This window comes from Gambusia affinis, linkage group LG11, assembly GCF_019740435.1.
Source record: "Gambusia affinis linkage group LG11, SWU_Gaff_1.0, whole genome shotgun sequence".
Lineage (NCBI taxonomy): Eukaryota > Metazoa > Chordata > Actinopteri > Cyprinodontiformes > Poeciliidae > Gambusia > Gambusia affinis.
In genome coordinates, this window is record NC_057878.1 from 10844412 (window position 1) to 10915274 (window position 70863).

The window sequence follows — 70863 nt, forward strand, 5'->3', positions numbered from 1 at the left end:
GAGCGGTTTTTGGCGATTTTACACGACCTTAAAATACGTAAATTTTAAACAGTCTCTATGTGTCCGCCAAGTTTGGTGAGTTTTTGAATATGATAAAGCCTCCCAAAAAGGCCCCTCTTTGGGGGCAGAAAAATAAAAAAATAATAAACAGTACAAAAACACACATGGCGCTTTGCTGCTCGGGCCTAATAATTAAAGCTGCGGAGCAGCGTCGGCTCTCGCAGCAAGCGCCGCTCGGCTCACTGGCCACCGGAGTTCCAGCCGCCAAAGCTCTCGACCGGCGCCCGCCGCCGCAGCAGGAGCTGTCACGAACCTTCCCGCCCGATCGCCCGCCAGGCGACACACATGAAAGTTCGGGCAGCGCTCCCGACAACTCACAAAAATCTGCAGATCGGTCCATTTACTGGCGGAGATATAGCTGATGGATTAACCTAGGGGGCGCAGTGGAGTCAAATTACATTTCAAAACTTTTGAGCTCTTTAAAGGTTACCACAGGTCTTACATTTCAAGTTTGGTTCCAATCGGCTCATCCATGTGTGAAGATGCATTACAATTATGGGAAAAGACAATGGAATGTATATTTGAACATATTTCCAACAACAATACTTGAATGAAAAATATCTTCCCATAGAAATAGCTAAATATACTTTCACTGGATTTACTTTTTAAGCAAAGGGGTACATAAGGCTGTTGAACACAATGGTGCACTTATTGCCCCCATGTTAAAGATGGGTAAGAAGCTTGACACAGTACTGTGCAAATATTTGGAAAATCTAACCTATAGGTTTTAGCAAAGTTATTCCATGAGGGCCTGGGGGGTGCATTCTATGATAAAAGGGCAAATATTTATCTCAAAACGTCAGGATGAAGCTCAAAGAAAACTGCTGTTTGTGTAATGTTTACTTTGTAGTTTTAAAAGCAGTAGTTTTAAAAAGGTACATAAACTCTTGATCTTATAAAGTACTGCCTGTTTCCACAAACGCCTTGTCAAATCTGAGTCTGCTGAACTCATCATAGGAAATACTTCTCAGTCCACAACTCCTACGAACGGATGTAAACGACAAAATAAAACATTGTTGTGATGATGTGCGGAAAGCGGAGTGTCGAAAAGAGTAAGATCTTCTTAAAGAGACAGTGGCCAATTTCAAAGCATCAAATTGCAAAGTCAAATTTCTTTTTTAAGTCATGTTTATACGTACAACATTTTTATAACAACTTAAGGTAACATACTTACTTGACTGTTTTATAAAATGAGCCTAGATAATATACAACACTGCACCTTTAAAACAACTTTGTGGCAAATAAATGTCACAAATAAATGTTATTTTGCCACCACAGAAAGTGGGCAAAATGGAAAGCTTGCTGTTGGATAATTTCCCTGAAAAGATGCCTTATTAGAGTCACCAAGTCTCCATTACAATTAGATGTTTTTCTACGTGCCAACTTGTTGTTTGGGTGCCATACTAGAAAAAACAATTCTCTGTCCAACATGACAAGCTTTTGGATCTTGCTAAAACTATTGGGACTTTAAGTGAAACTCTTTGCTTCAGTCAGATCAGACTCAACAGTCCAAGTGGGTCTGGCATAAAACAAACCAAAAATCATTGTCAAAGGACCCCACACCTTACGCCATGCCTTTACCATTGAGTTTGGTGAAGATAAATACCTGATACTTTTTTCTTATCCAAAATCCTTGCAACTTGACCTTGGTGAAAGTGTTAAAATAAAAGGAATTTTTCATATAAAAATCTGTGAATCTCTTAGTAAACTAAAAATATGTCAAATAAATAGCAGATTGATGATCCAAAACATATGCCCAAAGCAACATGAAAGTGGTTTATCACGTACAAAATCAACCATCTGTTATTTTTGTGTCAGTCCCACAAATGTATCCTACAGAACACCTGTGGGTTGTACATCTTATCAACAGCAGTGGGTTAATAAATCTGGCAGTAGACATTTTGTGTAGTAAAAACAGTGCCAATAAGTGATTGATGCATGAAATCAATTGATAAGATCTCGCCTACCATGTTTTTACTAAAAATTAAGACTGTCAGAATTGTAAAATATAATTTATCTCAAATTAAAACATAAAATGATACATTTATTTAAATTCTTGAAATAATATTGTTCAGATAAACATTAAGTTTAGATTATTTTAAACAAAACACAAATGCCTAACTGAGGGTAGACAAGATTTAACATAAGATTTCTTTGCTTCGCAATGTTTCTATTGCAGCGCGAGAAGATGTGTGTCTTTGCGCTGTCTGATAAAATAGAGAGAGCATTGCAGCTGGCATGGCAGCCGCGCATTGTTAAAGCTCACAGTGTGACAGAGATAAAAGGTGAACGTGTTCTAGCTGAGCCAACCAGGTAAATGCTGCTTTAATACACATCATAACTCATCCCAAAGCCAGGTCTCGGGGGAGACATGGAGGCGATAATAGAGAAGAGAAATGAACTGAAAAGGGAAGGAAAAACGTCGGCGAACGCAGATGGAGAGGCGACTGACGGCAAGATGAGTAATCTGAAACCCGTTGTTTTGAAAATGCCGCCATCCATGTCCAGAATTGTTACAGGCCCTCTATGGATGACAGCGAGAGTGCAGAGCTGTGTCATTGCTGCGCTATGAAAAAGAAATGAAGCCCATTTCTCATTAGATTCCCCCTCATGTCTCCCTGCAATGTGCTCCCTCATTTTTCTCAAACTCGTTATGAGCCCTGTGTCTTTGAAGATTGATTCTACTTTGTTCTGAGTTGAGCTCCGAAACTTTTGCAGATTGTCTGGCATTTTTGGCAAATGTAGATGTGCCCTCTAACTGCCTCAATTCCCCGACTTCAACAGTTCAATACTGAACAAAAAGGGAGACGGGCCCCAGGTCCAATTTGGTGCAGAGACAATACGCTAACACGCAAAACTGTGAAAGGAGCTGAAGCTGCGATTGTGTCAGCAGTTTTTCTCATACTTTGGGTCTGTGTTTCTTGTCCTCAGCAGAGCTCATGTACACAGTGGAGCTGGCAGGAGGGCTGGGAGCGATTCTGCTGCTTCTCATCTTGCTCATCTCCCTGCACAAATGCTACAAGATTGAGCTGATGCTTTTCTATAGGAGGCACTTTGGCAGCGAGGATGTGGATGGAGGTAAGGACAACCCTGCTCATCTGAAAAAACAAAACATCTACCTTGCATATATATATATTCAGTTGTTTGACCTGAACCGGCTCCACAGCAGATTTAAAATCCTTCCTCTACTTTTTCCTAAGTGGCCAGGGACTACTGCTACCATGGCTCCATTGGGGGAAGACGGGAAGGATTTTCAATTTGTTGCCCATTTAAAAATAGATCAGTCTCAATATGTCAGGGAAGGATGCTCGTGCTGCACCAACGAAGGCCATGTAGCAACACATGGGGACTGGACAGGCTAGAAACAACCTCCCTGAGTGACAAATAGGAGCCAGAACTAGCCTGAAATTGTGGAGCAGCAGCTTGTTTTCTTTGCACAACATAGTTAACTTTTCCTTCAGCTAAATAGTTGTCTGTTTATGTCCCAGTATCTTCTCTCTGTGTCCTTAAAAATTCTGGAAACAAGAAACTCACTGCTTTTTTTCCCCCCCTTCCACATACATGAATTATCTATTACACACAGTTTTGTTGACTCAAACTTCTACATGATTAAGTCACACTGTCAGGGACAGCTGATACAAGCGGTTTTGAATCCTCCAGCTTTGCTCGGTGGTTAATTTGAGACGTCTGTTGCTAATTTGAAGGCAGTGTTTGATGTTCGGATCCAATCGAGCGCGGGTCTGGCCCTTTCCAGGGAGTCTCAAAGCTGCGCCTGCTTCCCCAAAGAGTATTTGAAAAAGCCCCTCTTCTCTTTTTTGGCTGTCCCACATTCACATTCTTCAGAGAATAATGACTAGCACTCACTGAACATGTCACCACCACCGTGCTTCTTTTATTCTATTTTCTGCCTTTTCAGTTCTTCTCACTGTCTTCTGAGAAATCATTTTGAGGTGTGTAGCAGTGCATTGCCTGAGTCTTGATTTGGTCGTGTTTATATCTAACCCATTTTCTTTTCATTTTTTTTTGTTTTTTGTTTTTTCCGAAGCGCACTTCATGGCCTAATGGATGTGACGCCACTGGGAATCAGTGTTTGTACTCTGTTGTTTACGACGAGCCCTTCTGTACCGAATAAAACTGCTGAGCAGAAAATAGTTAGGTGTTATTTTGGAGAAGTGTTGCTCCAGTTCAAAATCCACTTACAGAAACAGACTTAGTCCAGTGTGAGGAGACTTGACTGTACAATCAGAAGGTTTTAGCCTGGCACGCTTCAGGCCAACTCCTGATATTTGATAGTCTTGATAGTTTGTGATCCTAATTTTTGATAGTTAAAATTAGGATCACAAACCAGAAAATCTGTTGTGATTAAATGGATAGCTTTTATTTAGAAAATGAAATGTTTGCAGTTCATCCTGAACAGGACACGCTGCTGGAAGAGATATTGTATCTCAATGGAACATTTCTGGTTAAATAAAATAAAGTTGTTTACTCACATTTTGACCACAGCTTTAAAGCAGAGTCCCACATAAAATAGTTAAAAATAAAATTGAAATCCCCCTCTGTGTGTTTTCACAGATTTTATAATTTAATAAACAGTGTTTTAGTGATTTTTTTTCTTCAATATAGAACTAATCAAATTCAGACTTACCAGTCTAGGTATTTTACACAGCACTAATTCACAGCAAATAAGACGCTTTATAAGAGAAACAGCTCTAAATTATATATAGACGTATAGAATCAATGTCATCCAATCATGTAAACAAATTCACTATTAAGCGCTCTGATTTCATTAAAGTTAAATTAAATGCCAATGTAGACATAGTGTTGTCAATACATCATTTTATATGGTGACAACAGCAGCAGAAACTTAGTAATATATCTTGAAAAATGCTATGTTTGTGTTCATAAGTGTTATGAGATGCAGGTGGATAAAAAAATTATTTAGCATATTTTTTTTAATTCTTCCTTGCAATGAAACCGATTAATAAGATGTTACTGCAAATAGGCTATTGCAAATAAAAAATTAAATAATACCCCAGAATTTATTGGTACATTATTTTTACGCTTAAGCAAAAACTTATACAAAATAAGGTCAATGCTCTACCTAATGTCATGAGAATTATTTTACCTACTAAAATTTTCCAAGTATAATACAGCAAACAAAAACTTCTCTTCCATCAAATTCGAAAACAAGATTCACATTATCATGAAAAACAACAAAAAAACACATTTTGTGCATACATACAGCAACCTCCGCTCCTTTTTTTTTTTTTTTTTTTTTTTACATATTTTTGAAAGTATTAATGTTACAGACAACATTATGATTCACAGTAAGAGCTGGAAACAGGTGTAGGAGAGGCTTAAGAGATGGAGGTGTGCACTGAAGTGAAGAGGAATTAAAGTCTGTAGAAGGATGGAAGATTATAATATTCCGGGCAAGAAAGGTGGAATGAAGCTGCAAGATGTAGGGATGAAATACTCGGGCTCAATCCTCCAAAGCAACACGAGAGGCGTAAAAGAGATGAGTGTGTGGGCTGCTTGTGATGGAACAATATCTGCAAGTGAAATGAAGGGTTTACGACTTGGTATTGGATCTACTACGATGCACAATTTGGAGACAAAATTAATATGTAAGGGTGACATCTCAAGACTGACAGACGGGACGGCAAGTCAGAAAAGTGGGGAAAGGAGAGTCTATTCTGGAAGGAGAAGGGAAAAACTACAGTGGAGGTTTATGGAAGGTGAGAGAAAAGAAGACGGATGTTGTTCGATGGAAAGTGGTGATGAAGAAAAAATGAGATGAGTCAGATGATTATGTCCTCTAAAGATTTGTGACACTGATTAAACATTGAAGTAAATGCAAGAAAAATGCCACTTTTGCAGCTTCTCTCCAGACTGATTAGTTAAATATTAAGAATTTGATTGAAAAGTTGGCTTTGATTTGGAAGTTTAGACCAAATTGCAGGTCATTAGTATTTCCATATGAAAATTTTACATTGTCAGTTTAACATGTATACAATAACATCTGTTCTAAGAATTAGCATAAGAACATATTCATACTAAAGAGGATGTAAATACCAGCTGCTTGGGCGAGGACTTCGTAAGTGACCTGTTCCAATTTTATTCCTGGCATAATTTATTTCTTTTCATAGGCTCTGATAGATCCCTGAAAAAAACAAAACCTCCATATTTGTGAGTCAAAATCAAGAAGTTCTTATATTTCGCTCTGTGGAAATATAAGCTTTGCAGCTTTGGCCCATTTTAATGTGAGGCTTCAATGAAATGAGCCAAAGCACTCAAACACTGAGAAAGAAAATGTTGATAATTTAAATTGTTCTAAAGGTTGTGCATTTTAAAAAAAATAAATTCCCTCCAAATGTCTGCGCATTTCCACTGAATGTTTGTAAATGTCTGCGCGGTCTTAAATGACTCCAACCGTGAGCTGTCTACTCTACATTTTTCACAAATCGCTGGTCTGTTTCTCTCTCTTTTTCCAGAGAACAAAGACTATGATGCATATCTTTCATACACCAAAGTGGACCCTGACCAGTGGAGTCAGGAGACTAGGGAGGAGGAGCGCTTCGCCTTGGAAATACTACCCGATGTGCTGGAAAAACATTACGGCTACAAGCTCTTCATCCCTGATCGAGACCTCATTCCAACAGGCAGTAAGCGCTCTGACTGTGTGTGTGCTCACATGTTGACAGTGGGGTGAAAGCTTGCAATAGTGTGTGCAGAGCATTTGCCTTTGCAAATGCTGTTGTTGTTGTTGTTTAGCACATTGCTTTGCGCTTTGTCTTGGTCTATATGTGTTGGTGTGTGCTTGTCTTCAGTGTTCTTCACTGTCTCATGTTGTATGTTTTTGAGACAAATTTAAACTGAGCTCTCACAATTGCACCACTTAGCCATAACATTATGACCACTTAACATTTAAAGCCACCATTTCCATTTGAGCAGAACCTCTAAAAATGTGCAGATATATGACAATATTCTGCTAAGAAGACCCATATTGTGCAAATGGGGTGGTTCCAATGTGGAATCCACCACATTTGGATTGGTAGATGTGGACTGGAGGACTGACCTGTTTTTTGGGGGGTTTTTTGGCTGGTCTTTCATTCTTCATTTCCTTCTCCTGACTTTTCAATTCATATTTGCTTCAAGTAGACAATTATAGATTACTCTGGGTCACAAAAACCACTGGTCTTTAACAATCAGATGCTCTCTGCTCAGTCTGTAGGTTGTACAAATATCCATCAATATCCATCAACATGGGCGGATTTTCTCCTAATAACACACATAATATCTGAGTTAAAGAAAAAATTATAATTCCGACTGTCGCGAGTTAAATGGAGTTGCAACGTTTGGCTAGCAGATTAATATTTATTAATTCAGGTCCTGTTAAGTTTTAAGCCTACACTGTCAACTTTGATCAGTGGTGACCTTTTCACTACTTTATAGATTTTCCTTTGTTGTTCCTTTTTAAGCAAATCTTTACCACTGCAGACTACATCTCATATTTTTCCCTAAACAGTGTTGATGAAGTTTCCAATACACACTCTTCTAACACGTCTACTTACAGGTCAAAACCTTTTTCTTTTCTTTTGCTTCCATGCTTATCCTGCCCACAGCCAGATGCTTCTGCAACAAAATAATCAATTTTAGCTGTTCAGTGGTCATAAGATTATAGCTAACCTCAGTTAATTAGAGATTATTATTTAAAACATCCAAAATATTTAGTTAGAAACTCTCCGCAAGAATCTTTTTTCTTGCATCGTATCAAATCTCTTTGGACTGAAGTGGAAGATCACAGCTCTCCTCCTTGGCTCTTCCCTAGCTGGCTACTACTGAAGGGGGAATACAGTATGCAGTGAGCACTGGATGCTGACATACTGAGCAAACTCATCGTCTCCTCTGGTTTCCATCCATGCAGCAATAAATCCATGAAAATTCTGTGTGAACATATTCTCATGTGCGCTAACTCGTGCCTGCTTAGCAGTCCGTTTGTGCCAGTGGTACACAGTGTGCTCCACTTTGTAGCGATGCTGCGTGTTTGTACTGTAGGCTTCATGTGGAACAGATGAAACGCAAACACGTCCTACTTGGTCCAGAAAGAATTAAACATCGGTGGGAAATGTGGGAAGGCTCTGAGCAGCGCCGACCGAGCCGCCTCTATCCTTTAATCAAAAGAAATTGCCGCCAGCATCAGTGCCAAACAGAATCACTGCAGATGAATGTCCAATCAGGGGAAACATGCTATGTGATTAATTATATGTGAAGTGAAAAGATGAGCGTGAGGAAGCGCTGCTTACTTTTACAGCGGTATTTAGCAGTGTTGTGTGTCTATGTCTGCATTGTGTACTGCCTGTGACCTGAATGTTAAAATGTCTATGTTTAGGTCTCACCAATGAGCATTACCAGGATGACACACGACTTTTTGGAGGTACTCACCCTCAATCTTTTCCTCTTGCATTTAGCTGCTTTCATTTACCCGCACCTTTGGATGCTGCGACGCAATGCAATATTAGGCAGTAATGCTAAATATAACACATCTGAAAAGGCTCATATAATACATGATATAATATTCTATATTGAGTCAGTAAAATATGTATTCTCTATATACTCTGTAGCCATGGTCAGTAATGGTTTCATGTGTTTTGTCCCTTATGAGTCAACTGATAGTACTTGCTACAAAAACGTTCATTTATTTCAACAATTTCAAAAAATGAAACTCATGTTATATAGATTTACGACACAGAGTGATATAACCGAGGAAAACCCAAAATCAATTTGCTAAAAAAATGCAGAATAGTATACAAAATCAAAACAAAAGCAGATTTTAAAACTGTCACGGCCATGTTAACATGTTAAGTCTTCTAGCAGGTGGTCACTGACACCCTTCACAAACAGGAAAGTTTATTGGAAGAAAAACAGCATGCCCGAAAAGGTGCACAAAACAACAGGGAAAACTCCAGCTTTCAGTGGATTATGAAGCAAAGCGAGACTTTAGGGGAGATTCACGTGTATGTGAGCTGCAGCTGGACTCAGAGCTTTAAAGAAAACACACAGATGTATCGCTGAGGCCCTCCTGAACCAGAACATCACAGTCATTTTACCTGAACTAAATAGGAAAAGAACCGGGCTGTTGCATGTCGTTTGTAAATCAAGACCCCAGGGTCTGGCGGAAGAGTGGAGAGGCTCAGAATCCAAGTTGCTTATAGGTCCACAGCTGCTGGTGATTTGTGGAACTGTGTCCTTTGTCAGAGCAGCCATCTGCCAGGCAATTTTAGAGCACCTTGTGCCTTCCCTCTGCTGACAAGCTTTATGGGAGAAGGTGATTTCATTTTCCAGCATGACTTGGCACCTGCCCACACTGCCAAAAGTACCAATACTTGGTTTTATTACCATAGCTCTGTGCTTGATTGGCCGACAAATTTTCCTGACCTGAACCGCGTGAAGAATCTGTCAAATACTGTCGAGAGGAAGGTGAGAGACGAGCTGCTCTTAAAGGCACTTAAACTGAATTTTAAGTTTTTATTAGCTGTGAAACGCAATCATTAAAACGGAACACTAATAAGCAGTACTATATGAGTTTTACTTGTTGAATTGAATTACTGAAAAACATAAGCTTTTTGTTTATATTCTGATTAATGGAGATGCACCTGTTACAAATCAAAATCCAAAAATCAGTCCATCCTCAATTTGTTTCAAATAAAAGACATAAATATCTCATTTGCATCAGTATTCAGCTCTGAACCTTCTGCATCTCACGTCTTCTGCAGCTCAACTAAAGCTCACATAAGCCAAGCTGAGTATAACGCACATAACTAGATGGAAGTAGAGTTTTTAAAACAAACTCTTGCAGCTAAATGAGATTCTGAGAGTGAAAACTAAGCCATTAGATGGAGAGAAGTTCCATTACACTTATGTCCAAGACAAAATCTTTGGGAAGGATAACATCATTTAAAATGCCCGAAAGCCTCACTCTTGGTAACATAAAAGACCTTTAGAAACGGCCAAGGGCTCCTCTACATTTGTCTGACCAGTCAAATTGAGCAGACAGGGGTGATGGGCCTCGTTCAGACCATTAACCAACGAGCCAAACTGTGGGAAAGAGAAATGAAGGAGAAATTTAGTGACAGAACAAGCTTTACTGCAGAACTTTTGTGCAGTTCTCAGCAAAACATGTGACCAGCTAATTAAAAAACCTAAATAGAAAACAAAACAAAAAAAGAAAAAGGAAATAATCTGTCAGTTTTTAACGAGTTGTGAATGAAATATTTGACCCCATCCCTGCTGATAAGCATGTTGGAGGTGTTGGGATGTTTTTCAGCAACGGCATCTGAGTGAGGAGTCAGAAGTTACACAGGAAACTGGAACAACCTTCACTAAAACTCAGCTGACGTCCTGCACAGACCTAGTTGAAATCTAAATCTATAAATATTACAGGTATCTCCTGTCAGACCTGAAGATTTTATGTGCTTACTCTCTGCATCTAATGTGCCTGAGTCTAAACATTTCTGCCAAGAAAACTAAAATAAACTTTGAGAGAAAATGTCATAATTTTGAGAGATCATTCCTTAAAGACTAACAGCATCTACTGCTTCTTGGAGTCTTTAACCAAGTTCTGACTGAAAGGGATGGATCCTTCCCCTTATTCACATTTACATAAACTCATTTCGGTTTCAACTGAAACAAATTTTCAGGGTGGAGTTAATATACATTTAGCGACAGTCTGAAGTGCAAACTATTGATTATTTCTGATTTTCTTTTCTTCCTGTCCACACAGGGTCAGCGTTATACAGACACGCTCAAATATACACATGCACCCATATCAACAAATATCCAAAAATCCTTTTTCTAACCTTTAAAAGCTCTGATATAACTCTCAATGACTGTTTTATGTGCTGTTCTTGGACACAGGCCTGATTTTTAATTGTGTTCTACTAATTTTCAAATGGTTTGCAGTCTGAGCCATCCAAGCTACTTTATTCATTTCAAAACCAGTGTTGATGGATGTTTTGGATGATAGTCCTGCGTCCAGTCGTGCCCAAGTCTCAACCATCGTACCTGTTGGTTTGTGTGTGGGTGTAGCTGCTCTTCTTCCTGATGCCATCTGCTTTGAACCAGGCACCTCTACCACTGGCAGAGAAGCAGCTTCATAACATAATGCTTTAATGTTTAAGCTCTCACTGCCTGAACATACTTAGTTGTACAAAAAATTAATTGTTATTGTCAAAGCTTTCACATTGATCTTTTATTTGAATATGGCACATATTGACTTAAAATAAGATATGTAGTATTCAAATTGGGGTTAGGACGGCATATTTTGACAGAAGTTTGACCACCAGATGTTCTTCAAAAATATTCCTTGGTGTGTGTTGAATGTGTATCAAAAGGGAATTAGTGGTACAGTATATGCCCCACTAAACAAGGTGGTTTGTCTGTTTCACCTCAAACAACCTATGTGGTGGTTTGAGGTGACACTAGTAGTCCTCGAGAATTTTACAGATAATTCAGTTTTCTTAACTTTGAAATCCATCTCGACTTTTCAAGCTTTCTTTGATAAAGCAGGCTTACATTAGGGTTTTCAAATAATGTGTCCAAAGCCCAAGCCTCATCCTGAATTAAATGCTATGGGCTTTATATGCCTAAAAGCTCAGTCGGTGCCAGAAAACCAAGCAGGTGATGTAAACTACCAGTTCTATCAAGCAGATCGATCAAAAGTTCAACCACAATTGTGCTATGTGCCCATTAATAGTTTCAAAAAGTGAGTGATCGGGGTTAAATTTGAAAAAGTTCATTAACCAAATATAAGTGGAGGTGTTTTTATATATTTGAGCCAGTCTGTTTAAGCCTTTGTGGATGAGATAAAATCTTAACTTATGCACCATAAGTATTCAAATAGATGCAGAAAATCTTTTTGAAAAAAATGTTTTGGAGATTTATGTGTGCTTGTTTCAGTCTAATAGTCCAGTAATTTTCAGAAAACAGCTACCAAAATGTCTTAATGACAGTTTTGAGTAAAAATTAAATTAGACTGAACAGGCAGCTGTCATCGTCTCGTCTTTGTGCATGTTCACCCACCACTAAGTTCTGTGGTTCTGGACTCTAGATTGGAAAGGATGAACTCTTTAAGCATCTTTTCTTTCTTTGAATTTTCTGTTCTCATTTGCCTTTCCCTCTTGTTTCATGCAGCGTACATAGAGGATGTTGCGCGTTGCGTAGACCAGAGCAAGCGCCTCATTATAGTTATGACACCCAACTACGTGGTGCGGCGAGGTTGGAGCATCTTCGAGCTAGAGACCCGACTGCGCAACATGCTGGTGAGCGGCGAGATCAAAGTCATCCTGATCGAGTGCGCCGAGCTGCGCGGCATCATGAACTACCAGGAAGTGGAGGCCCTCAAACACACCATCAAAACCCTCACCGTCATCAAGTGGCGGGGCCCCAAAAGCAACAAGCTCAACTCAAAGTTCTGGAAGCAGCTGCAGTACGAGATGCCCTTCAGGCGCACAGAGCCCATGCTCACGCACGAGCCGGCGCTGGACGTCAGCGAGCAGGGTCCCTTTGGGGAGCTGCAGACCGTCTCGGCCATCTCCATGGCGGCGGCCACTTCCACGGCCATGGCCACCGCCCATCCAGAGCTGCGCTCCTCGTTCCACAACACCTACCACACCACCATGAGGCAGAAACACTACTACCGAAGCTACGAGTATGACATACCCCCGGGGGGTACCCTACCAGCTCTCTCGACTCTGGGCAACCAGCACACCTACTGCAACATCCCGTTAACACTGCTGAACGGGCAAAGGCCTCCGGGGAAGAGCCGAGAGCACAGCCTGGAAGAGGCTCACGCCAACAACGCCATGCTCCCGCTGCTGCCAAGAGAAACCAGCATCTCCAGTGTCATCTGGTAGCGACGAGCGGCCTCAACGTCGGCTTCGGGAAGACCACGGTCAGGGTCGGAGATGACGAGAACCAAAAGGAGAAGTTGGATCTAGAAATGGATCTGTTCAGATCCGTGCATCACCACTGATGGAAAACGCAGGAGGTGGTGTGGGGACGGCTTCCCCCGTCTTTGAAGAGGACCAGTCTCTTCTAATGAGCGATTTTATTTTCTATGTGGAACTGAAGAAAACGTTTTAGAAAACAGAATTTTTTTTTTTTTTTTCTAAATGAACAAATAAAGTGCAGGAACTCCGCTTTAAGGAAGACAAACACAATTCCAACATCTTCACAAAAAGAAATGTGCATACATACAAACAAAAGGAAAACAGGGTCTGTACATATATTTGCATTTTATTAGTAGCATCAGTGTTTTCCTGTTTTGTTCTTTAGTCTGTTTAATTCAATCATGTCTGTTGCCTTCCCTACTGTAGGACTTTGCTTTAAAAATGTTACACAAAGTTGTATATTTTTTATTCTTTTCAGGTTTTTTTGTATCTTACTTTTAACACGCTTGATTGGAAAGCCAGTATGTCATGTACTTGCGCTGTTGTGTTCTTTCTATTTGTTTTATCTTGTTTGTTTTAAATCATTCTGTAGTTTAAGAAAACTTTTTTATGGAAGAAAAAAAAAACTTTTTGGAAGACCTGGACATCTTCAGGAGATGTGAAGAGCTGAAACCTGTTTTTGTTTGCCTGTACAAGGTGTATCTATTTTAAAACAGAACTCCTTTGGAAAAAAAAATCATAGATTATGCAAAAATACTGAGGAGCTGGCTATAAATATCCGGCCACAGATGACAGAAGTGGTCGGAGAGAAGCGCTGGTCCCCTCCAATCAGACCGACAGACTGGCAGATCTCTTTCTGACGCTTCGTTCTTTTTTTTTTTTGTTGTTGTTGTTGTCTTTTTTTTTTTCTATCGAAACAAACAGCCTGGCTGTTTTAGACTGATAGAGATATGCCTCACCTTAAAAAGAAAATCTGTAGATTATTTAAAAAAAAGTCTATTTTTATAACAGAAAAGAGTTTGCTTGAGAGGTCATACTTATTTGCATCTCATCTTCCATATGGAAAGGGGATCGATGTCTCAGCGTTCTGTTGGTTTTGTACTCTTGTGAAAGTGCTTTCTGATTCGCTGAGAGACGAGGCCGGTTTGTGAATCCCACCTGACGGATACACCCTCTACTACTCCAGGTTCTAAAGAAACGAAAAAATACATTTCCAAATGTTTTCGTTTTTATTGCCATCTTGAGAATTCAGGTTTATTTGGTTCATAGAGATAGTTCATGTTTTAATGAGAGAAAAGAAACCAGGTGTGTTTTGAAAGACTTTTTAAATATATTTGAAGATGTGATTTTTAAGTATGCATAGCAAATAGACATGTATTCTATATATAATATAGATATTTATATAAATATATAAACACAATTTTCACTTGGAAAGAAATGTCTATCTTTATAGAAACACAATCATTATCAGTTGCCCTTACTTTCTCACTGCACATTAAAAGCATTGATTTCCTTTGAATGGTTTCCTTTTGTGTTCAGCTTTAGCTAATTGTTGCCAATAATTCATAACACCTATAATACTCCAATATACAAACCTTACAGACAGCGTAAACGTTTCTCCTATAACTTGCTTTTACTTGCTGTGAGCAGAACTGCATTTAAATCAGCGAGGCTGCAGGAAAATGTGGATTTGTCATTTCACGTCTGTGCCTTCAACTGATTGTTTGGTGATCAACACGTACAACTCAATATACAAACCAAACGTAAGGTTTATACATGTGAGGCAAAGACAAAGGGTTTTTCAAAACTGCAGCTTATAGAAAAACAAAATGGTCTCTATGCTGATATGTTCCTATGCTACGATGAGATGTTTTAAAATCAGGGATATCATGACCAGAACCATCTGATATTTAGTTATTCTTGAGTTATTCATGCTTTATTGTGAGAGACTGTATTTGCTGTTGCTCCCTGTCTTTGTGTGTTTATGTGAGATGCTCTCTGCTGTGGAGGAAGAGAGATGTTCAAAGAGCACCCAAAACACCAGTCACATAAAGTAAATTATTTAAGAAACATTTATGGAGCAGAAAAACACTAGCCTTTACACTATTAATTGTAACCGCACTAAGATAAACTAAATCATTACAGAATTGTCACAATATGCTAACATTACCATAGCTCTAAGAAAATGCCAACAGAAGTCTTTAATTTTATTTTGTTTTTTATTTTTCAATGTTCACACAATTCCCTGAAACCAAACAAAATAATTTTACAAGGCAAGTTATCAATGTTGGATAAAAACAGAGTAAAAGCATTAGCTTAGCATTAAGCTAACTGAAAAAAGTCGTCACCAGAAGAAAGGCAGGAGTTGAATTGAGTCAAATGTTCATAGAAGGAAGTGATAAAGCTACAGACATGTGGCTTTATCACATGTTTGTGACAATGTTTATAGAACATTGTAATAGCTTTCCTTAACTCTGTGTTGAAGCAGCGTATTAAGAGTGTCCTGCAAAAACTCCTTTTGGGACAAAATATCTTTCACTATCAAGACAAATTGGAAATGCTAAAGCATCCTAAACCTCAACAGTGAGTGTTTTAAGTGAGACAATAACACAATTTTAGAAAATCTGAACCATGTAATGCTGATTAAATCTAGTGGATTATTTTATTGCACCTTTGTGGGGTTGTAGCGGAGCCGTGAATTGAATTTTTATCAATTTTAAAAAAAAGTAAATCCTGATCTGGAAATCCCTCGTGAAACATAATTGAATTATATCTCTCTGAACTAGTTTTTGATCTGCTCTAAAGCAGTTTGGGCCAAGGCCACTGTAATGCCTGACCTGCTCTCCTGACAGATTTGAATCATACTTTTTTTTCCCCATTTGTGCTATTTGGCTCCCTGACGAGACAAAATCCCCTTATTATGGAAGATCTGTAAATAACGTCAGGAAATCTAAAATATGCTGCTGTAAATGGCACATTTACACACCTACCAGTCAGCAAAAACAGATAAAATTTCAAAGGCTATTTTGATATCACAAGTAGAAATTATATTGCTCCAAAAGAAAAGAAATGAGATGGAATACAATGTATGACATAAGAGGATGATTAATGATCACAACAAAAAAATTGCAGCAGAAATATAGTACTGAAAACAACAAATGGGCTCTATGTTCCTAAGGAGACATAAGATTATGAAAAGTAGGTATGACTGTTACAAAACTGTGCCGTGAATAAATCCAGGAAACAGTTGTGCAAATTCAAACTGTTCCAAGAAAAGGGCATCTGTGTTTCAATGGAGTGAAGTACATATGTGACAATCAGGAGGGTGAGTTCAATTCCCTCTTCCCTTTGATGCATACTGTCCTTGGGCAATTTATCGAACCATAGGCTACATGCTTATTCTGTGCATCAGTGTATGGACGTTTAGTGCTTGAGTGTGTGAATGGGTGACTGTGTCTCGGTGTAAAAGCTGTTTGAGTGGTTGGAAAGATTAGAAAAATGGTATGTAAATGCAGTCCATTTACCCAGACGGGGACAAAATCGAATTTTAGTGTTTAAGACTGAAACCACTACATTTCAGACAAGGGCAAACATTAACATTTGCAAAAGGCTGTGTTAAATGACCAAAGAGAAGCAAAAGGTGCAGCAGGAAAGTTTCCAAATGACCACAAAATACTCAAAATGAGGAAAGAGAAAGACGTCATTACCACAGACTTATTTTAAATTACGATTGTTAAAATGCAAAACACACCAACTGCAGTCCCAATCCCAAATGTTTGCATTTTGTCTTCTGTTAAAGGACAAGAGTCATTATACATTAGAGGCAGAAAAATTTCTGAAACATAAATAAACCACAATCTGTCTTTCTCTGAAAGTACTTTTATACTACATGTCACTAGTTTAAACAAAATAAAAAAATACCCCGCTAAAATACAAAGACTAAATGTAGGTGATTTTGTTGTCTGTAAAAGCAGAGCATGATTTCCTATTATTGTCGAACATAAACAGAATAACTTTAGGATGTTGGAAAACAACTTGGAATCGCACAGTTTGAGATCCACGATCGAAATGAAGCAGATCTTACTATATCTACCAGAGTAGATATTACTATATCTACCAGAGTAGTAGATATAGTAAGATCTATAGCTTACAAATATAGATCTTATTTTTTTTATTTTCAAAGCAGTTTTTTGTCACTGTGGAGATATAGAAGGAGATTGGACTCACCATAGAGCACTTTTAAATCTCTAGAGTGCTGGTTATTTAAGTCGCCAATGTACTCTCTTCTACACAACATTATCATAGCTTTCTCTTCACTGGACAAATCATCAAATAAATCACCTTATGACCTCAAAACTGGAGACAATACTGTCACTAATTTTGCTTTTGGTGGGCATTGTGTTTAGCATAAACACTGACTCAAATAGCAAGCTTGAAAAATAAACAGCACTTTCCCTTTGATCATTTTTATTTTTATATGTCAAGTATTAATGACTGAACCTTGTGATGTTGTGAAATTATCACATAATGATGACAAAATCCCAAAGAGGTTGGAAACAGGGTGAAGGTTTTGTTTATTTTCTGTTGTGTGTTGGTGCCTTTAAATATCCATTACCCTCTCACCGCAGCTTTAGTGTCCAAACAAACAGGAAATGTGCTGATGGAAGAAAGATTTTGTCTTAAAGGTCTAATTCAAACCATTCTGGTCGCTCACAGCTGATGAGTAAGTGCTGCCAAACACTGCCATCTCCTGGGAGTAAACACTAACTACAAGCGTTTGTATTTGAAAGCTCAAAGAGGAGCTGAGAACAGATTCGCTGATATCTGGCAACCCCAGGAGAAAACGGAAAGAAAAAAAATAACTGGGTCAGAGGAAAGAGAAAAAAAAAAGAGGAAAACAGAGTAAAATACACAGATAAGAAAACTGGGTTGAAGGCAGAGTTTGTCAGTTAAGGCGAGACTGAGCGGTGGAAATGTACAAACAAATCTGCCATGCTAATAATCTAGAATTAACCATTTCTATAGATATAGGAGGTCTGCACACATGCAAATATTGTCAAGAGCAACGCAGTGGTGGCTGTTCCCAGTTTGCCGCTTCCTGCCAGACATCTGGAGCTTTATTAGCCGTCACAGGATTAATAGACTCTTTATTACCCAGAGCAATTAAGGACTTAATTGCTGATAAAATAGGGCCCATTGAGAATGAACATGCAAAGAAGATAGATATGAACAAGAACATAATCAAAGCAAAGCAGACAGTGGCATATGTGCAAATGTCTGTGTGTGTCTGACTGTGTGAGTGTGTTGCCAGTTTATGAATCTCTTGATTTTTTTTTTCCCCTCTTCATCTCTGCTATCCTGCAATGCCTTGTAAGACCACCAGGAGGTACGTGAGAGTTATTCGCATGAACTTCAAACAGAACTTAAATCCCAGTTTATCACTGACATCACCTTCCTTCCTTTGAAGGTTGCATTCAGTTTTGATTGAGCGCACGCCTCTGTGTGAAGGAATAAAACACACACACACACACACAAGGACAAAGCTCCTGCAGTTCTGATGGATGCTTAGAAAACTGGACTGCAGTCACAAACGTCTGTTTGGAGAGCAGCAGAAACATAAAGACAAAATGCAGCCATGGCAGGCGATTATATTTTTATGTTGCTTTGTTAAAACAACTATTTTGTGAAACCTGGAAGTTTCTGTAGGAAAACAAAAATCAGTAAATGTCCTCTATAATAGGGGGACATGGTTTCTGCCAGACTTCCAAATGAAAAGACTTCCGATGTATGATTTTTCAGAGATTAGTATAAAGTAGATTTCTAAAGTTTACATATGCCTACTGAACTAGCTGCCATGCAAAAAATATGACGCTGACAGATAATTTCACATTTTTCATCTCTAAAAACACAACCAAGCAAACAAATATCTGCTGGGGAAAATGTAAAATGAGGATGCAAAACTCTTGTTGCATAAGTGTGCAAAACCCTTAAACTAAGACTTTGCTCAAGCTACTTTTAATTCAGTTATTTTTGACTTCTCATCTGCCATCAAACACTGTGAATCTAAGCTATAACAAACATCAATCACCTTTTCCAATTAAATTTCCATTGCGTCGGATTATTTGCATCTTTCAGCCAATGCCTCAATTTCCAGCAAAGTTGCAAAGGATCAGAAATGATCGTACTTTATAAAGATATCAGTCAGGAGCAAAGAACCAAACAATCTCCAGGATGTTATGTCATACATATGATATGAAATCAACAGATTTAACACTATTTGCATTATAAGAGCTCAATGTTATGTTCAAAATGTGGAAAAAGTCTAAACTTATTAAAATTCTACCCCAGTACTCGAAAATGAAAACTGCCCCTGTCATGTTGATGGCTCTGTCCTTATACATTAGACATTATACCTGCCTAGGAAAAAAATAGGTTCATTATAAAACCACTTTAGATTGCACACTTTTAGATATGTGTGTATATGCATATACACAAACAGATACACCGCAAGACAAATCGCATACATGCAGTTCAACGAGTTTGAATCCAACACTTGCTAAACTCTTGATTGCTGCTATTGAGCTGAAACCGCTGGAAATTATTTCTCTCTTGAGGTCAACCTGGAGAGACGACGCTATTTTATGCTTTGTTTGTTCTCTGGCCTAGATTTAAAAAAAAATCTCCTTTAACTTTGTGTCGACGGCAGAAGGTGCCTGATATCTGTCTGTTTTTTTGCTCTACTTCTAGCTTCTTTCTCTTTATTTAGTTGTTGTAGCAGAAGGAGTGAGACGAGAATTGCTCAAACGTCTGATCCGACGAGTCTGTGCTTCTCTTTCCACTCTATTCAGTGGAATACTTTAAGATTAATACGACTCCAATGAACTATCCATCCATCCATTTTCTGTTCGCCCTTGTCCCTAATGGGGTCAGGAGGGGTTCTGGTGTCTGTCTCCAGCTATCTTCCAGCCGAGAGTCGGGGTTCATCCTGGACAGGTCGCCAGTCTGTCGCTGGGTCGAATGAGCTATTATGTGCTAAAATGAAAAAACCTTTAATTTATTTAAACAGATTTGATGTCTCACTATATTCACTGGGAGAGGCAAAACAATAATTACTGTAAGAAAACAAATAAAGTCAGAAAGATTGGTATATTTTTATTTTGTTTTTACATTTGATGCTTCATTTCAGTAAGTCAAAACTTTTATTAGATTTACTTTTTTTTCCCTTAGGTTGAACACTGTAAAGATCCTTATTCTTTGAGAAGATTTTGACAGAAATTCCATGGCTAATTTTCTGGTGCTTCAACAGTTTCACCAATCCGTCAGGGTGTACCTACAGGAACCGAAATGCAGGTGGTGCAATTTTGCCCCCTGGTGGCCTAACTTGACATTTCACCCAAAATGTTTTCTAGCCCACGGCTCAGCTAAACAGCAGCTGATGTGACAGTAACATGCCTTCATCAGTCTCTGCAGTGACCTGCAGCTGACATGAAACCTTGTGACTCTGATTTTTCGGTGTGATGTCACACAAACTTATCGTTTTATGTTATCTCCTACATAAGATTGGCTGGCACACTTTCTCCAGCTGAAAGTGTCAGTCTTGAGAGACCAGAAAGTCACACACACACACAAAATAATGTGGTAATGTTTTTTTATTATTATTTTAGAAAAATAGTTTTTTTCATATATAAAAACAAATAAGTTATGAATTCCAGCAGCTGCTTTAAGTTTCCTTTGTAATGACATCTCTCCGCATCAACATTCTCTGTTGCTATCATTCTCACAGGCACACAAACACACGCCGACACACGCACACACGCTTTCTTGCTTGACACAAGTCAGTTCTCACAGTCCTTCAGTTGTTATGCATTGTTACCAGTCCATATCTGCTTCACCAACCGCACAATACGAGTTCAGGGCATCTCTTTTTTGGGGGGTGGGGGGTCTGGATTCATCCTTGCTCTGTGACCTACTTTCCGTAGAACATCTCCATGAGAACCTCCTCGATGTTCACCGTCCCGATTACGGGTCTGAAGAAGAGCTGGGCGACCACCAGCGGGCTGATGGCCCGCAGCATGGACAGGGCGATGAGCAGCTTGGCAAAGCGCATCGAGTCGTCGCGGTGGATCAGCCGGACGTGCTCGTTGAGAGCCTGGTGCGCCTCGCGGCGCAGCGCCTGGATGTAGTGGAGGCAGCGCAGACCTTCCAGATCTGAGAGGAGAAGAGAGAAAAGTTTAGTTTTCAAACGCAGACGACTTCGGGTCAATTTCATCAGTGGTCCGATCGACCGAATCAGCGTTCTTATACTATTACAGTCTGTTTTGCAGATTTTATTCCATGCAAACTGATTCAAAAAGTTCCAATTTACCTGGATTAAAGAGCACAGCTCCCTTGAGATACGCGTACTCCTTCGTGCTGATGTCCACACTCCAGCACTTCTTCAGGAAGGCTTTGATCGCCTCGATGTCCACCACGGACACCCCGACTGCCACCCTGGTCTGACCGGCCAGGATCTCGCTCTGCCGGTCCGGCACACCTGTGAGGATGCGCTGCAGCATGCTGGGCTCCACGGTCTCGGTCGTCTCAAAGTCCACCCGGTCCTGCGCAAGCCCCAGCACCAGCAGCGGGGCCCAGCCGCTCCGGATCAGCATCAGCTGGTCGTCCTCCGGCAACTCGCGGAAGCAGGGGACGTTTTTCACAAAGCGCAGCGTCTTCACCAGCACAGCCGACGCGGCTTTGCACGTCACCTGCGGGGAGCGCAATACGCCCCGGCGACGTGTCGATCCGCAGGAGCATGCCTGCTGCCGGAGCTCCTGCAGCGAGCCCGGCCCGGAGGAGGAAGAGGAAGAGCAGGAGGAGGAGGAGCCCTTGAGGAGTAGATGCTGCAGGGTTTGATGTTGGGAATGCTGCTGTTGGTGTTGTTGTGGCTCCTCGGCGGTCACAAGGCTATCGCTCTTCAGAATGCTGTAGAGAATGCTGCTGTTGTTTCGGGCGCTGGCACTCCGACAGCGACAGCCCTCCAGCGTGGCCATGACCGCTGGCCGCTCTACATGGGCCGGAGCTGCCTCTTTGAAGCGCCGGGGGTCAGTGACAGAGGTAACTGATTCCTTACCCCCTGATAGCCCCGAGTGAAGGGCAGCCTGTTTATATTAGCTCCCGTCTGTCCCCGCACTTTGAGAGATTGTTCAGAGTTGCTGCATATTTCCACCTCCACCGGCTTATGCACCTCCTCTCTCTCCACCTCCTCTTCTCTCTCTCTCTCTCTCTCCAGCTTTCACAGATACAGCCTAGTCAGAAATGAGGGGGGCAAAGCCAATATAAAAACCATTTGATTTTTTTTTGTGTGTGTGTGAAATAAATAAATAAATAAATTACTTTTTACAAATTTAATTGTATCTCTCTGCTCTAAGGTCAAGGAAAGAAAAGTTCACAAAACACAAAATGTGATCTCAAAATTTCAGCCGTTCTGCTACAACTTGGCTTTCATTTTGAAAGACCAAACGCTGATAAAATTGTTTGAACATTTTTCAAATAAACTGGGGATGAAAGAAAGATTGAGAAAGATAATATATGGTAAAAAAAAAAACTCCATATCTTCATATAATGAAGATATGGAGTTTTATGACTTTCAAATTGACTCCGTCAGAAAATCAAGAAACATTCACTCTATATCCAATCAGTCAACTTATCACGCTGAAGTTCTGCCATGTAATAACAGTGTTCAGTGTGGAAGTTGTGACTGTAAAGCAAAACCTAAAAAAATGTGTTACCACAACAGGAACCTTGTTCATGACTCATAGTTTTTTTTTGTTTTTGTTTTTTTGTTTTTTTTTTCTGGGCCATATTTTTACCCCGTTGTTTCTACTGTATTATGACACCGGGTCAAATTATGTCAAAAAGAGTTCTTAAGGAGAGTACGTATTCTTTAGCTTTCCTCCTGTTATCTGTTAACTTTAATTTTTAAACTGGAGTGACTATGTATAGCATAGTAAATATGCTTCCCTTCTGAAATGCAACATTTATTTTCAATCATTTGTGCTGACTATCGTAGTGTTTCAAATAAATACAACTGAAATAAATTCATAAGATCAGCTAAGCTAGTGGAAATAATAATGAAATAAATTGGACAAGGTCTACAGTTTCATTTTCAGAACCAGAGGCTGAGGAAGTAATGCCCTCATTAAAGCCATTTCAGTGTTTATGTCCTGAAGCGCAAATAACAGTGTCCATGATTGTGCAACGAAAGACAACAAAAGATTGTAAGTTTGCAAGAAACAGAAACACTGCTGCTGCTGTTCTTGTGTTTTTTGGTTAATGCTTCTTTGGGTTGCCTCTTAGAGGCTTTATACATTTTGTAAATTATTGCAAGCATCCTTTGATTTAGAAGGGATATTAATTTAGTTTCAAATCGCTTCCAGTGAGACATGATCAAAATTTATACATAGCTGTAAAAGTTACAATCTCATTACAATTAGAGTTGTTTAGCCATAAGTTAAAACATGTATTTAATCTGACTGAAATTGGTTATGTTTGTTTGTATAGACAGAATACTCCATCTAAAAAAATATTTCAATAGTTGATCAATATTATAAATGTATTATTACTATCAGTTAGCTTAAAGTCAAAAATGTAATTTTGGCAACTGGAACTTCTTTCCTTTCTCACTGACACAAAATATATATCCAATTTCCTAAAGTTTTGGTGTGACTTTGCTCATCTTTATATATATAACTTTTTCTCTTTCAAGTTTAGTCATTAATTATTTTTTATTTTATGGAGCGTGTGCATAAAGCTTATGTTTCATCGTTGTTTACCATTGTAATACAAATGTACGCACTCATTTGTGAGAATCATCTGCATAAGTAAAGGGTCACGCACATAAATATGTTGGCCTGGTTTCTAAAATTGTTAAGCGTCACTGTTGTCATTCTTTCTGTGTGTAGGCCTATACTAGTTGGCATGGTTGGTAGGAAAGGTTCAGACAACAGCAAACATGGCACCGATGGAAAAAAAATCTTTCTTTATATTCTCAGAAAGCATAAAGACAAAGACTAGAGCAGGCACCGCAGTGGATTTACTAGTGTCTGTTGCAATTCAACACAGCTACAGGTTCCTGTCGTTGTCTTCATCTTCTTCTTTGATTGTTCTTGGACGTGAGCTTCACAGCGCCCCCCCCACAATCACCAGAGGTAGTGCTCTGTTTGCTACGTTTGGAAATGCACTTGCAAGCAAAAATATTTATATTTAACCTTGAGTATAAATAGGCCTTTAATATCGTTTTACACAATTCATGCCCAGGGTAAAATGGAAAGTTCTGGGATACGAAAGAGCTCCATGCTTAACTCAGCTGGTTCTGATGCTACCTGGCACTGGACCTCATTTTGTTGGCTCCTTGTGGACGCTTTGTCAAACTGGTGAAGGACGAACTGAACTGGAGCTGACTTTAGCAGACAAGGAGGTTGAGCAGAGTACAGCAAACTTGCTTCGTTTTTTCTTTTTGAGCTTTCAACATCTGTCTCTCTGAGACAAAAATCTTCCTTTTCTATACACGTGGCGACATTCTGCAGCCATGCTAATTGTGCTACTCAGTGCTGTAAAATGCTTTGCTTCATAAAGGTAGATCTGCAAAAAATAAGTTGAACAATTAATTTGAATTTACATTGAAAAATCAATATATTTCATAATCAGAAATAAAAAGCTGATCAAAATTGTCTACTGTTCTCAGTTTGGTGCATCTCTGCAGTCCTGTTTATCAGACTGGAACCAATAAAAAAAACAAAACCATAGACCATGGTCGGATATGAAGGAATAATTATTTGAGGGACAATTTATTTGATTTTCTATGAGAAAGAAGTAGGAAGAGCTGAGCTGTGAAGGCCAGCCCCCATCCTTGACTCGGACACGGTGATATTGATTTAACCGTGAAAACTGGCGCTTGTGAATTATGATGTCATGACTCAGTGCTCTGCTCGCCTCTGTCACTGAAGGAGGATGAAGAGGAGCGGACTTGGAGGAAGGAAGAAGCAGACGCAGGAAGACAAGTTAGGATGAAGCAGATAAATTAAAGTTTTATCTTAATTGCTCCTAGGAAGGATTACAGGTCTGAGAGGAAGAGGAAGAGGTGAATCCGAAGGGTTTGTGGAGGAGCTTAAGAAGCAGCAAAAGTATCTGGAAGCAAATGCTAAAGTTTGGAGCAGATGTCCTGTCTTGCTGTGTTGAGCGGGCCACGTCAGACTCCTCCTCGTACTGTCACGTAAGGCTCTCCATAGAAGGTTTTCTTTGCCATTGAGCACATTTCTACTTTTATGAAAGAGCTTGAAGTACAACTTCAGTGTCTCTTGCTCTGTTGCTTTGAAGGACACAGTTATGAATACAGACAAGATGAAAAACTTTTGCTGCAGCACTGTAACATTGTTCAGAGGCCAAATGTCTTTGTATTGATTTAGCTGAGAGAAGGGAAAAAAAAGGGAGAGATTTTTCACATGTTTATATCAAGGACACTGTGGGATAAACAGCCTTCACTCAGCTAGTCTCTTCTGCTGCTCAAGGCCCAGCCTGCACAGGTTATAAAAATCTTTCCGTCTCAAGGAGAGATTACATTATGTCTTGTTGCAAAAGCACAGAGCTGAAGAGACAGCACTCTGTCACCCTTTGTCTCTCTTTGTCTCTCCCTTTGTTCCGCTCTTGGCTCCTTCTTTTATTTTGCTGTTTATTTATCGGATTTGTGCAGGAGGTTTTTTTTTGTTGTTTTTTTTTTTTTTTTATCTTCGCTTTGTTCCACCATCTTTACTTCAGACAGGGTGGATGGAGTCAGTATTGAGTCAACTCTCACTTATCCACAGCACACAGTGTGCAACCAAAGTCCATTTGATTGTGCAGGAAAAATTTTCAGCAATGCAACTGAGATATTAAAATGTTTGGTGGTAAATTTGTGCCCTAAATAAGAGTAAAAAATAAATAAATAGCAGACTCTTACCTGTGATTACAGCAGTATGCACAGGTAAAGATGTGGGAAGGATATTGAAGAAAGAAAGTTCATTCATTTGTTGAGCCAAAATCTCAACGCTTCTCAGAGGGAGTCATGAATAAACATTTGGTTTTGCCCATTGACAAATCCAGCTCTGTGATTAAAAACAGTCTGAAATGTTCTTGTAGCTGTTTCCATATATTATCTTTCTGAAAACCTAACCTGAAATTGCCGTAGATTTATTTTAAATGCATTGGACGCAGACGTGGAACAGAAATTGAAAAAGAGAACAAAGAGAGGAGGAGAAGTGGGGAAAAAAGTTAAAAAGGAAAGATGGAGGTAAGAATAAAGGGGAGGGAGAAGGATAAAGACATAAAGACAATACAAGAAAACACCCTTGAAGTTCTAAACCTGCAGAAAGAGAAACTGAGAAACCACAGGAACAAACAACATATTGGTTTTAGTTGCTCCGCAGGACAAAACAAAATGCAACAGGTTTGATCAAAACACTGTAAAAAAATTTTAACGTTAGATCATATATTTTTTCTTTGAAAATGTAAGAATTCAACAGTTTTTATGCTTATCAGTCACTTTCATAATTTAAACACGACAGAGATCCTCTAACCACTGATTGAGTGTGTTCTCAAATATTACATCATCGGGTCGTTCTGGCCACAGGTTTATTCATGAAAGCGGCCCAGAGATTGTAAAGTTGTTCTCTTTATTCTTCAGGGCGTCCAAAATGTTGAAAGTTTTAAATCTCTGTTTTCATCACTCTGAGCATAATGTATTTTGCACAACTGAGTTAGTTTGAAATCCCCTTTGAAAGACCTGCACTTGAATAAAACATGCACTGATAAATGATGTCATAATGGATTTTATTTGATACAAATATCTAAAAAATATCTAATATGCCTCTTCTGCCTCCCACCCCCTCTTTCCTACCTTTGTTGTGCATTAACAAGTCAAATTTCTTTGATACACAGCAGACTCTGGCCTGGTGCCTGTTGGTCCAAAGCCCAGTTTACCAAAGCTCTCACTTCCCCATCACATACAATAAATCCCCAAAAGCGTACAGAGTCTTGTTAAAATGCCAGGTTTTTGAGACATAAAAGAAGCGAGACCATCATAAATTATTTTATAGCTTTTCTCACCATTAATTTTACAGAATTCTAAAATAAAATGTAATTGTGGTTGTGAAAACTTCAAAAGTCTGAAAGGTGTAGCAATCTCTTCGCATTAAGAGTAGTCAGTCTTTTTTACATCGCTCATGTTTTAACACTTTGTACCTTTTGATTCAATTAGATCAGTCAGTCATCCTCTCTTATTGGGAATCTAATCAATCAGAAATTAGGGTCATCTCTCCGAGACTTTTTACTATTTGCTCATGTATGTCTTTTATGTAAAGCTGTAGTTTTCTGAGAAACTACAAAGGATAAAAAGGATCTCATTGTTCAAATATATGTCAGGAAAATATTAGTGAAGGTATCCATCAACATCTGAATAAAATCAGTAAAGTTGTCACTATTAAAATAAATAAATAAATAAATAAATAAAAAATTTCCGCAGAAGCATATTTAAAAAACAGTAAAACATGGTGGTGGCAGATTCATGCTGTGGGGTTTTCCTTTTACCTGTGGAGGTGGGATTTTTGTCAAGATGGATGAAACGTTTAACACTTACACGAGTCAGGTTTAAGTGCCGCTTCTCATGCCTTCATCTGAGGGAAATTAGTATTTTAGAGGGAACCAGTCAGAGTCCAGAACTAAATCTGACCTGTCTGTAGAGTCACTTTAAAGGGATGTAGACAAGAGATGTGCTTACAGTCTGATAGCTCTGGAAAGCCTTCGTTAGGCAGAGCAAGAGAAGCTTGCCACATTGAAATGTGACATGTTGAAAGACACCAGATAAAGACAGAATCTCAAAAAGAATTCAAAAAGGTGCCTAACCAGAGTATTAGTTTATGCCATTAATAAGCTAAAATACTTAGCTATTATGCTAATACTTTTCCTGCTATTTATTTTATAAATAAAGTTCCTCCTTCTCAGGCACTCCACCAGTTACTGGTGTGTTATTTAACGTCTGCACATGCAGTGCAGAAATATATATGATGAGATCCAAAGATACAGAGCAGCTGGTATTTGAATGCTCACCCACAAGCACCCACTTGTCTGCCGTCATCAGTGCTTCTTAAACAACTGCAGTTGCAGCGGCACCCAGACAGTCCGAGTCAGACAGCATTAGCCGTGCTGCAGTTTTGTGTCTAGCAGTGAAATTTAGAACAAGGTCAGCACCGAGGAGGATATTTACTCAGACGGGGGGCCATGGGAAAGTGAGAGTGACATACAGGGATTACATTGCAAGGGAATGCTAAATGATATGCAGATGAAAGTGCTTTTCCACTCCCTGTTCAGGACTGTTTATTTGTGTGTGTGTTTAATATGTGTTCAAATGTTCTAAACGAGAAAGTAAACTGTTAGGAAAAAATGAAAATATATTCAAACAGAAAAAAAATAAAAATTTCAGTCTCCTGAACCCTTAATCTTCCTCCTCAACCAGCCCTATCAAAGACAAAGGGAGCTATTCAGTAACTCTCCTTTTTATCACTGTACAACTGATACAAAATATACAAAAAAGAAATGTGCCAGTTGAGGGTGTAAACACGCAGAAGGTTTTAGTGGATGACTGGTGCTGTGTGCTTTTGCATCAGTGAGCACTTTCTGTTTTTTTTTTTTTTTTTGTACTTTCTGAAGGCTGATCAGGCAAATGAAACCCCGAGGTTGCCGTGACCCAACACTGCAGCTCTTTGGCACATTCAGTCTCCTCGGCCTTGAAATCCATTCGGGGAGAAAAACACAAGTCTTTTCTGTCTTTCTTTTTTCTTTTTTTTTTTTTTTTACAAAACACTTGGAGCTCAAACACCCACAGACAGGTCTCAGAAACTTAGGAGGACAACTTTGTATGATTCAAGGCTTCACATTAAATGGCTTCCCTGGAAAAGTCTCGTACTGCATTGTTTGTTGATTTGTTGGGCACTCTTCTGGCGGTTGCCATAGTGACTGCCTCCATTTTCTCTCTGTGGCTGCTCACATAAAGGACTGTGTCCTTGTCTCCATAATAGTTACAAATTGAATACTGCACTTTCCAAGGACTCGTGTCACCAACTTACACCAAAGTGAAAGTTTATGCGTATGCGCGCCCGTGTTTGTGTGTCTTGAAGGGCAACAGAAAACAAGCTCACTTCGCTGCAAAATGTGCAGGATGCATGAGAGGAAAAGTGCTTTTGAACGTACTCCTTTCATAAATCAGGAGAAATAAAAGAACAAATACAAATAACACCTGCAACACGGTGGAAGGATGTAGCAAAGTGCATGAAAGACGGAAGCAAAGGAGGCGTTCAGGAATAATGTGGGGGAGGGAACTGCTGTGACCCCACACTAATACAAATAAGGGGTAAAATGTATGTGATTTATTTTCAGAAAAAGCACAATGTTTTATATGTTCACACGTTCATCGAAGCTGATGTGCCAGTGCTTTGCAGCATCTTTTAAATGAAAATCAAGGTTCTTGTAGAACAAACAAAAATAAAATGTGCTGCCATCAGCCGTAACGTTGGCGTAAAATGAATCGGTTGATAGCAGAAGAAGACTAAGTTAGCTCTATCAGCATTTGAGTCACCAGATGTGAGACAAACATGCAAAATGATGTTCAGCAGATGCCAGCGAAAAAATATTGTGCAGATTTTTATTTCTCTGTGTGAAGTACTCAGCCTGATGGGGTTTGTCTCTACCAGATTTGTACAGAAACTTTAGCCCATCTTTGTTTGCAAAATAATTTGCGCTCAGTGACGGAGACCGTCTGTGAACATCAATCTGAAGGTATTTACACCGTATCTGAACTGGACTTTAACAGAGCCGTTTTAACATGTGAATATGTTTTGACCTAAACCACTCCTTTGTAGCTCTGGTTGTTTGAGAATCACAGTAAAACAATAATTGAACTAAAAGATTACTTTTGTTCAGACTGATCTAGAGACATAAATATGTGAAATTTCATTTGGGTTCCTGTTTTGATCTTTGATCTTTGTTGTTTATTTATATTCCTTAGATCATGGCAGATCAGTTCAACCTTTTGTGTTTGATTATTTACACTTTAGTTCTGTTCTTGTTTCCTCTCCGGTGTTTATCATTCAGTTTTTCCAACTCCAATTCACAGCTGCCACCTATTTCTGCAGTCTTCCTCAGCTGTTACTATTCACCTCTGACTAATCCTTCTGGTTATTGTCAGTCCCACATCTCCCTCAGAACATAAATTATTTTTTAGTCCAGCTTATTCTTTTTTTTTTTTTTTTTGTCTATTTCCAGCCGGTTCTTCTGTCTTTGTCATGAGCCATCTTGTAAGTTTCCTCTGTTTTATTCTGGCTATAAACACTATCACACCATCTGCTGCCTCTGAGTTTTCCTACCTTAGCAGCGCCACGCCAACATGATTGCCTTTTCGTCATGTTTTGGTTGACTAGTTCTACTCTCACACTTTTTTTGTCCTCACATTTTCCACTTTTAGGCAGCACATTTTTTAACAACCGGAAACATTTAGAAACTCTTATCCACAAAAAAAAAAAAACATCAGTTTTCCAAGCCCAAACCCATTTTAATCATTTGTGACAGTATTTATCCAATAGTTAAATCCTGGCTGCGAAGTTTCATCATTGGGTGTTAGGTGCGAGCCAATCACAGTTTGAATACCAGCTCAATGACACGCAGCTCCACTCTGTGAACAAACACAGTGGAGCTCATTGTTTACCTCAGCTGTGATCCTCTCACTGACTGTGGGTAAACAGCACATGCAACACACGCCTGTGATAGGACGGCTCAGCATCTGTTTGTCTCTGCTCTTGTTACGCCGCTCAAGGTTGGCTTATATACGCGCAAGGTCGCCCTGATTACAAAATAAAAAAAACAAAATTACAGATATGCAACTTTTTAGGTCAAACACAAGAGAGACTGCTGTGCTAGAGTGACAGGAATGTGTCCGGATACATGGATTTAGAGCGCAATGAAAAAGGCAACACCACTGACAGATTGCTTCTGCTTTTTTTAAAATCACACTTTAAATGTTTTAGATCATCAACCGCCTAAATGGATTCTGTCACCCTTCTGGCATCAAGTGTTTATGTCAATAGGCTGTAGAGGAATTTTGACTGTTCTTTGTGGTATTGATTTAATACGCATGTCGTGTGATCGCTCCATTTTGTTTTATGTCTTCTTTTTTTTTCTTTTTTATAATAGTGGACTTTGTTCTGTCAATTCCGCATAGTTTTCTTCCAGTTCTGTGTTTCACCGTCGAAATGATGGAGTTTTTCTGAAATTCTGGGTTAGCTTTACAACAAACGTACCGGGAGACATCAAAATGTTTGATTTTTGTTAAGGTTTCTTTAATAAGTTGCTGGATGAGTCGTCAGTGCATTCTTGAATTAAACCAGACAGTTTTGCCATTGTTCCATGTTTTCTCCATTGTGGATAAAGGCTTTCACTAGTCAAAGAGTTGGCTGAGATGGTTTTGTAAGGCATCCAGATAGACTGAGGTCAATGGCTTTGTTTCTCATCTGCTCTTTGATTTCTTTAGATTGAGGTATGGGCTGCTTTTGAAATTGTCGCTGCTGCTTTATGTTGCCAGAGAAAGTCGATTTAAGTGATGTCTTGATTCTAGATGTATAGTTGTGGACTGGGTCTTGCTGTGAGTGACTGAAACTGAAGAAAAGAAAAGTGGTTTTTCGCTTTTCTTTGATGACTTTTTCACCAAGGGCCAGGTTGGTTTGGATTTCATTTCTTGCCCCCAAAAACGAAATAATCTTTTGAAAATGGATTTTTGTATTTACTCAGGTTTTCTTTGTCTGATACTAAATTCTGTTTGCTGATTTCAAAAAAGCACAAAGTAAATCTGCATGTGGTCTGTCGTAAGCTAGATTCTTGTTTATTCAATTATTTAGGTTCGAAATAAAGAAAGTCCTTAACAGCATATATTTATCTATGTTTTTATGTTTATATTTAAGTGCTTATTTCTAAAAAATATTCATTAATCAGTCAAGTTTGATTTTGCTGCCCATACATGTCTGCCTCTAATGAAGTGAAGACATTTACAATTTGACCCTCCACAGTTTTTTTTCAGCTGGTGGTTTACATTTGTGTTTTACAACAAAACTCTCACCATTATCACCTCCACTTCCCTTTAATCATCAAAAAAAAGAAACTGAACACTGACAATAAGCTAAAATAAGCCAAGGACACAGCATTTTGTAAACGTCATGAAGGAGATATTCTTTCCTTAGAATCTGGAGGCGTTTCACATCTGATTTCTTGGCAACTATGATAATTGTTTTCATCATCCTCATTATTATTCTGTCGGTAAAACCAAGAAAATTTCAAACTAAACACTTGCAATAACTCCTTTCAGTTCACACCTTCAGGAGCTTCTGGTCATCAAGGACTTTCTTCCTGTTTCTGGTGCAAAGAAAAAAAGCTTTTATTTCAAATTGAAGCCTGAGCTTCAATTTGCAATAAGAAAATAAGTAAAATGTATTCTTTTTAGCGCTCCTCACAGATAAAACCATTACAAAGTTCTGTACAGAATAATTAACTCAGGTCCCATAGTAGTTCATAAAAATAAACAGATAAGTGCAAATCCAAGTTAATTAGATTCTTAACAAGAGGTTTACCAACAAGATGAATAAAATGTGTTTTATAACAGCATGTAGGAAAAATAAGAAGTCTACACCTGAACAGTGGATACTTTTCGTCTTGCAACAAATGATTGTCTCCGTCTTAGGAAAGATGATAAAGTAAATTCCAGTTTAGGTGGATCCAAGGAGAGATGAGTCACAGTGACATCTTTCTGGGGCATGGTGCCCTGAAAACCGCTCCGTCAGGCTGATCTCAGGCATGGGAGTGTTGAGATGCTGCAGGCCTCCTGGCAACCAGCTGCCACTGAAAAAACCCTCAGCATAACTTCTCTCTTTCTTATTAGTGCAAATATTCAGCTCAGCACAAAGTAGAAATTCACTTTGTTTTTTCTTTTGACTTCAGTATTTCATTAAATTCAATTAATTAGCCAAAATATGTTTTGCTTTAAGCATGATTTACATGTTTAGCACCTTCATACCTATATCTGTTCTATTTGTTACACAACATTTGAGTTTATTCTATTTCCATTAAATAAAAACTCCTCCTAGTAAACTTCACCTAGTAAAAAGATTCTTATTGACAGCTTTTGTAAGTAATTTAATTGTTAAATCTACAATTCAAGAAGAATATTGGAGAGCATAACCTAAATTATTAAAGTTATTTGTAGTGGATGAACTGTGACATTCTTAACAAAACATGCAGGAACGCAAATGACTTTTCACTTCTTGCAGAAACCCATGTTTGTTTTCTTACTCGTGTCGCCGTCAAAATCAAAAGTGATGTTTTAAATACAGATCATAAAGAAATCCTGAGACCCGTAATACACCGAAGCATGACAACAGAAACTTATGGAAGTGGATTCAGCCTTTAGAGCTCTTACTGAAAAACGTTTTCACCCAAAAATAGCTGAAGCTGAACGAATCCAGACAGATGACTTCACTTACTCCATCTGCACAAAATCTGAAGATACTTGCTGCTTTGGTCAGTTATTGTTTGCATGGGTTTTTTTTTTTCATTTGAAAAGAAAAACTGAGCTGAGAGCCTCTTGGCCCAACATTTCCTATGTTTACAAGGTGAGAAGCATGATCAGCAAGGCAACAATCCCAATCAAATTCATATATTTTCTCTAATCAATACAATATATATCTAAAAAGGCCCATATATCTACCGGTACATGGGGCTTGAAAAACTTTCATTCCTAATTTCTTCTTCACATTTTGTCACAAACTTCAGTGTATTTTATTGTGAAACACCAACACATAGTAGTGATTTATTGTGAAGTAAGAAAAAATAAAAAGGCCCAATCCCTCTGCATGTAATCTCTTCCCCTCTTCCTGTCATCCTGGTGTTGCCAAGTTTCTTCACACACATTAATGGAGATAGAAATTTGCAGACCAGCGCTCTCTCCTTAAAGGTGCTTCTATTTACAATGACATGTCAACCCCTGACCCCGCCAGTGTTTATTCTTCAAGGATTTGCAATTGCAATGCATTTAGCCTATTGGAGGTACTAAAACACATTTAAAAAAAAAGAAAAATCATTAAAAGTTCATACTTTACTGTAAAATTCTCAAAATACTTTCAGACAACCCAGTTTCTTAAGTTTCATTAAGAAACTTGGAACTGCAATTTTATTTTAGATTTTTCTACTCCGACCCCAATCTAAACCTTTCAAGGTCATGACCAGAGCAGGCCTTTGGTGTTGATCTGAATGTGCAGGCTTGCACAAACAGAAAGAGACTTCACAACTTCAATTTACACAAGACGTATTCCAGGAGAAAACATTTGAGTTCTAGGACTGAAAAATGTCACAAAAGACATTGACAAAACCAGGAATATTTCAGAGATGAGGACTGAGAATGGGGGATTGCAAAGCGATCCTGATGCTGCTATTATGGAGAAAAACAAATAGGTGAAAGAATGCATGGGCTTGAAAGGGTGAAGCAAAGATGCGGGGAAAGGTAGGGAAGAGAAACTAAAGTTAAATGACTGAGGAAGCGCGGAGGAGAAATGAAAGAAAAAGGTATGAGGGAGATCACAATGAAAAATGAGAGAAAGAGCACAGCAAACAGCTCTCAACAGGAGATCCGAGTATAAATAGACAGCTGGGAATAAGGTGTGGCTGAGGTGTTGCCTTGCCCCCAAAACCTAAATTAACAGAATTATTAAGTTCTATTCACATCGCTCCGAAAGTGTGGTTTTTTTTTCTCGCTAAATTCAAACGTAGGTGAAAGCACTTAAACTTGAACTTGAAAATTCTCTCGTTGTCAGAGGGACAATTCCTCCTCATCATTATGCATGACCTGCTTCTCACTACGTTATTCGATTTGTAGCGAACGTAACGGCACCGACACAAAGTAGTTCAGATTCGAGCTCATACTGCAGCAACACAGCAGTGAAATTTAGAGAAAATTGCCAGATTTATTCCAGAACAATGCAGAGCAGGATGTAAAGTGCCATTAACAGTAAAAAAAAAAAAAAGAGTGAGAGGAGCAGCACGGATGTGGGACGCTGGAGTTGTGTTGTCCTTGTTGTGGATATGTTGTGGTGAACATATGCCACTGGGATGTGAGCTAATTAGCCAAGGTTGAGTGGGACCGAAGGGTCTGGGGTGGGTGGGTTGACATGTAGGAGGGCGGAAGCACGGAGAGGCTCACCAAGGTCAAATCCATGAGACTACAAGTGCTACCAAATACATACAGTGCATCACTCCCTCAACAACACCCTGAGGATTTCTCTGCATTCAGTTTGTGAGCCTCAGCTCACCAACACACTCCTTCACTCCGGTTATCTCACGGTAACGTGGCCTTTCCTCGCTGATCTATTCATCTTAAGCAGACGTGTCACTCTGTGACACAGTGCACCTGTTTTGTATGTTTGACCTGCACGGGAAACACAGCAAAGACATGTATGCATTAATGCATGCTGGGTGATGTGATGCAGGGAGCGCAGAAATATAAAGAAGTCGTGGAGCTATAATTTATGTTGCCCCAATCTCATTGTTTGTTGGTCGCTCAATAAATACAGTGTGAATATTTTTGCCTTACAGCATATCGAGGACAGGGTCATGTTTGCATAAGGAGGTAAATTATGACACCAATAACAATGTTGGCAAGCTGGGAGGAGGGGAAGGGAGGAAGAACTGGAGAGCGCAAACATGAAGGGGAAACAGATAATGAAGGGGAGGAGATGTCGGTTGCCGAGATAAACGTTTTGAGAAATTTTTACCTGCAACAACATAGTCGAATTCAGAGGGCAATGCCAGATTTTGCCCCAAAAAATCAGCAAAAAACTTTAAAACTATAATTTGCAAAAGGTTTATTATCACAATATTCCTTGCAGTAAAGTCAATATGTCCAGGCACGATACCTGTTAAATAACTATTAAGTGTATTTTTGGTAACTTAAAAGCATATTTTGAGGAAATCATTCATATGTTGTTGGTTACATTAAAAGATAATCTGTTTATAAGTGCAATACAAATATAAAAACCACATTTAACCACATTTCAATCATAAATATGGACAGACAGTCATAAAAATACAGAAACAGTGGCCCTCTTCATCTATTGGCTTGCCTAAGAATTTATCGGCTTATTTGCAGTGGCATCGTTATTATATGTATATGTATATATATTTGGTCTTTAGACCACTTTACTTTTATTTTAGAGACTCCAAAATGCTTTATCTGTTCTACCCTCTGTTGATGTTTCATACAGGAAAATCACTCCAACTAATCTGGATTTGGACAAACCAGTATCCTAATTGAGTTATGCACTGCATGTAAAATGTTACGTGCTTATCTTTTAAGTAAGCTTCACTTTATGACTCCTGCGGTATTCCTATGAGCAGCGCTGGGTTTCCCAAATTTGACCTGGCTTCACACGCCTGGAGCTCGGTGATTGAAATCTCTGCCTCGCATTTTCAAGAGCTGGTTGAATCCCCAAAGTAACTACAACTGCAACCTGCCTCACGAGGCTCCTTGTGCAGGCTTAAAAGATCCCACCGTAATTACAGCACACATCAAACCTTGAATAATTTCTTTTCATTTGTGAATAGTACGATAGCTTTGGGAAAATTTGGAGGAGTGGATCACAGTCCAGTCACACCCATACATGCTATTTGACGATTAACAGTGTGGACCAGTTCAGGCCACATTTTTGCCAATATTGTTTGACTAAATGGGAGAGTTGAGGGCTGTGTACGATAACAACAAATTGTATTTGAAAGTACGTCAGACTTCACTTTTATTAAAGGTATCCTTGACTCTTTTGTAATCAGAACTGCTTTCCAATTATGTCGTCTACTTTTTTACCGTTTCAAGTTCATGCATTCACCTTGCTTAACTAAAAGAAAAATCTTTTGCACATCATTCTGCCTCTTCTACACAATTCATTTTTACCAGTACTTTTTTTTCTCTCTCTCTTTTCAGGGTGCTTTTCCTATACATGTTTGCTGTTGCCAAGGCCAAGACCTTCATTAAAAGCCTGCAAAAGTTGTACTTCCTGTTTACTGGCAGAAATCTTTCACTCAGACACTTAAAAAAAAACATCATACTGTGCACAGATCAGCCTGGAAATTAAAACCCACAGAGAGAGTCATTTAGCTATAGAGCCAAAATAAGTCTCGCTGCATGGTTAATGTTAATACAGTTTGGCTTGTTCCACTAATGATAAAGCCGAACAATATCAGAAGTTAATTTTCACTTATTTTGTATCAAATGTAAAAAGAACCACAACATCAAAACATTCAGTTTATTTTGCTACTAGTGACTTTCCTTTAGTAATCATTTATTTTACATTATCATTTAAAATGTATGAAATAAATGAAAATAAAAGAAGAGACTCCCACACACAGATTTAGTCTTTGCAAATGTATGGGTGTGTGTTTGCGTGTGTGTGATTCTTTGGGGTTTTTTTTACATTGTTGTTTGATTTTCAATTAGAAACAAAAAGGAATGTGAGCTTTTGTAGTTTTCATTGTTCTTATAAATTTCTGCATTGCCTCTTCAATAAACTAGCCATCTCTACCAGGTCTAAAAAGACTGGACCTCATTACCCCTTCCTCTGTTTTCTTCAAGGCTAAGATGAAATGCGGCATCTGATTCCTTCTACAAGCATTTTTAAGCACTAATAGGCAAGTTAAAGAATGATCAGAAAAAATATATATATTTACCTTCAGAATTTCTCGTTTTTACCCCTCCAAGGGGGTATTTTTGTGGACCCTAGTGTCCTTTATATGAAAGTAGGCTGGCAGGAAAGGGGGGAAGACATGCGGCAAATATCGTCGGGTCTGGGAGTCGAACCCGCGACGGCCGCGTTGAGGACTCAAGGCTTCCAAACATGGGTCGCGCTATCCGCTACGCCACCACGGCACACCCGTCTTCAGAATTTCTAAAGTATGTCTTAATTTAATTGGACTGAATTGAACTGAATTGAGTTGAGTTGAGTTGAGTTGAGTTGAGTTGAGTTGAGTTGAGTTGAATTAGCAAAATATTTCTCCTTCTATATAAGGCTTGCATTTCTGAAAGTGAATAAGTTCTCTGTAAAACAAAAATAAATAAAATCAGGTAAATAAAAACTGTTTATTCGGACTGTGCACATAATACACTCAATTAGGAGACAAGGATTTTCCTCCTAATGAATCATAGCAACTATGGTGCTCTAAAAAAAGGTAAGTACCAGCAATGACAGACCTTGTGTTTCTTCATTGATTTAAACTAGATTTAATTAACCAAACAAAGGGGGGAAAAAATTACTCTGATATTTTTGAATCTCAAATCCCAGCTTCTCTTTGCTCTCTTTCTCTTTGAATAACTTTTTTTTGGTGGAGTGTCGTATTGTTAACCAGAGTACAGAACATCACACAGTGGAGAATAAGTTTTTATTCAATCAGCGTGGTTCATTGTCTGCTGCTTCCTGCGGAATTTCAAAGCAGTTGGAGAGAATGGTGGTAGAATTGGTGAGAGTGAGTAAATTGACGCGATTGAGCAACACAACAAATCTTGACACATTATTATGTGCAAAACAAACGCGAAACCTGACATTCCATTTTCTCAGAAATATATTTGCTGCTGACGTAATGATGGAAAACATGAGTATCTTGTTCTTAATTTTCAGATTTTATTTACCTGGTTATGTAGTTTGTGCTGAGGTCTTTTGCTACTGACGTCTCTACGGCTTATGAAATATTGAGCTTTTTGTGATCATCCTGAATGAAAAGAAGAACCCATAATTTCTGAAAAAATAATCAGCTATAAACTTTAGTTTCTTTCACAAATAAATACATTCAAACTGTAAAATGTAGTCATATCCTTCAACTTCAATCTAACACTAACTGAGACCTTCCCTCCTTCTCTAAATGAGTTGCACCAGACATTGTTCAAAACAACAAATTAATTTGACTGTAAATGTGTAAAGTGCACAAAATGATAGGTGGCCAAAGGTATCCCAGATGCTTTATGTTGGAAATCAAACCAAAATGTTTTAGTACCTGTGGTTGTTTGGGCTTCATTTATGTTTCTATCATCTCTTCTAACCATTCAGTTCATGATTGTAACTTTTAAAATCTTCCCACAAGTCAGTTCTTTTGTATTCTGTTCCCTCGTTTATTTTTACGTTCAGTTATTTTGCTTTTAGATTTTGTTCTATTTGATTCAGGTTTGAGCCTTTATGTGTTTATTTTTCCAGTTTCCTGCCTGTTTTTCATCTTCAGCCTGCCTGTTTCTTCAATTACTGAGATTTTCCCAATCACCTGCTTTCCTCACCGGCGTCCAATCTCGTTCATCACGTATTCCTCGGTGTATATTTAGCTCTCTGGTTTCTTTGTTGTTGTTTCTTTTTGCACTGTCTCCTTCAATGTTTTTGTTTTAATATAATTTACAGAGGGTCTCTTTTGCAGAAAATTAAATGAGATAAAATAATAAAAATCAACTCAAACTTTGCAGTGAAGACTGTATGCTTCTTTTATTAAAATATGTAATTTTTTACATTTGTCCTGCAGGGTTATTTTTCAGTAAGATCCATGTGATTAAAATTTATATTTTTTTACCCATTCTGCCGCCATCCACATTCATATGGCTGCAGTGTGCTGTGATATATAGTCAAACACGAACACATTATGTTTCCCAGCTCCTTGAGAGCACAGATCCTGCCGCTCCGCTGTCCCTCAAGGTCTCTCTCCGTCTGCTCCAGCTGCACCAAGGTCAGCCGCTCCGCTGCAGGCTCCCTGCAACCTTGAGAGGCTAACTGACCGGGAAATGTGCGTTCTCCTGTTCCACCACCTATGTGTCTTAGTGTCAATCAGTAAGACTCAGAACGGGGCTGTCGTTAAATGTTCCGGCGCGCTGCCACTGGGACATTAGGTCACTCTAGTAGATTTAATCTGAAAACAAAGGACGTTCACTCAAGGCCAGGCATGGAAAGCAGGAGAAAAGTGACAGCTTCTGAGCAAATGTAAATCCCATCAAGTGCGAAATGTGGCCTAGAGGGAAGTGTTTTTTGAATGAGTGAGGCTTTGCACATTTCCATCTTTTCTAAAAACATTAAACATTGCTACACACGTTTGTGTGTATTAATGCCTAATAATGTAAGAAGTGTAAAAGATCAGCTTTGAAATCTGTCAGGGTTTTTCTGTTTTCACAGTCAGAATGCATGACCAACGTAATCTGCAAGCCTACAGAGTAAGAGCTTTTCTAATTTAAATCAAATCACAGAGTTGTACCTGAATTAAAGTCACAATAGTGAGAGTGTATCCAGGCCTTGGTTTTGATGTAAAATCTTGCAGCCTTGCCTTCGCTGCCCTCTGTGTTAAAAAGTCTTTGTGACAAGGAAATTGCTTTATGAACCGATGAAAGACACTCCAGTGTTTTGGCCTCCCTTCCAGTTTCACTGCTAAGATTATTAGAGAGATTTTTTTTTGTCTATGGATCATTCCACCTTGCCTTTTATATTATCAGTGTCTGTCCCTGCTCTTCTGTCCCAGCCTCTCCTTTGCCACTTGGCGAAGGGTTTTTGTTATTTGAAAGAACAGCTACTAAAATGCTAATCATTTTCAGACCTTTGCCCTTGACCTTTGTTTAGTTTACATAAACAACTTGTTGACAATGAAACTCCTTTGAATATAATTTGCTTCATTTGCCAACACTGAGTGAAGTTGGGGTTTCGTGAATAAATGCAGGGAGAAACTCTGATGCGTGCAGCGTTACCTTCAGCCCTTTTAAACAATTCTGGTAAACAGCCTGCGCTGGAACAACAGGCCTGCTTTTCATTTGCCCAAGGCCTGCGGATATCAGTTTATTTGAATATGCTCGGTTTGGCATTGGGTGAATCATATTTGTATCTGAACATTTGTGTTTAGATCTGTAAGGATTCGGCTCTTTTTAACATTTACCTGGAATGCTCAATCCGGATGGAAGCAGAAATACCAAACATGTGTCTTTGCAGCCTTGAGACTTCACACGGCTCAGGCTGTGCAGCGCTCCGCTCGGTAAACAGAGTTTCCTCCTGCGGGCTTTTTGTTTGGACAGGAAACAAGGAAGCTGATCAAACACCGACTCCAGAAGGCCACGGCCAAACCGAGCTGGAATAGGGTTGCATGTCCCTCAAAAGCACTTTAAACAGAGTTGAGAGGAGTAAATGTCACTTTTAATGCGCAGATGCGCTGGCTTGCGGCCCTGCTGAGAGTCTCATTTGTGCAATTTGTGCAACGTTTTCCCCAGATATGTTCCCACGCCTTAGATATTGCCAATCTCAAATGTATGCCAGTATCACTAACACTGTAAAACTCTGGCAGATCCTGACTGCTTGCCTGCTCCAGATTTACTGCCCGGCCCGGATGACATCATAGTCTCTGAGTAGACACCGACAGAAGATAAGGAGCATTAACCGGATGAATGGATGGCGGCTGATAGAGGAGGAGGAATAAAAGACGAGAAGCAGAGGGTGTTTGTCATAGTCATGAGGCTTAATAAGTAAGGTGATAATGCTCCCCCCTAGTGACTGTTTATAAAACTGCAGAGTTTACTGGGAAGTCATGAGCGATTCAAAGTTTATGGAAAATGAGAAAGCGCTGAAAAAATGTTTGGTAAACTTTCTTAATCTAAGTAGACAGAAATATAGACACAAATGGATACAGATGGGTAAAGTGATACATTTTAACAATATTTTTTAAACTTATCATTACTTTTATTTAGGCAATTTCCAAATGAACAAGCCAGAAGTCAAGCAAAGATAAATTTAAAAGATACGCAAAATATTTAAAATAAAATATCCCCCGTTTGGATTTCATTGTTTCTTTAATCAGCAGTTCAGATCAGTGCTCTTGGTTTGGAAACCTAACCTTGACCCAAACTTTCTGCTTGTCGTTGTGGTTAATCTTTGTCTCATCTGACCATAAAAATGTTTTCTGGGGGTCATTTGGCTTTTAAATATGGAAAGTAGCACATTTAGTCAACTTTGAAGGTATTTATAAATAAACAGGTTATTTTTTTTCTTTTTGTCTTAACTTTTAGTTTTTATTTATATCTCTTTCTTGTGCCAGAAAACCAAAATATTTAAATGTGTTTTACTGTCTCTGATAAGAGGAGTAGAATATCTATTAAAACAAAAAATAAACAGTACCAGGACCTTGTTGATTACAGAAAATGTGTTGTTCCCAAGAAACTTGCCATTGCACATTTATCTCAATATTTGTGGGGCAGTAAGTTTATTATTAGCCTGTATGCATATATTTGTATCTGTGTGAATTTGGAAAATCTACAATAAATGCAAACTTGAGCAGCCAATTCTTGGTTGTTGTTTTTTTTTTAAATCAACTTACTTGCTGTACCCCAGTCACAGTTTAATGCTTTTCTGGACGCCTCCATGGTGTTCCTGGCACATCCCACCAATACAAGACCCAGAGGCTGAAACAGAGCAGGATTATGTTTCCCACCTGGCCAGGGAACACTTTGGGGTTCCCCCAGAGGAACGGCCCCAACAGAGAGAGAGGGAGGGGAGTCTGGGCCTCTCTGCTTAATCTGCCTCTGCAACCTGAGTCTTTATTGAGCAAAAGATAATGGATGCAATCAAGCTCATAAAAACAAATCAATAGGCAAAAAAAAAAAAAAAAGAATATCCAGTGAACCACCAGTGTTAGGGACCACAACCGCCACTGAATAAATCACTGAATGCTTGAGACCCCTGATCTAAAAGCCCTTATAACTTCCTATTTTGGAAGTTCAAACACCAAACATACCTTCACCTACATTAATGTGCACAGTGGAAACCATCTTGGCACCACACTCAGAGGTCCATCCAATCAGCCTCCCCTCCGGCCCGCCAAGGAAAATATTGGTGCTACTGGATTGGCAACTTTGCAAACTCCAGGTGAAAGCGTGTCAAGTAGCTTTGGACCCAGGCATTTCTGCTTAATAATTTGCATTTCCTTTTGAATATTTTCAATATGCTCTGGAAAAATCCTTGAATCCTTGATGGATTTTCAAAATTCTGATTATCATATCACTGAAAAATACTCAAATAGGCACATAATCCACAAATACTAAATCACAACTAGTCAGGGGCTTAACTGCACATGCTTCTGAAAACATTTATTTTATCATGACTACCTTTTCAACACTTTTGTTGTGATATTAAAATAATGTTATTATGTTTGATGCATGGCAATTCATGCTGACGCATATGCGCATGATGCCTTGGAGGCCCGGTAACTTGTTTCTTTCATTTTTCTGTTAAAGTTTTATGCCTCACTGCAAGGTTTTTACAAAATGTAAATAATGCACAGTTTTTTTCAATACTGCTCATTGTTTCAAAGAGTGAAGGCCAGTTGAAGCGAGGCTGTGCAACACTTGCTATTTAGTGATCATAAAACTGAATACATGGCTTTAAATAATTAGTTGGACATTAGGGTGGAGGCTATGTTTAGCTTTACTTCGCCTCACATTGCATCGTTTTGCAGTTCGATTATATTAAACGGTTGCAGCTTTAATTGAAGGTGGGGTGTTGTACGCTGTGTTGATCAGTTTGATTGTTTTCTAAAGGAAAAAAGGGGAAACTCCAGTTTTAGTTTTCATTTTCTATTTATTGAAAGTTAGAAAGACAAACTCAAGACATGGAAAGCTGCTTATCTACGTCTATTCTAGGTTTTCACTCTCCAGAACAGCAATAACCAAACTTAGGTGTAAAGGAGAACAGAAAGTGAGCTTTTAAGCTTTGTGGTTAGTCTCGTGTACTCTCTGTGAGCTGCTCCCCGGAGGCCTCGGTTGAAATCTGCAGGCAAGGCGTGCTGATCTCACCCGACTGCAGGTCGCTGGCCACCCTCAGCAAGCAGCTCAGAACCATGTCCTTGGCCAGGCCGGCCTCCAGGTTGCCCTCCCGGCTGAGCTGCTGGGTGATCTGGTCAATGCTGGACAGAACAAGTTCTGAACCCAGCAGTGGGCAAATGGCACCGTCATCTGTACCGGGAACTCCCTGCCTCGCCATGTTCTCCATCATGTACTGCTGGTACAGATCCAAGAGCTTCTCCTCCAGGTAATGATTCAGAAGGGAATTGGAGAAGGGACCCTCGTGACCCTGGAACAAAAAGCTGCGATCGCGGCCGCTCGCCTGTCTCCAGTGGTTGGATCCCCTCCTGAGCAGGTTGGGCAGACCTTGCTGTCCTGGAGGAGAGTCCTCCACCGCCAGTGGGACATCGCAGGACTGTAGGAACGGCCTCACAGCCTTCACTTCAGCACATACCCTCAAATCGGCGTCATTGGCTGACAGAGGCAGCACCTGCTCCCCTCCGATATGGAGGTCGCTGTAGTTTTCATAGATGGTCTGGCAGAAGGAGGGAACCAAGAGGGCGGTGTCACCCCCATCACGGTGAGGTTGTGCAGGAATTTCCATGTCTGAAGATATTTGCCTCCCCAGATAGACTCCCTGGAGATGGGATGAGGTCGAAAGGGGAGAGATGTACAGGTCGACTGAAGCCCTCAGGCTCGTTGTGTCTCCCGTTTCCTTCAGGGAGCTGTAGGAAACGAGCGGAGCGGGGTCAGAGGTGCTGGGTGTTAGGGAGGTTCTAGGTCGCCCACCAGCACAATAGAAAGTCTGAGGAGGATGCAGCGAGTCCATCTCCTCCATCTCACCATAGGTCATGCTCAGCAGTCTCCCTTCACACAGCATCACTGGAAAAAAATTATAAAAACTCTGAGATGGAAGCAAACAACCTCAACCTTTTATCAGCAGTTTGTTTTAAATACAGTCTGAAATATAGCACAAACTAAAGGACTAAACGGAAAACGTTCAGCATCTGCTGTGTCTTCAAAATACTCTGTGAATCTTTTTACATTATATCACGCTTTAACCACAAACTTTTCTGAAATGGCCTGAATAGAGGGTTACAGTGACCACCACATAGGTCAGGGACAAAGCCGTAGAGGAGATTAAGAGAGACGAAAGTAGTTTTGAGAAACTTCAGACAGGTCTTGATATAAAGACCTCTGCAGGCCGACGATGAGAAAATGAAAGACGTGAGAAACCCAGAGGAAAAACACTTTCCAATGTGAATAAATAGATGTTTTTCTATCTATACAACAATCAGAAGGAAAGAACGCTAAGTGAGTTATTTGCTCCACTTCGCCTCCTCTCACGCTGTCTGCAGCAGATGCTGCGTGAGAAACATTTAACACAGTGTTGTCTGGTTTGTCTGTTCAGTTTTTTGTTCACCTCAGTGTTGAGGATGTAGAAGAAACTGAAATATAAGTAAGCTAGTGCAACCAGTGACAGAGGAGCCCTGTTATAGGGTTAGGTTGCTAAGTGTGCCATGGTTAGTTTTTTTATTTTATTTTAATCATTAGCAGCAGAAAATGTTTCATTGGTTTGGTCTCGGTCTCTGTCCCGACTCAATAAAACAGAAAAACGTTGATTTGTACCATGATAAAATTTGATAAGTTCAGCGGGTTTGAGTGCTTTTGTGATGGGATACATTTCTGATTTAAATATATCAAATATATTTTGTGAAAAGCCCATTCACAGAAATATAAATAAATCATCATTGCTCCAGCAGAGACAATCTTTAACCTTTAAAATGTTAAAGTTAAAATGAGTAAAATGTCAACAATAGCAACAAAAATTATCAGAATCAAACATCTTCCTACCTTGAACCAGTATCAAACTCCCAATATGGAAATCTGCTTTAGATTTTTAATCCTAGATGATGATGTACTTTTTTTCTCTTGAATCATGCAGCAGGTTTTTAAAATTTCAGATGTCTACAAAATAAGTATTGGACATTTCTACAAACTTAATGTTCTTCCCAGTCAGTGTAATTAAGTATGCACGTATGTGAATGTTGTTTTATACAATCTGTTAGAGGAAGTGGGACTGCTAGCGTCTGTCTCTCACATCTCACTTCTGGAAATCTGGCTTCAGCGTAACTCTCAACTCAATATCTCTCTAAATTATGCAGGCTTACCGTTGATGTTAACCCACGATGCTCTTTAATAGCTTATTGCTGTGTTCCTATCTATGCATTTGGTTTTGCATCATCAAAAGTTAAAGCTTCTGTCAAAGAAATCAACAATCATATGAGCTGCAAAAAGAAACCACAGATGTTCTGTTCCTATGCAAAGGAAACAGGTGTTTAAAAGCAGAAGAAAGTCTTATTCAACACAGATATTATCACGAAGTGAGAGTTGGTGGACACTAATTCCTCTTTTCGTTTTTTCTAAAAAGGCGGCTAACGGTTCCAAGGTAAATCTGGGTGGTTGGTTTTTACAGCTTGTCGCATCATCTTAAAATTCTTTAAAAATCAGAGGTTTAAAGTTTCCGTCTCCATTAACGGTGTTATGTAACGTGTTTATGTCATCATGACATCCAGCAACATGATCAAATATTGAATGGTTTTCCAATATTCTGGCAGTGATGCTGATGTTCCAGCATATTTGAGTTTTAAGGGTTCCTGGTTTTTGTTCTGAACAGTTCGTTTCATCCAGTGGAGAAAGTTTGTGTCAGATGGTTTAAGTTTGGATATAACTGGATGACTGGATGAGAGTATTGATCACAAACACACTTCACAGCTGGTTTCAATGGACAAATCAAGTGTCCAAAAATAAATAAATTTAAAAAAAAACAGAAACCTTATTGACATATCAAGCCAAACAATTAAAATCCATCTTACCAAAGCAAAGAACAGGTATAAAGCATAAACCTACTGCTAGCTACTAGTGAGTGATTGTAGTTCAAGTTGCTAAGATGAACATTTCTCTATTTGAACAGATGACCCTAACTTTGAACAAATTCAACCTTGTGCCTCAAATTCTCTGTTTAAAATATCTCAAGTTCTTTGTGGCATGATCATCTCGTCCTTGGGGGAAAAAAGGATTCAACTGAAGCCTCCAAACCCCAAAATCCAAATATTGAGTGTCTCACCAGAACCACATCATTAGGTAGATATTAGTTACCCAGTGAAAGTGACTGATCCTGTCAGCCTGTGGGGTTTTTCCTAACATAAAAGCCCCCTCTTTACACGTGTATCAGTATCAGCTAAGCGTCTTGCATACTTCCTCTGCTGGGGACGGAGGAGCCCAGCAACAGCAGCCAATCAAATCAAGAGGAAAATGCTTTATTGTTAACAGTTTACACTATACATAAATAGCATCACCTAAATTTTAAAGTTTGTGGAAACAATTAGGACAAGCTGCATAGATAAACCTTATACATATTGATCTCGAAATAAAAATAAAAAATTGATCAAAACTTCCAAGGAGTTTATTCTATATTGACTGAAGTTCTAATTATCCTCTGATCTATAATGCATGTTTATAAACCGATGGATTCATGTAATCCAAGTCAAGATCTGAAGTCTTGCCTAGTTTATGTCTGAATCTGCTGCCGGTAATGATACCTGCCAGGCGTGCAGCAGCTCAGTGTAATGATAACACCAAGGGTAGAGTTACCAACCCGACTCCGCAGCAGTGTTGCTGAGCAACATCCGATGACACTAAAGACACACCGAGATCAAGTTAGACACCTGTTTTCAGATCTGCTTTTCGTTTGGCTGCTTCAGCACCCCGGTCAGAGACTGGCCCCCAGGAAACAGATCAGTCAGAGTTAGCGAGAAGCTTTATTGGCTTGTTTTCTTGGAGGATTCACAATGTCTTGAAACAAGGACAGAAGACGCAGACAAATTGAGGTACATAAGAGCAGCTCTGTAAGCATGTAAGAGTCCTTTTAGAGGGATGTTCAAAAAGCTCAATAATGTGTTCCGACCCAACCATCATGGAAACAGAGGCCGAGGTGATGGTGGGCTTCACGGCGACTACCACAGCGCCTGCACGGTCCGACTGGTCCGCAGCACCTCCATGCTGGTGGTGGGGGAGAGAAGTCGCTCTTCCGAGGGGTCAACCCTGACGCGGAGCAAGAGCAGCATGAGCATCGACTCGACTCTGTACTATTATCAGAGGCAAGAGGACAGGATTTGGCTGTACTCCCAGAACCAGAACTGTCTGGAGTACCTGGAGGCTCTGGTGGCTCTCAGGAGGCAGTACACTAAAAGTGTTAGCGACCTGAAGAGCAACGATGCCAAGACTGCAGCGTGTCCGAAGAGGAAACCCGCACCCCCACCTCCAAAGACGGAGGAACCGGTAAGATGCGCAGAAGTACTGGTACTCCATATTGGCCCTTATCGTCTTCTAACCACAAACTGTAACGGCTTTGATTGAGGTTTGGTGAGAAAGATCAGCACATAAACATTTGTTGTGAAATAGAAGAAAAATTAAAAAATATCAAAGAGTAAATTACACACACGTGGACTCTATTTATTAGTTAGAGGCTTTTGAAAGCAAGTAGTTTCACTAGATTTTATTTGCGTGAAGATACTTTTCTTGCTTTTTGTTGTAAACCATGAACCGTTTCCCTTATACTTCAAAAAGAATTATACATTATTTTCTTTTTGCTCTATCGCATGAAATCCCAATGAAATACATGAAAATGTGTCATTATAACATGTTAAAATTCAACTATGAGGACCTGCGTATTGAAAGAAAAAATCAGTTCTTCTTCTTCTGTCAAACACAGATATTAAGACCCAAACCATCCACGCCTCCGGTCCCCACAGAGGAAGACACGCTGCACTTCTTTGATGAGGTTATCGCCAGCTGTGACAGCGAACCTCTGCGTAAACCCTACAAGGACGATGGCCACGCAGACGTAGACTTCATAGGTGAGCAAGAGAGAGGCCGATCCTCTGAATTAGTGAGATCATTCTGTAAATTCTGAATGTGAGCGGTGACAAAGAAACAAGTTTTAGAAATAAAATCAAATTTGTACGTGCTTGATGTTTCTGATTTTACAGCTACAATTTTGGGTTTTTTTTTTTTTTTTTTTAGGTTGACCCAGTGTATTTCTAATAATGAGACACGACCTGATAGCATCATTGGGGCCTGCCCATAGCAATGCATAAGGAGAGCAGCAAGGCAGTTCATTAGCATTAGCATTTTATCTTAAATAAGCTATTAGCTATTTTTCTGACTTATTAGCCATGTTTAGTATACTGAATGCTGTAAGTCAAGTATAGACAACATGCTAGTGATGCACCACATGCTACTGACAGCATTCACGCTAACATTAGCATTTTGGCTAATTTTAGATAATACACTTACTTTATCATAGTGAATGGTGCACGTCCAGCTTACTTAATATTCTTGTGATTCTCCATGCTATTGTAATCAATAGCATGTGGAGCATTGCAGCTTTCCTTAGCATTTATGCTAATTTTTAGCATCAGAATGCTGGGTCCACACCAACGGGCACACTTTGGCAGGCCCCAGTTAAATTTCTTCAGGAATTTTCTAGTATTTTACTGGAATCACATTGAAAAGGGTCGTAGCGACAAACAATGCAAAAAAAAGTTCAAGGGTTCAAAGGGTTTAACAAGGCATTGTATTTAACAGATGAGTATATCAGAGACCACATGTGCGACAGAGTAGGTTGAGTGAATGACAGTGGAGGGAGGTTTTCAGAAATGGACTCTAAGCTCTCTGCCATATGCACAGAGGAAAACAAAATAAACTACAATTATACATTAGCAGTGAAAACGTGGAGGGAATTATTTAGGCTTACGTTAGCATTTTGGCTAATGTAAGCCAAAATGCTCATGTGCATTTTAGCTGATGTTAGCATTTAGCTAAAATGCTAAATGCAATTTAGCTAAATGTTAAAATTAGCATTTAGCTAAAATTAGCAAATGCTATACTTAGCATTAGCTAATGCTAAATTTAGCTAATCTTAGCATTAACCAAAATTAACTAAATGCTAATTTAGCTAATTAGCACTTAGCTAAAATGCTAATTAGCTCAATTAGCATTTTGACTAATATTAGCCAAAATGCAAAACGTCTTGCTAATGTTTAGCAAAATCGTTAGCATTCTGGCTAATTTTCGACGCTAACTTTCATCGTCGGAACACCGGGTCCAGACCGACGGGGATTTTGGCAGGTCCTGTTTAAATTTCTTAAGAAATTTTCTACTTTCTATTCTATTTTACCTCTTTTAAAAAGAACTTGTGTTTAACTTCCTCCAGTTTCTTCTGTGGCAGTTTCTTCTCATTCTGGAGGAATTTGGCTCTCTTACCGGGACGTATCTCAACTTTTGCATGACAATATCGCTCATGGAAGTCAAGAAAGAGAATAAAATTATTTCCTGATATTAAATCTGAGTAGTAAGACAAGTGTTATACTATCAATTATATGGCTTCCAACCGCAAAATCATGTTGAGTTTTTTGAAAAACACCATCAAGCACTCTGCAAAATGGAGGAAGAGGAAGTTTAGCTATGAAATTATATTCACCTCTCTTTTTGTGTTTTGGTGGTCAATTTAAAGTTAGTACAATTGCTTTATGGTCTGTTAAGGGTGTTGGCATAATGTCTGTTTGGCAATGCTCCGATTGTCCAAGACCTGCAGCCACGGATCAGATGAGACCACAAAAAGTCAGTCATCCAACTGCAGCCTGGGGTCCTGTTGTCAAGAGCACATATGACATCATGTTCAACCCTTATGATTGAACATGATGTCACGGATAATTAATGACGAGCACAGAAGTCCAGAACACCACTAGGGTTTAAATCGTCCCTTCATCCTTCCATCCCTTCATCCTTTCATCCCCTTCTAACATGACGAACAATCATGCACACACACTCACACACCGACCTAAGGAGAATTTAGAGAAACCAATTAACCTGACACTCATGTTTTTGGACTGTGGGGGGAAGCCGGAGTACCCGGAGAGAACCCACACCTGCACAGGGAGAACATGCAAACTCCATGCAGAAAAAAGGCCTGGAATTGAACCCAGAACCTTCTTTCTGCAAGGCCACAGTTCTACCAACTGCGCCACTGTGCATCATGCCTTCTTTTCTAAATCTTTAAACTTATATCTTTGTGTTGTGGTCTGTGCTGGTGAATTGAAGTCAATATGTTAACTTAAGTTCAGGAGGAGGGTCACATCCAGACCACACCTCTAATTATCTTTTCTAAATCTTTAAGCTTATATCTTTGTGTTGTGGTCTATCTTGAAATGAAGTCAATTGATTCTAACCTCGGAAGTAGGTCGCACTTGGTAATTTGTAATGAATTCCAAATCCTCATCCATCCATTATTGTAAGAAGCCTGATGGTTCTGACCTGTAACGTGAACAAGTGTTACACGTTTTCTTCAGATGCCTTCTTTCTCTTCCATTTTTCTGGTTTTCTCAAACCCAGAGCATGGCGAAACTTTTTCATTAATGACTTCTTCACTGGGAGGGGAGCCTTTGCTTCTGCAATCTCCTGGTCCTTCTGTTTTAGCTCCTCTGAGATCTGATGATTGCGTGCAAGTTGCCGTTCAATCTCAGCAGTCGATGCATCCAGTTCTTCTTTATGCTTTACCTCGTTTAAGAAGAGCTTTCGTTTCACTTCGTCTAGTTCCTTTTGCAGCAGGTTCTTCTCAGCATGGAGGAATTTTGCTCTCTTCCCGTTCCTTATCTCAACCTCCGCATGACGATATCTCTCGTCTCTATGTTCTTGCTCCATTGATTGTATTTCCTCCCTAAGGCCTAAAATATCAATTTCATATTTTTGGACCATTTCTAGAGTCACATCTTTGACTTGGTCCAGCTCTTTCTGGATGCATCTCTCTGCCTCTTTGGAAGCATCTTGCGTTGAAGCCAATTTTTGATGAAGCGTTTCATTCTCTGCCTGTAACTGTGCATAGAGCAGTTTGTTAATTTTCGCCATTTCATCATGAGCTTCTTTGTCGTCCTTCAGCTCCCGTTCCAGTGAACATACCCGTTTTTTAAGGGTTAAAACATCTGTCTCTAATTTTTTGGTCATTTCCAGGTTTTCCTCTTCCATTTGGTCTAGTTCTCTCTGGAGACATGTCTCTTTCTCTGTGGTGGCGTTTTGCAGAGATGACAATTGTCCACGAAGAGCCTCATTTTCTGATTTTAAATCTGAATAAAGCATCTGGTTCATTTTCAAAACTTCAGCATGAGCTTCTTCATTGTCTCTAAGCTTCATCTGTAATGACTCCACTTGTTTTAACAGAAGTTAAAACAGGGTTTTAACAGAAGTGTCATAGTTGGATTGTAAGTCTTGGTAAGAATCTGTCATCTTTTTCAGTTCCTCTTTCAGATGCCTCTCCTTCTCTGCAGACGTCTTCTTCAGTAGTGTCATGGCCTTCTTTATTTCTGTAGTCTGAGCTGGATTTTCACCTTTCAGGATTTTAAAAAAACTGTTGTTTATCTTTGTTTGAGCGTTAGCAGATTTTTCTATCTCCAGCTGTTCCTGTAACGCACCTCTGCTAGATTAATAATGTCGGTTTCAAGCTTGGCAAGAACTTCTTGGAGGGCTTTATTTTCCATAAGAAGTTCATTCGTTCCTTTGTTTGCCTCACTACATAAGTCAACGTCGTTTCCATTAAACTCGCATTTTTCTAGCTTCAGTTTTACTCTTTGCAGTTCCTCTTCCAAATCATTTGCTCTCTGGTGTTCCTCAATGAATTTGGCTCTTTCTGCATCCAAGAGTCTTTAGTCTGTTAACTTCCTCCTCAGAAGAATTACCAGCATCCTGATTTTGACTGTTCTTCTGTCCATCTTCCTGGCATTGAGCCTCCTCTTCGAAGAATTTCTTCATCTCAGTCTCCATTTCTCTCAAAAAACGTTTTGAAAATATGCTGCAAATGATCCAAACAGTGATATTTCTAGAAGCTGTCTCCACTTGACCTTCTGCTTTCTGACTACCAAGAGAACTAATTGACTGAACTTCAAGTGAAGTTCTGTAGTGACATCACAACATGTCTTGTGACATCATAGGATTGTCCATGGTGACCTTTGACAGTGTTCTGGAATTCTGCACCTTGTGTATTTAAAAAAGAAAAAAAAGAATGACAATGAATTAAGAGTTCCAGCCATATTTACGTTCTTGTGATTCTCCTTATGTCGTCGATCGCGCTGCAGCTTTCTATGGCGTCGACGCTAACTTTCACCGTCAGAACGCCGGGTCCAGACCGACGCATGCGCTTTGGCAGGCCCCGTTTAAATTTCTTCAGAAATTTTCTAGTTCCGTACTCTAATTCTTACAAATAACATTTTTACCATACATTTTTGAAAATGAAAGCAGTCGAGTGTGTCCAAGCAGACAAATGTTCACGTTAATGTAGAAATACGTGCATTCACATAACGGAGGTCAACTTGAGGAACGAACCGTTCACTGCATTGTGTGTCCCTGCAGTTTTACAACAGGCTTGTCCCTGTGAATTCAATGTGCAATTACATAAAGGCATTCCTGCAATGTGAGTTTAATTGAAATGTTATTTTAAGTACAGTGAGCAGTCTGGTATATGTACATGTGAAGTGCAAAACCATAGATTTTAGTAAATATTTTGACATCTAAACAATAAGGCAAAACAAGCCAATTTATTCGGGTCACAATATGGATTTCAAATGCAAATCAGGCATAGTTTTAAACCCCTTTTCTTCTGTGTGTGTGAGGATTCTTTTTACCTTCACAGTCTATGTTTCATATTTTATCCTCAGAAAACAAATTACTTTCAGTAAAATATTGCCCCCAAGGTTAACATATCTGTAATTTCTTACACTTTATCAGACACTATGGTTGCGTATCCGAGAACTGAGCAGTTTCAAATGCCTTGTGGTGGAATATTCAAACGCAATTGGTTTTGCAAGGAAACTGAAGGTATTATTCATAATCCTGATAAATAAAGAGAATACATCAAGGCCAGACATTCTTTGAGTAGTAATGAGACCTGTGTGCATAATTTGGAAGAAACAAACATGGCTCCAGGTCTGTGAGGCAGGCTTATTTTCCAGATGTGCTACCTTGCCTCACTGAAGCTTTTGTTGTTGAAAATAAATCAGAAGGAATTTATTGTGGATACCTGAAAAATCTTGTTTTGCACAGTAATAGTACGACTCAACAATTTCCTTATTTTATCGTTGCTTTTATATTATTTACATTAGTTAGGCCAAAGTCAGTGTTGCTAGCTTTTTCTATAGTTCTTTGTTTTGTCTGTGTTTTGGATTGAATCTGGAACAGGTAATGATATTTGGTTCACAGCTTTGGTAATTAATATATATATATGTGTGTGTGTGTGTGTGTGTGTGTGCGTGGGCGTGCGTGTGTGTGTGTGTGTGTGTGTGTGCTGGCAGGAACTCCACAAATTTTACACCAGCATCTGTTGGACTTACCAGGATAAAAATCCACTGAGATTAAAAACCTCCTTTTCAAGGGAGTCCTGGCCAAGAGGCAGCAATAAATACAAAGTCTGTCTCAGTTCTCAGATCTAAATCCTTTAGAAATCCTTCAGTCTGAGCTGAACCAAGAGGTCATAAAAAGCACCCTGATTATGGAAAATGTACATACATTATGCAAAAGGTATTGGTCAAATATCTCTCTCTCTTTGACCTTCATCTTGAATAAAAAAAAACATTTTAGTGAAGGATTAACCTGCTGCACCAGTTCTTCTGCTGAACATGTCTCAATAACAAACTTCTCCAAACATCATCAGGGATTTCTAAAAACCCAAACCTGCCAATGATGATCTAAAGTTTTCTCTTCTGTATAACCTTTGCCACCTTTACTGAGAGTGCCGATAAATGTGGCACCTTCAAATCTTTACATTGAATTAAAATTTAACTGTTTTAGCGGTCTGTAACTAAATTGTGTCCTATGTTTTTTAAAGCTGTAAACCGTTGCCCACTTTCAGTCTCATCTCATGCTTTCTCTCTCTGCTGTCCTGCCTCAGTGGCCTCCAGCTCAGCCGAGCACGACCTTCACTCCAACTGGGTGTTGAGGGTCCCGCGGGTCACAGACGACTCCAAACTGAGTGAAGCTCCCTATAGTGCCAAGGAAAGCGCTTCAAAGAAGGAGAAGAAGAAGAAGAAGACGCAGCAGCAGACCGGTTCCACAAGCAGCAGACTACAACTGCAGAGGAACCCGATCCACCTGCCCAAAGTGGTGGAGAGTGCATTCCAGACCCTGCGCTTTAAGCCCAAATTAAAAAAGCAGTGAGGCTAACGTGGACACGTGAAACCAGCAGCACTGCCGTGACGCTGACAGAGCTCAGACTGAATTGTTTTCGCAGGCAAAACATCTTTTTAAGACTGTTACACACTGACGCTGCAGCAATCACAGTGGCTGGCAAAAGTATTCATATCCCTTCAACCTTTTCACATTTTGTCTCATGCGGATTTTATTTTGTAGATCAACACAAAGTAGTGCATAATAATGAAGTGGAAAGAAAATCAATACATAATTTTCTGATCTTTTTACAAATAAATAATCTTTTAAAAAATGACCCTGATTCCTCCCTCTTCACTCTGATACCAATAAATAAAATCAAAAGCAACCAACTAGATTGAGAGGAAACCTGACTTAATAAAATTGGCACAGCTTTGTGTAAATAAATCTCAGTATGAATCCAGCGGTTCTGTGAAAGCATCAGATGTTTGGTAGAGAAGATTGCTGAACAAAAGAAGATCAAGAAACAGAAGCAACGGGATGTGGAACAGTTTAAAGGGGCAGTATTAAGTACAATTGACGTTTTAGACATTTACTTCACGTTCTGATGTTATTCCCTCATCAAAAACATACCAGAACTGTTGCCTTCATTTTTTCAAGCTTGTCTGAGAAATATTTTAATCTCCCATGGCAACCATTCAGCCCTAGGTCCAGCGCCTGGTCGGATATAGTGCCGCCATCGAGGCGCATCTCCTCCTCGGAGCTGCAGTTTCCAATCTTCAAAGCTTCCAACTCACAGAGCTGCCCTTCCCAGCAACTACCCCATTCAGCTCCTTCAGACTAGCCAGCATCAATTAGCAAATGACTGGTCAAACTGTGCATCTGCTCAGCTCATTATACAAGCTGCTTTTCAGAGCAATGCTGGTAAAAATGTTGCTGATAGGCTAATAGAGGAGATGTCGTGATGACTCCCTAAAGGCAGTTTCAGAAAGAGCAAAATTTTTTTATAATAACTGAAGGTAACATATACTTGATTGTGCCATGAAATGGTACAATGTGCCTGGGAAACACAGTACTGTCCCTTTAAAGCTTTGAAACATGTACTGCAAAACTGCAAACCAGCCTAGACAAGGCTGTCCACCTATAGTGCTAAGCTGGACTAAAAGAGCATTAAAGTGATTTCTCAGACTTGCAGAAAAGTTGACATGATTGGTAAATACTGTAAGTATGCGCAAAATTTTCAGACGACTGAATCAAAACATCGCAACTTCTTGGAATGACTGGTCAGTAGATAACAGAGGGAAAGAAATCAGGACTGGTCAACCAATTTGTAAAGCGACAAAATTTGGTCCAGGAATATTTTTGTGCTAAGTAATTATTTATACCAAAAGCACCACTGAATCTTTGAGTTATGAACCCTGTGGAAAACAGGAACCTGTAATTAAAGCTGCAAATTTGATTTGTTTTACAACCATTTAACCTTCTACTTACATAAACTGTGCTGTACAATAAGAAAATAACTCAGAAGGGTCTGCAATGGCCTAACATAGATTCTTTCTAAAAGTTCTCAGTTTCTTCCGTCATCTTGAGATCGATTTGACCGACTGGTCGTCGCATTTCTTTCTAAATGCCTTTTGAGCTGAATTGAGCAAGAGAAACCTTCAATAGGGTGACAAATGTCGAATTTTGGCTGATTGCAGCTTAAAGTCCAGACCCGCGAGTGTGTGCTTCAGTGAGGTATCAAAGACGATTTTTGAAAAGCAACAATGCTTCCTTTCAAGCTCAAATGTCAGAGACGGCTACATGAATTAATGTTTCGTTTAGCAGGTGGACGCGGCGAGGGCGAGGCCAAGGCCTCCCGTCTGCGTGAAAAGCTTCATACCGGCTCAAATACAGCACAATAATGGTAAATTGTGCTGTATGTACCCTATTTACCATGCTAAAGATAAACAGGGCTTGTACAAGAAGGGTGAATAAATAAAGATGGAAAGCTTAAACGCTATACAGGATTATTGATTTTTCAGATTTTTTTGGTTTTGTGTTTTTATGCCCACCAGAGATTTATTACATAATTCTAACACGGTAAATACTTAGGGCTCAATTTTCATTTTATAAACCAAATTTTTAGAGTCGTCAATTTGTTTAGGTGTACAAAGCTGTGAAAAAACTCCCCCCCCCTCTTCTGTTTTTAAATGTTTTATATGCTTCATATGAGCCTATTTGCACTTATCAGACACATTTTTTAAATGAGGATTTCTTTTATTAAAGGAGAAAAAGATGCCCAAAATCATCTGAACCTCTACAAAAAGAAAAAAAAAAGGATTTACCCATGATTGACTACATTTTTCTGGACAGCTGAGTTCACGTTCATTACCCAGGGCTGAAAAATATAGAAACCTGCAGAATCAAGAAATCAATTAAATATAACCTGACTGATGCAATGAAGTAGGATAAAAGATCTATAAAGTAATAACTCATGTCCCAAACTAAAGAAATTCAAGTACAGACAAGAAACAAACTCACAGACACCAGCCTGGAAAAGGTTACAAATGTCTCACTCGTCTCCGTCGAGGTTAAATAACAACTTCAATTGGCTAAAAACTTCATCCATGGGAAACTTTCAAGGTCAAAACCCACTCTTCACGGAAAAGAACAAAAAGGCCTGTCACGGTTTTCCCAAAACAACATCTTCCAAGAACTCTGAAATAACATTTTGTAAAGAGACAGAAAAAAGCGAAACATTTTGAAAGCTGTGCATCCTTTTCTGTTGCAAGCAGAGTAAAACAAATACAGCTGCTGCAGAAAAGAACGTCAGAGCAGCAAAGATGGTAGCGGCAGTGCGATGGTCTGGGCCAGCTGTGTTGCTTCAGAACAGCTACGAGTTTCACTGTTTCACATAACCATTTAGTTCTCAGAAATGCCTTTTAAGTTACTTATTAGGTTACTTTTTAACATACGGTCAATACATTTGAGTCAATTGAAAACCTCAATTTTGTTTTTACTCACGTTACTTTAAATCAGTTTGATGGTCAGAAACAATTAGGTGTGACATAAAAGAAAAAAGGGGCTGCACAGTGGCGCAGTTGGTAGAGCTGTTGCCTTGCAAGAAGGTCCTGGGTTCGATTCCCGGCCCGGGGTCTTTCTGCATGGAGTTTGCATGTTCTCCCTGTGCATGCGTGGGTTCTCTCTGGGTTCTCTGGCTTCTTCCCACAGTCCAAAAACATGACTGTCAGGTTAATTGGTCTCTCTAAATTCTCCCTAGGTGTGTGTGTGTGTGTGTGTGTGTGTGTGTGTGTGTGTGTGTGTGTGTGCGTGGGTGGATGTGCGTGTGTGAATGGTTGTGTGTCCTGTCTGTTTTCTGTGTTGCCCTGCGACAGACTGGTGACCTGTCCAGGGTGAACCCCGCCTCTCGCCCAGAACGTTAGCTGGGGATAGGAACCAGCAACCCTCCCAACCCCATTAGGGACAAAGGGTGAACAGAAAATGAATGGATGGATGGATAAAAGAAAAAAGTAGAATCAATCTGTAAGCGGGTACATACTATTCGTAAACACGTCATGATTTATACAGAGATCATACTTTTAATACCCAACCTCTGTTGAAAATATCTTGTAGCTATTTGAAAGCTAAACTATCAGTCTAAAAGCACTAAGAAGTTTATTATGGTGTATTATTTATTATTATTTATTACTTGGGAAAATAAATCCCCTACCTTTTCCTTCTCACAATTAAAAAGACAAACAGCCTTTCGGATAGGTTTTTCTTTCCTTTATTACAAAACATGAGTCGGACGAATCCAAAAAGCACAACACATTCACTTCTTTTCAGCTTTGGTCTTAGGGCTGAAGAAAGAAGACATGGGCTTCATGCCACTCTTGTCCACTTTAGCCAAAGTTTTCTGAGCAGCTGTCATCTTCTTGGGTGGCTGGAATGAAAAAAGAGATAAAACAAAAATAAAGTAACAGCATGACTCAATTATTTAGCATGGAAACAGTAGAGAATCGTGATACTAGCCCCGCTGCGCTACACACAAAGCTTAAAGAAAGCAGTAAATAAGCAAATTTACACAATGACTGGAGATTTTGGAAGGAAATTAAATATCTCACTGTTCGATTTAAAACGAAATAAATGAGCTTTGAATCCGCTGAGGATGTTTCCTAATACGTGTGCACTCACTTTCCGTGCAAAGTCTCCACTGTTGAATTTGGTGTAGTCTTCTCCAGCCTCCACCGGCTTGTCAGAAAGTTTCCGCTTCTGCCAAACGAGGACGTAAGAGATGCTTTTCATGACAAGAAGCACCAAAACACAGACACCACCGCAGCCAGCTCCACTGACCACAAGCTGAAGCCCGCAAAACCGCAGGATTAAGCCACACAAACAGTGGCTGAGTGCGATTGGTTCATTAAAGAACGCAAAAACAGAGAGAGGTTGACGACTCAAAGAAAGCGCACAGTGGCTTTATTAGCATGCAAGACAAAAGAGCTGAGAAAATACTTCAAGCTTCTTCAATGAATCCAACATACCTTAGATGGAGGTTCTGTTTCCTTTGCAGTTTTTAGCTCTGGTAGCCTGTGGTATTTAGAAAGAGATGAGTTTTGTCTACAAGGTCACAAAAACAAATGCAAATAATATTTTTTTTTTCATTCAATTTAACTTGCCCCAAGTGTTTAAGGAGAGCTTTGCTCAGTTCCTCGCTGATGTACTCAGATATTAGACCGTGAGCATAACGAAGGTAGTCTTCTGTATCGAAAAGAGAAGAGATAACCGATCAAATCCTGATGATTTATTTAAATAGTTTGTGATGTAAAGACAAAAAAAAAAAAAAAGTTGGAGGCTTGTATCTGTGATGAAGCTACCATAAAACAATACTTCACTACTGCCATCTACTGGTTGATATCAGCATCTGCAGCTAAACTAAATTTAGGTTTATGAAAGTTTCCCTTTTTTATCAGTGTGACAAAATTAGCATTTCACTAGTGGTGCCTTGCAAAAATATTCATATACCTTGTATTTTTTTCACACAACAATCATAAACTTCAATCTGCAATAGGAATTTTATGAAATAGATCAACATAAAGATCGGTTAGTTTAATTGAACTATTTAACTAGTTCTATTAAACTAGTACCATTTAAACTAATTAAATAGAACTAGTTTATGAAGAACAATAAAGTAAACCCCAATCGCTTGAGAATCAGCAGAAACACTTGAAATTTGACAAAATGTGAGACGTGCAAAGCCTGGAGACATATCCCATCAGGCCTGCAGCTGGATCTGCGGCAAAAGATGGGACATGTTGTAAAACATTTTGAAAACCACCTCTTCATTTTACATCCACTTCACATTTATGCACCACTTTCTCCTGGTTTATCACATAAAATCCCAGTCAACTACTTGGGAGTTTTGTGGCCGCAACGTGACAGTACACATAACAGGTTGAAGGGCCTGAATACGTTTGCAAAGCGCAGCTCAAAAGGGAAATACAGAGCTGCAGGTTTACCCTCCTGGTTGTCTGACTCAGACTTGACTCTGACATAAGTTGTGGATTTCACTCCTTCTCCGACACAGATGTGATTCTTCTTCAGGGCAACGATCGTTCTCTCCACCTGCAGCAGAAGTATTAAACATCTTCACACTTTTCCCACTTGCTTTTGTTTTCTCCTGCTGCTTTAATATCCTGCACTGTCTTTACCTTTTTTTGTAACCAGTTCATGGTTCGTTCTTGACTGTAGCGATGAAACCTCAGGCTTCCGACCTCTGTAAATGGCACACAAGTCAAGTCCATTTACGAGGGATTTTTCAAACGACATAAAAACAATTAAGTAACAAAACTGTTGACTGAAAAGCCAGGGGGGAAAAGTGTTTCAGGGAAAATGGGAAAAAAAAAACAAGCAGTGTTAGTGGCTGCAGGAGCAGTTTGTTTCATAATTTAGAGGTTATTACTAAAACAACCAGTTTGTATCAGCTAAATTAAACGCTGTAACTTAAGATTGTAGCTGACTGCCTTCAAGGAAACTTCACCTTTTCCCTCTGCAATGTGGTGCAGGCTGGTCAGGGAACGTGTGCAGCTGAGCAGCCGGGAGCTCGCCGGAAATTCATCATCCTTAACAACTTGATCCACAGGCTGGAATTTCCCCTGAGTGGCAGAAAACAGAAATATCCCTTACCGTTGTCTGCTTCTGTTGTTTCTTCATGGAAAATAATTCAACAGAGTATGCATGAAATCATAGCAAAGTAGTGAACAAAATATAGAACATCAGACTGAGGGGGGAATGTTTGTGTCAAATATTAGATGTGGAAGGTTTCAGGATTTTCCCAGAGACTAATATTTAAAATTAAAAACATCCTGAAAAAATAACTGAACATGCTTCAATACATGAGTGTGTCGATGTACAGGTACATCTCAACAAATTAGGACAAAAAGTGATATGTTTTTCTCCCACACTTTTTCCTTCCACTTAACTTTCTTTGAGTATGCTTCTATTTGGCACTGCGTGAACTCCAAGATTCTCAAACTATGATCATTTGTGCGACTTAAGACACAGTCTTCTGACCCAGACTGAGAGCCCATTTAGGGACTCAGAAACATTTTGCAGATGTTTTGGGCTAAGTAGCTAATTGGCTTTTCATTTTTTTACTTTTTCACAATGTTCAAATTTAAAGTTTTCATTATCCGTAAGGCACAATCATCAAGATTACAAACAACAAGGATCTACAGAACGAACGAGTTTCACTCTGAAATTAGTGACCAAAAAAATTTTGCTTTTCACAATATTCAAATCTTTTGAGATCAATCTGTATTTTATTAGTTTGCAGAAATGTACAAATTGTGGTTCTTTACCTCTTGGCCAGATTTAATCATATAGGGTAATATCAGATAGAGAGGGTCCATCTCTGTTATGAAGAGAAGTTTTCCATCTGATTATAAACAGAGACAAAATATGAAAAATTATTGGATTAGACATGAATTTACAACACCAGAACAGGAAAAAAAAAAGGCTAAACGACAGCAACACATCTTATTTAACTTTTTAGAAGAATAGAGGAAACACATTGAAACTTTAAGATGTTAAATTCAACACTGATAGGGATTTGTGTCTTGCTTTTAGAAATCTCTTTGCCTATGTAATGTCAAAGAAGTTATGTTTAGGTGATTTCTTCATGCTGCAACAATAACCCTTGATGTGGTTAACAAAAATAATCCAAACATTTTAACCAACCACAACTAATTCATGATTTAAAAGGGAAGGGAAGAATATTTTCATATAGGGTAACACAGTCCAGAAACGTTTTGGACTGTTTTCTCCATAAATATGAAACTACGTTGGGAAATTTTCTTTGTCTGATATGAAGATTTGTTTGCTGGTATGAAATGTGAGACAAAAGACGAAAAACAAAAGAAACGTGTAGAGGGGGGAATATGTTTGCTACAGCACTCTATACTAAAGTGAAAGAGCGGTTTTGAATTTATAAAACACTTCTAGGTGTTTATATGTACTTGTGAGAATGGTCTCTTTCTAAATGGACGCTTTAATTCAGCTTTTCTGCCGTTTTGCTGTTTTACTCTTTTCCAGTTGATCTCTGATGAAAGACGAGACGGTCAAACTCTGACGCTGACAAGAAATGGGACACACCTCTCTGTACAGTCTGTCCAACAAACCAGGAATGGAAGTCTTCTTCAAACGCCTTGACCTCGTACAGCTGTACATCACCAGCACCGAGCATGTACAGAGAAGCCTCGTCTGCAAGAACAAGGGAAAATGAGGAACAGTGTTAATTTCACTTCTGCAACAGGAGTAAACAAACGTAGAAAGAAAGAGTCCTCAAACTTTTTGGGAAATATGCAGGAACTCGGGATGTTGTTTGTTTGTTTTTTTTGTGTGTTTTTTTTGTGTCGTAATAGAGTTTATCTTGTATCCATGTTTTAAATCTGCATGTTCATCAACACTTGTAATCACTGATCAAACACATATTTTTGTGCTGTCTTCAAAAAACCAGAAAATAAATACTATTCTGGGAAGGAGTTTGGTGGACATGGCAGAAAAAGCTTTTTCTATCCTACCATCACAATCATGAACATGGGGTGTTTCCACAACATCACTAGGACTTTAACTGGAACTATGAACTGTGGTCAAATGACACAAACATTTAGCTTTCAGGCAACAAAAATTCCAGATGGGTGTCGTGTGAAACAAAGGATGTCAGAAAACACCCAACACCCTCTGTGAAGCATCATGGGGGATCTGTGATACAATGAGCCTGTTTCCTTTCTGCCATGGAACAATGCTGCAGCCCGCAGCATTACATAGTTTAACAAATACAAGGAGCTTATAAATAAAAATCTTGACATCTCCTCAAGTGAACTAAACACAAGTCTTCACTGGGTCTTTCTACTGTATAATAATCCAAACATAGAAATGGCTCACCATAAACCCCAGAGACGGGCAAACCAGGTTAAAATACTGGCCAGTTTTCCTTACCAGTTTTCTCACAGGTTCAACCTGATGATCCCAATTTTAACCGATTCTGGGGAGTTTGGTTTATTTTTAAGTCTATACAACATGACAGAGAAAAAGTGTGCAGAAGGTTATTTGACAAATGAAGTAGTTTTAATCCAACAGAAACTGAGGAATTCAAGGATTATCGCCATTACGGCATTAATCAGATTTATATTCAACTCAATACAAAGTGCACCAAAGTGCATAATGTTGGTTGATGCATTTCTTTGTTCTGATGCATTGACTGAACAGGGAGGAAGAAACAGATTCAATAAGGATGAATTTACTTTAAGGCTATATGCACACCTTAAAAGGTGAAAAAAGCTATATTAATTGAAAAAATAATCTCATTTAATTCAGATAACAAGCAAACATTTATTCTTCATGCTAATAGGGATTGAACCATCATTTTGAGGTTTACAAACCAGAAATAAATTAACCATTAGTGCAGACCAAGAGATCCGATTAACAGTGAAGACTTTAAAACCTGTAGAGGGATTCCTGAGCTTCACAAAATCTGGATCACAGTCGTGCTTCTGTGTTTCAATCACTGAGTCTGTGGACAGAAAATGAAAACACTGTCACAACAGGTAAAGAACTAACAAAAGGATAAGAATCACTGTTTAGACAGATAGATGTAACATCTGCGCAAATGACAACAGTATGTTCATAACGTAGCATTAGCTAGGAATTAGAGGATATGTTCTTCTTTAATTAAGCTTGCATGTATTTCACCGAGCTTTAAGACTAAGAATAGCACCACTATTTTAAGTCAGCTAAACTATGCCGTAGACACAGTTATTAAGCTTTAATAACTACTAGTAGGTTTCGTTTCATGGCAAGTTAGAACGATTAGTTGTTATTTTCCTTTGCTAGTAGCCTACCTGCGGCGATAACAACCCAGCTGTCATTATGTGTGTTTGGAGTCCGCTTCTTTTTAGCAGCCATGTTGTTTCTTTACACTTAGCCTAACTTTGCCTTTTCCCATCCCGAGGTACCGGGGTAGCTAGTTCTTTTCTTTTTTTCTTTTTTTTTTCTTTTTTTTTTTTTGCCTGACAACATGAGCTCAGAAAAGGCGCCTTTGGTGTGACCACTTCCTGCGTCGGTCACATGCAAGTCAACACAGCGTTGATTGCGGCTCTGTTAAGTTGGCTCTCTTCTTCTGTTATCTGAACAAAATACTATTGAATTTATAAAATGCTTTGGCTTTGGTGCGTCCTCAAAACTAGAGCAAAAGTCGCAATTTCATACTTTTAATTTGACCTATTTACCTCTGCTTTTAAGCAGTGGTATGCGCCAGTTTAACGTCACACCATCGGGTGTTCCCTGTAACACCACTAGAGGTCACCCAAGAGCCTTTATTAAAATTCAATTGTGCCAAACTGTTAGAGCTTTCTCTATATATATAGCTATTTATATATATTTAAAAAAATATATTCTTTGAACTAATCAGTTTTTATCGATTAGAGCTTAAGGTTTCTGCTCGGAGGCCTTTCAGATTTGGTGGCCATTTGTCCTTTGGCACACCGGCATTTAACAGATTGAGGGATCCATCTGTGCTTTAATGAGAGGAGGGCATCGTTCTTTCTCTCTCTCTTTCTCAGGATGTGACACTGTGCGTCCCAGTTGGTTTTCAGTGACTCATTTGTTTTTTTTGTTATTTTTTTCCTCCTGTACTGCTTATGTGCATGCTTGGAATGGGGTTATGTAGGAAACTTGGTCTCCCAAATCTTTTACATGACTGATATCAATATGATATCAATTTGTTGAACTTTCCTTTCATGTCCACCTTTTATGTATTTCAATGTATTTTCTCTTAAAGAATAGGTGCAGCATAGAGGGATGAGTGTTTTAAGTGAAATATAGTGCCTTGGAAAAATATGCCCTTTGAACGTTTTCACACTGTGTCAACATTATGACATCTGACTTTATTTTAATATATCAATTTCTTTTCATTCACAACCAGTCATGTCGTAGTTCTAATCATACTGCATGAATTTCTTTTTTTCTTTTTCATCCAATGAAAATTGATAAAACTTCAGCTTATTTTCAACTCTCACCAGCTTCATTGTCCCTTTGAAAGGAAAACCATCATCAACATGATGCTACCACCACATTGCTTCTCTGTGGGGATAATGTGTTTAGGGTTAAAAATATTTTTTCTGCTACACATAACATTTTGCATTCGCCAAAATTGTTGATCTTATCCAATCGGAGCACATTCTTCCATGTTTCCCATTTATCCCCTATGACTATACATTATGGTTTAAGTATTTAAACCTTAAAGCACATTGCAATCATTTGTGGTACAAATAATTTGTAACAAAAATACAAATATTTGACTTTATAACCTCTGAAAACTTAAACTTAAAATAAGTCGACTTCTGACGGCCTTGGTTCACTGTCCACAGCAACCAGATTTTGTGAGATATGTTGACAATTTATGTATGAAAGGATAATGTGAAAAAGTTCAAGGGATATTAATTTGTTTGTGAAGCACTGTTGCTCACCATGCCACATCTGTATCTGTGCGTGACTTCTTACAGTTTGTTTCTCTGGCCGTCTTATTTTCTCGTCTTTTCTCTTTTTCATGTCTTCACCTCTTTGGGGGTTTTTTTGTTTTGTTTTGTTTTTTCCCGTCCGTGTTAGAACAGCCTTTCCTTCCAAGCCTACTTGCCCGAATTTGAGCAACACATGTTCTGCAGCCTTTGAACGCTGCCCCAGCTCCACCTACAAATCACTTAGATTTATGTCGCTGTAGTCTGTGGCAAAAAGAGCGTGGGGTGAGATATTGTCTGTGAATTACTCATTTTGTAGGACCCCGGAGCCCCGTACACAAGAGGATGACCAGCTTCAACAGAACATTGCATGAAAGCTTTCCTTTATATCTTTTTTTGGACTGAGGCAGGGTGCTGGGGGGCTTCTGTGTTTTTGATGGTCAGGCACAACAACAGTAGCCTTTTTTGGAGCAGTGGACCACAGACAGCCCCCAAGAGCCAAGCGCTCTGTCATCAGCACCCGAGAACAAAGTGGGTCTAAATTTAGGCCTGTGGCTTTTGACCCCCCATGCTGTGGACCTCTTGATCCTCCTCCAAACCTTGCTCCGCAATCCATATCATTCTTGCTTCCAATAAAGAGAATTTCAACACAGTCCGAGACCACTCCATCCTCCTTCCCTTTCTCATGTTTTGCTACTTCTTTTTTTTTTTTTTTAGTTTGCTGGGTTTTTTTTTTTTTTTTTTAAATGTGGTGATTTCTCTAAACCTCTCTGGAGAGTTTCCTGTGACTAAGTCACACTCGGCTGAGCAGACTGAACATCCAAGGGTCCTGTCATTCACTGTGGCCTCATTTGTGGTGGCCCGATGCAGGGTGACTGGTTGCAGCTTGCACATCAACTCAGCCTCTGCGAGGGCTTTACGGCGGGTGTATTTTATGCTCCTTTTCATTTGGGTCGAACTTTTTTGGACAAAAACTGGCCTTTCTTATCTGACGTTGCTGATCGTGGGATAAACATAGAAATGCTACGTCACTTAGATGTCGCTTATTCCGCACATATGCATTCGATGCATTAAATCCACATTTGTAATTTAGAACACATTAAGATCTCCTTTTTTATATATATTGAGAGCCAATGCTCTGACACAATCATGCAGAGGGAATAAGAAAAGCAGATGTGGAGTGTTTCCCACTGCAGCAGAAGCGTTTTGAGTCATCATCTGGGATTCCCTTCCTCTCACTTCCAAATATGGGTGGGATTGTGAGAAAGCAAGTGGAAGAATGCGAAAGAGCAGTGGAACCCCCCCTCCCCACCCCAAGGGATGTCAGACGGAGCAGTGAGTCTCACACTGCCTGGAAATTCACAGGAAGGAATGTCAGGAATTCCAGCAGCAATGCTTTTCACTCAGGCATGTTTGTAAAATCTCTGAAGCAGCAGCAGCACCACCACCACACACACCTCCCGCTCTATCCTCCACACACACACGCATACACATGTCATCATGTAGCATGTTTCACCAATCCTCTCACTGGGGAGATATTTCTTCCCGTAAAGTCTTATTCCCCTCACTCACTCCCACTATGAAATGGTGAGTCCTTCTTCCCAGCATCGGGTGCTCTGTGCGAGGCCCCCCGGGTAAATGTGGTGTTTTCCCTCTCCCTGTGTGAGAACTGTGTGATTACATTAACCGTTTCCTGCTAGACAGATGCGTTTTGAAACAACAGTTGTGAGAAAGCGGTAGATCGAGGATAAATTAAGCTGATTCGTTCTAAAACAATAGGAAAAACAAAGGAGGTCGTAGTAACTGCTAAATTTACAATTGAAATTTTGTTCCACTCTTTGTCTTTCTGTTTAGAATAAAAATTTGATTTATTCGCCAGGTTTATGCACACAAACAAGGAATTGTACTTCAGTTCTGCTTTTGCTCTCAATGAAAACATTTAAAATATAAACATATACGAAAAAGGCAAAACAGAAACTAAAAATTAGTTTCTTTCAGGTAACTATGTATATGTACAGTGGAATATGGATGGTAGCGATCTGTGCTTTCTGACTGCTAAGCGACAGCCTCGGGTAAGAAACTGCATCTGTGATGGCTGGTTTGTGCAAATAGTGGCAACCTGAAGGTAAAAGACTAAACAACTTGTGTCCAGCATGTGTGGGGTCTGCAGAGATGTTAGTTGCAGGTCCTGAATGGATGGAAAGTCAATCCTGGTGATCTTCTCTGTGGACCTGATTATTCATTGCAGTTTTCGCCTGTCCTGTTTTGCGGATTGGCCAAACCACACAGTGATGAACGAGGCAGGTTGTACTTCCTGAGTTCTCCGTTCCAAATAGAGTCTATGTTTGAGGACCATCTAAGAACACGAGAAAGGTCCCAAAGGACACCAGAAAAGTTCACATCTCTACAATCCTGAGTGGGTTTTGCTCCATTTGGTTCTGATCCACTTCCTTTCTGGTAACAGAAAGAACTCCGTCCTGGTTCAGACCAAGGAGAAGATTCTCACCCGCTGGTGATCATTCAGGAGGCTCACCTCTGGTGGAGGATGTCTGGGTTGATAGTCTTAAAGTCCACAAAAAGATGTGGTCCCTGGGTGGTTGAGGTGGTGCAGGATGAGGTGTACTCCTGAGTTGACTGCATTATTTTCCGAGCTGTTTGTAGCCAAACAGCAGGGGGTCAAGTGGGGAATCTGTAATGTCTTTCAGATGATTCAACCCTAGTCACACAAAGGAGTTCCTTGACCACAGACATCAGGGCAACAGGCTTGCCGCTTCCTGACCTTGTGACAGTGTGTTTCTTGAATGATGGTGGAGGGAACTGGTTAGATACAGTTCAGACATAGTTGAAACTGTTATGTATGAAGATAATTCGACTTTTTTTGTTTGCTATCTGATATTAAATAAGACAAAACTTTTCCTGTTTTTGGTGAGTGAAGGTTGCCAAAAAAATTTTCTAAATCCCATGAAAACAAAAGTTAGATATCCATAGTGAAACCAGGGATGTTCTGATATTGTCTAAAAGTCCACTCAGCAAGGAAGAAGCCATTACACCAAAACCATAAAAACTGATTAGTTTGTAAATGCACTCTGAGACATAACCAGAACTATGACAGTATGGATCTAAAGTATTGAGAACGTTATGCGATGACATAGGCTGATCGGTCAGAAAGTTGTAGAGTCATATGGGGAAAATTTTTTAAATTGTGACTGACAAATCTGCAAATGCATAGTGTGTAAAACGTGGCTACTATAACATTAGAGTCACTTAAAGATAGCATGTGAAATAAAGGAAATATTTCAAAAGCAATGTCAATTACTGGTTTGTAACACTAAAAAATAAAAAACTAAGAACACTAACATGTTATTTTATTTTACTACACATTTTTAAAATGATGCCCCGCGACAGACTGGCAACCTGTCCACGGTGAACCCCGCCTCTCACCCGGAACGTTAGATGGAGAACCCCACCCCAAACCCCACTAGGGACAAGGGGGTAAAGAAAATGGATGGATGGATGGATGGATGGACGGATTTTTAAAATGAGTAGTATGTTTTTTCCCGTAGGGCATTGTGAAACGTCACAGCTGGAAATGAACAAGAGTATTAATGGTGTCTACATTCTTCTATGGGGAGGTCATGCTGCTGTGCACTCCAGTTCATTGTCATGGAAGCTAAAGTGAATTCAACCATCATTAAGTTAATTGTAAAAGTGTTGTCCTGCTGTGACAAGTCAAATACGTTTGCTGTGGAAAAGGTCTTTACAACCATCGCAAAATCACATCCATATATACAAGCACAGCTCCAAAAGTTAGAATATTGTGAAAAGTTCAATATTTGTTGTCACTGAGTTTAGAAAGTGTAGCTTTTTTATTACATTGATTAAATATAGAGTAAAATATTTGAAGCCTTCACTTCTTTTAATTCTGGTTATTGTACAGGCACTGGAAACCCTAAATTCTGCCTTCATAGAATATTACAAACCATTATTAAACAATATGTTTCAAACAGAAATACTAGGCTCCAAAATGTATATTTAATTCTATGCACCTATTCATTGGTTTACGGGTTTTGCATTAATTACTGCATCAATGCGGCGTGCCATGGAGGCAACATGATGTGGCAGCTTAGGATACTGTGAAAGATACTGAGCCTAGCTCAGTATCTTTCTTATCGTTGAATCGTGAACTTTGGCCTTAACCGAGGCAACTAAAGTCTGCATTGCTTTCAGTCTTGCTCTGGGTTTATTTATGACCTACTGGAGGAGTCATAGATATGCTCTTTGAGTAGTTTTGTCGATAATTTGCTTCACATCGATCCTTATCTTGCTGTGCCTTAAATTTAAATGTGTTGCTTCTTGACATCTTTTAATCTACTTCCTGTTGGTAGACATGTTATAGTAAAAATGATTTCCTGATTCAGCAAGTGTGGTAGTAATTGAACTTTGTTCTTCCAGAAATATGCTTAATCATAGTAAATTTCTAATTTCAAGGGGTGTTGTGCTTCGTTGCACTTTAGTGCAGCTGTTGGTCAGAAACGACACGATTAATTATAATGTGTTCAAATTTCATTCAAGAAACGAAAACAACGTAGAGCAAAATGTGTTTCCTTAAGAGTGTTAATGGTGCATTATTCTGATGTTTGAATGACAGAAGTCTGTCAGGAATGTTTTGAAAGGGAAGGAGTCACATGTTGACCATTCCTGTAGCAAATGTGATCACATACAAATT

General features: G+C 39.2%; 5 protein-coding genes across 9 annotated transcripts; 2 read left to right on the forward strand and 3 right to left on the reverse strand.

The window, feature by feature from the left end:
- The first annotated feature begins 2431 nt into the window (after window positions 1-2431).
- LOC122840281 (interleukin-1 receptor accessory protein-like 1) lies at window positions 2432-14514 on the forward strand. Its single transcript, XM_044132550.1, has 5 exons — window positions 2432-2522; window positions 2992-3138; window positions 6555-6725; window positions 8453-8497; window positions 12253-14514. The coding sequence occupies exons 1-5, from the start codon at window positions 2432-2434 to the stop codon at window positions 12972-12974; spliced, it is 1176 nt and encodes a 391-aa protein (XP_043988485.1). The 3' UTR covers window positions 12975-14514.
- Window positions 14515-20641: 6127 nt separating this feature from the next.
- nr0b1 (nuclear receptor subfamily 0, group B, member 1) lies at window positions 20642-22272 on the reverse strand. The gene is made up of 2 exons (XM_044130686.1): window positions 21376-22272; window positions 20642-21218 (listed from the first exon to the last, which is right to left on the reverse strand). Exons 1-2 carry the CDS (start codon window positions 22037-22039, stop codon window positions 20977-20979), a joined length of 906 nt encoding a protein of 301 aa, XP_043986621.1. The 5' UTR covers window positions 22040-22272; the 3' UTR covers window positions 20642-20976.
- Window positions 22273-43709: 21437 nt separating this feature from the next.
- LOC122839276 (TLR adapter interacting with SLC15A4 on the lysosome) lies at window positions 43710-54687 on the reverse strand. 5 transcript variants are annotated; one of them, XM_044130689.1, is made up of 3 exons: window positions 50477-50882; window positions 50174-50293; window positions 43710-44814 (listed from the first exon to the last, which is right to left on the reverse strand). In XM_044130689.1, the coding sequence occupies exon 3, from the start codon at window positions 44810-44812 to the stop codon at window positions 43868-43870; it is 945 nt and encodes a 314-aa protein (XP_043986624.1). In that variant the 5' UTR covers window positions 44813-44814; window positions 50174-50293; window positions 50477-50882; the 3' UTR covers window positions 43710-43867. The 5 variants fall into 5 exon arrangements, with proteins under 5 accessions (XP_043986624.1, XP_043986626.1, XP_043986622.1 ...); XM_044130691.1 differs by lacking the exons at window positions 50174-50293; window positions 50477-50882 and adding an exon at window positions 54372-54687; XM_044130687.1 differs by lacking the exons at window positions 50174-50293; window positions 50477-50882 and adding an exon at window positions 47591-47830.
- Window positions 47854-55387, forward strand: LOC122839278 (uncharacterized protein C13orf42). The gene is made up of 3 exons (XM_044130692.1): window positions 47854-48273; window positions 48707-48851; window positions 54929-55387. Exons 1-3 carry the CDS (start codon window positions 47869-47871, stop codon window positions 55192-55194), a joined length of 816 nt encoding a protein of 271 aa, XP_043986627.1. The 5' UTR covers window positions 47854-47868; the 3' UTR covers window positions 55195-55387.
- A 3509-nt stretch (window positions 55388-58896) lies between these two features.
- On the reverse strand, window positions 58897-64741 carry rnaseh2b (ribonuclease H2, subunit B). The gene is made up of 11 exons (XM_044130693.1): window positions 64524-64741; window positions 64127-64195; window positions 62776-62883; window positions 61983-62059; window positions 61163-61277; window positions 60834-60898; window positions 60642-60747; window positions 59802-59883; window positions 59667-59712; window positions 59320-59397; window positions 58897-59068 (listed from the first exon to the last, which is right to left on the reverse strand). Exons 1-11 carry the CDS (start codon window positions 64585-64587, stop codon window positions 58958-58960), a joined length of 921 nt encoding a protein of 306 aa, XP_043986628.1. The 5' UTR covers window positions 64588-64741; the 3' UTR covers window positions 58897-58957.
- Window positions 64742-70863: the final 6122 nt, after the last annotated feature.

Bases quoted from the DNA above. Each gene is read 5' to 3' on its own strand.
- LOC122840281 (XM_044132550.1), top strand. From the start codon at position 2,432: ATGGAGGCGATAATAGAGAAGAGAAATGAACTGAAAAGGGAAGGAAAA. The intron at 2,523-2,991 runs GTAATCTGAAAC...TCTTGTCCTCAG, and splicing joins GGCGACTGACGGCAAGATGA to CAGAGCTCATGTACACAGTG. The intron at 8,498-12,252 runs GTACTCACCCTC...TGTTTCATGCAG, and splicing joins TGACACACGACTTTTTGGAG to CGTACATAGAGGATGTTGCG.
- nr0b1 (XM_044130686.1), bottom strand. From the start codon at position 22,039: ATGGCCACGCTGGAGGGCTGTCGCTGTCGGAGTGCCAGCGCCCGAAAC. The intron at 21,219-21,375 runs GTAAATTGGAAC...TTCTCCTCTCAG, and splicing joins AGCTGTGCTCTTTAATCCAG to ATCTGGAAGGTCTGCGCTGC.
- LOC122839276 (XM_044130687.1), bottom strand. From the start codon at position 47,621: ATGTTGCTCAGCAACACTGCTGCGGAGTCGG. The intron at 44,815-47,590 runs GTTGGTAACTCT...ATTTTTTTCCAG, and splicing joins CAACACTGCTGCGGAGTCGG to TGATGCTGTGTGAAGGGAGA.
- LOC122839278 (XM_044130692.1), top strand. From the start codon at position 47,869: ATGTTCAAAAAGCTCAATAATGTGTTCCGACCCAACCATCATGGAAAC. The intron at 48,274-48,706 runs GTAAGATGCGCA...TGTCAAACACAG, and splicing joins CTCCAAAGACGGAGGAACCG to ATATTAAGACCCAAACCATC. The intron at 48,852-54,928 runs GTGAGCAAGAGA...GTCCTGCCTCAG, and splicing joins CGCAGACGTAGACTTCATAG to TGGCCTCCAGCTCAGCCGAG.
- rnaseh2b (XM_044130693.1), bottom strand. From the start codon at position 64,587: ATGGCTGCTAAAAAGAAGCGGACTCCAAACACACATAATGACAGCTGG. The intron at 60,748-60,833 runs GTAAAGACAGTG...CTTCTGCTGCAG, and splicing joins TGAACTGGTTACAAAAAAAG to GTGGAGAGAACGATCGTTGC. The intron at 59,713-59,801 runs GCAAGTTAAATT...TAAATACCACAG, and splicing joins GCTCTCCTTAAACACTTGGG to GCTACCAGAGCTAAAAACTG.